Source organism: Schistocerca nitens, chromosome 7 (genome assembly GCF_023898315.1).
Source record: "Schistocerca nitens isolate TAMUIC-IGC-003100 chromosome 7, iqSchNite1.1, whole genome shotgun sequence".
NCBI classification, from domain to species: Eukaryota; Metazoa; Arthropoda; class Insecta; order Orthoptera; family Acrididae; genus Schistocerca; species Schistocerca nitens.
The window spans coordinates 199268882-199340970 of record NC_064620.1 but is presented as its reverse complement, the minus strand read 5'-3'; the positions used below and the strand labels follow the sequence as shown (position 1 = coordinate 199340970).

General features: G+C 41.8%; 1 long non-coding RNA gene across 1 annotated transcript; it reads left to right on the top strand.

Moving 5' to 3' along the window:
• Positions 1-20441: 20441 nt before the first annotated feature.
• Positions 20442-61846, top strand: LOC126195400 (uncharacterized). Its single transcript, XR_007538601.1, has 3 exons — positions 20442-20531; positions 20627-20730; positions 61743-61846. It is a non-coding gene; the product is annotated as an uncharacterized LOC126195400 (long non-coding RNA).
• The last annotated feature ends 10243 nt before the right edge of the window (positions 61847-72089 follow it).

The window sequence follows — 72089 nt, the reverse complement described above, 5'->3', positions numbered from 1 at the left end:
AAATGAACCACAATAATTACATGGCGTACGGCTTCACAAAATTCGTAAAGCCTTATTAACTTAAAATCACTCCTGACCATCTGAATATTAGGCACCGCCAGGTCTGCACTGGTAATTCTTTAAGAATGTGATTTCCCAGAAAAGTATTGTATCACAGACACCCGTGACCGAAAATATATCTAAAAGCATCCTCTTACTCACAAATAAATTTAATTTACTTAAGTAATTATCCTCGGGAGCAGCAACCAATTACCCCAGCTAAACGCACATATACAATAGAAGAGATGCAATCCTTCGAGACTGCCACATCCATGGAGTATTAGTATAAAAGACTCCAAGCATAAATCAAAACAATTAAAATATAATTAAAAAAACAGGAAGGAGGGCAGTTCTTCCATTTTACATGTGTATTTTTCTGCATAATTGTCTGCGGCTCTGGAGACTAATTACTATAAGTAAATAAAATAAGATTCAAAGTAAGAGGATAATTTTACATTTATTTTAATTCGCGGATGTCTTGGAGATCATATTCTTAACAAATTACTAGCACAGAGATGGCAGTACCTGGTAATCAGATAATGAGGAGTATTTTAAGTTAGTAACAATTTAAGTATTTTGCGCTGCAGTATGTCAGGTAACTACCGAGGCTCTCTTCCCTCTCAATGTCATAGCTCGTTGGTACCTGGGGTAGAACCCTCGTGATTGAAACATGGTGGCAGAACAATAAATGGTCTTGTTTTCCATTTAGGACAGAAGGGCTCAACGTGAAAAACGTGTTAATTATAACGTTATAAGCCATTAAGTGTTAGTGTTTGTTAATGTTTTTAATGGTTGTTACTGTAATTTTTCATTTTAAATACATCTCCTTCATTACGAAAAGATAAAAGTTGGTCTTGTTTTTAGATTATTTATGATTTGTGAATTCATTTTAATATTTGTCATCTTTTCCTTAAAAATGGTAAAGTTGGTTTATTTTTTATCTGGTCTTGTTTTAGACTATTTGTTTGGTCTGTCCTTTGCTTTTTTTTGTAAACGATAGCTCATGTAAGGCTTCTGCACGCCAAGTGTGGAGATGTGTGTATTGTCTTATTCATAAACTGACTTCAGGTTTCCATTTAAGAAACTCTTTTTTTTAAAAAAAAAAAAAAAAAAGAAAAATAAATCACACATAATTTCATTGCGCTGTGAGTTACATCCTTCTGTATTCACGATGATATGTGTCTACCACGGAGAAGCCAAAATAATTTAGAGTACTTAAATTTTACACAAAAAATTCATTAAGGAACAAAAATCCTCGGCCATAAAGACCAGTTTTGGTAACACTGACAGAATGTCACTGCATTCAAGCCAGATGTAGGATAACTGAATCAATGGCTGGCTGTTACGTGAACTAGCTTTACACTTCATGAAGCCGGATTTACATTAAATTTGGTTAAAATTCAAGAAATCCATTAGCAACTATTTAGAGATTATTTAACCGGGATCTAAGAGAAATCAGCTGTATTAAATCTTAAGGGAAAATAAATACAGAAACAAGGGTCCCTTGTAGGCCCTGTATACAACTGAATTATGCAATGTCAAAGTAAGGCGAATGGTTAATCTCAGGGGTTACAGGTAAGGAAACAACTGTAGTAGACTATCAAATATACAGAAGGAATCATTTAAACCCGGGATGGCAGAAAAGTAAACAAACAAATCAAAAGATAATAACACAGGCATCAGGCTGGAAACAATAGCTAATAACAAGTAATGCGAATTTACTAGATTCAGCTGCCCAGCTTATCAAAATAGATATCCCTTACACAGATGTACATTTACGTTACAGAATGACTTGGTGAACGCCACAAATCAACGAAAGTATACTCTGAGTTCCATTTTCGGGTTCAATCCTGAATTTTAAGAAAAAGTCATTAAATAATGGCTGATCTGTCCTGTAAAACACATACAAACACACACACTCCCACATACACACACACGCACACACACACACACACACACACACAAGCAGAATTAAACACTATTTTAATGAAATATAAAATACCAAAGGATAAGACAATGCTGGCAAGGACTGAATGGGTTAACACTATTCTAATCAAATACAAACCAGCAAGGAGTTAAAGATGGCAGGTGAGCACTGAATAGGTAACACACCAGACAATTAGTTTACTGACAATTTCACAGAAAATTTGGCCGAAATGGGCGGCTTGCGTGCACAAACAAACAAGCCACGCTACTCGGTAACATGAGGAATAGCTGGTGCATTACCACTAACGAGAAATTTAGGGGTCCAAAGATAGAGAAAATGAGACTAAGACGCTTAATGATTATGTTCGTAGTACCTGCCCTACTCAGCTATTTTTTATTTTTTTCTGAGTCGTTTGTTTTCTGGCAGGTTTGATGAAGCCCACCACGAATTCCTATTCTGTGCCAACGTTTTCATCTCAGAATAGCACTTGTAACCACACCCTCAATTATTCGCTGGATATAATCCAATCCCTGTCTTGCTTTACAGTTTTTACCCTCTATGGCTTCCTCTAGTATCATAGAGGCTACTCCATGGTGTCCCAATAGATGTCCTGTGATCCTGTACCATCTTCTTTTCAGTATTTTCCTCGCTGATTCTGCGAAGAACCTCCTCATTCCTTACCTTATCATTCCACCTAATCCTACGTTCTTCTGTAGAACCACATGTCAAACGCTTCGATTCTATTCTGTTTCGGTTTTCCCAGCGTCCATGTTTCACTACCATAAATGCTGTGCTCCAAATGCACACTCTCAGCAACTTTTTCCTCAAACTAAGACCTATGTTTGTTACTAATAGATTTCTCTTGGCCGGGACTGCTCTCTTTACCTGTGCCAGTCTGCTTTTTATGTCCTCCCTGCTCCGACCGTTATGGGTTTTTTGCTGCCTAGATGGTACAATTCCTGAACTTTGTCTACTTCGTGGTTCCCAAATCTACTGTTAAGTTTTTCGCTATTCTCATTTCTACTATTTCTCATTACTTTCGCCTTTCTTTGATTTACTCTCAGTCTACATTCTGTACTAATTAGATTGTTCATTCCATTCAACGTTTCCGTAGTTCTCCTTCACTCTCACTGAGAACTGCAATATCATCAGCGAATGTTATCATTAATATCCTTTCACCTGGAATTTTAATATTACTATTGAACATTCTTTTATTTCCGTCATTGCGTTTCCGATGTATAGACTGAACGTTCTTATATCCTTTTCAATCCAAGAACTTCGTTCTTTATGTCCCACTCTTATTGTTTCGTCTTCGTTCTTGTACGTATTGTATTAATACCCATCTTTCTCTATAGCTTGATCCTGTTTTGCTTATAATTTCAAATATCCTACACCATTTGACCCTGTCTAGTGCTTCTCCCAGGTCGGCAGATCCTATGGACGAGACATGATTTTTCTTGATTCCACTATCAACCACAATGTCAGAACTGGTGCCTTTACGTTTCCTGAAGCCAAATTGATCGGCATCTAAAAGATCTTCAACATCCTTTTCCATTTTCCCGTGTATTATTGTTGTCAGCAACGTGGATGCATGAGGTGCTAAGCTAAGCATGCGATAATACTCGCACTTATCACCTCTTGCTATCTTCAGATCTGTGTGGATGATGTTTTCTTCGGAACTGTGATGGTATGTCTCATAATTCTACATACCAACGCGTTTTGTTGTCGTTTCATCTTATGGTTTTAGAAATTGCGATGGAATGTTATCTATTCCTCCTGCCTTATTTGATCCTATATCGTCCAAAGCTCTTTTAAATCTTGATAATAATACTGGATCCCATATCTCTTCCCTGTCAATTCCTGTTTCTTCTTCCATCACTTCATCAGGTAGGTCCTCTGTCTCATAGTGGTCTCCAGCGTACTCTTTCCACCTATCCGCTCTCTATTCTGCATTTAACAGTGGAATCCCCGTTGTACCTCAAAGAGTCGTTGAATCTACTGTTTCCATCTGTCATCACTCTGCTCTCCATTTGACAGTGGAATTTCCATTTAACTCTTAACGCTACCACCCCATCATTCTGTATCACTGAAGGCTGTTTGGACTTTTCTACATGCTGAGTCAGTCCTTCCATCAACCATTTATTTTTCGGTTACTTCACATTTTTCATGTAGCATTTCGCCTTAGTTTTCTTGCACTTGCCGTTTATTTCGTTTCTAAATGAGTTCAGTTTCTGTGTTACTGAATTACTCTGCACATTTTTGTACTCTCTGTTTCCGTCGATGAGCTGGAGTGTTTCTTGTATTATTCACAGTTACTTCGCAGTTATCTTCCTTATTCTTACGTCTTCCTTACACCTACATTTATCTTTCCAACTTCGGTGATTGTCCTTTTCATAGATGTCCATTCTTCTTGAACTGACCTGACTAATACCAAGCCTATAGTCTCCCGCAACACTTTCTCCCACTTCCTCCCCTACCACCGCATTCCAGTCCCTCATGACTATAGGATTTTCATCTCCCTTTACATACTAATTACTCATTCAGTATCCTCCTACACTTTCTCTATCTTCTGCTTGCGACGTCGTCACGTATACCTAAACTATTGTTGTCGGTATTGGTTTGTTGGCGATTCTGATGAGAACAATCTTACCACCGAACCGTTCACAGTAACTCACTCACTGCCCTATCTCTGATTATACAATTTTCTGCTGCTGTTGTCATGACCAGAAGTGCATGTCTTTATACCATTTCACTTCAGTGAAATGGAATGAACCAAAAAAAGGTTCCTCACCATGTAGTCCACAATAAAGGTACATAATGGATCCCTGGTGCAGGCTGACTTCCTACAATGGTAGAGTAACTTACGGTTGAAGGTATGAGAGGATTCCCTGGCATCCTGGTTCCCATTGGTAACATTAAGATGACTAATAGGAGCCCTGGTTAATTTACTGGCGGGGATGTCCAGGATCAGGAAGCTCACTGGGGACGTAATTTGAACCGTCTTGTACGGTCCCACAAAATGTATAAACATCTTAGAAGTGACCTATTTCCCCTTGTTTTGCGCCTACAAATTCTTCAAGTAGACTGTCTCCTGGTCATAACAAGGTGGAGCGCCTGCCTCTGTTACAGTGGGCGGCGGCCCTGTGGGGTGCAAGCCTAACATTTCCTGCAAATCCTCAATTCTTTTTAATGACCGTAGGATTGTTATCTTCAGGAAGAAGGTCATTAATTGACCACAAGTGAGTTAACAGTAAATTTGGAGGGAGTGGTCCTACGAGTCTCACGCACAGCTGTCCCTCACCACCAATATGTATTGATTACCTTGTTTTCTACAGGGTAGGGAACCTAGGTAAGCGATGAACACCTTGGTCATAGAGTACTCTGCCCTACCAGAGCTAGGGTTCCATAGCCAGGTGTTGGGGCTGATTTTTCTCTCAAGCATTCCTTGTACTTGTCCACTAATTTGTGATCGTTGTCATTTAACGTAGGAGCGAGATGCTCTTTAGTGCTCATAACAGCCTCATTCCGAGGTTGCTCCCACACAAGGAAAGATGAAAGTACTTGTACAGGGGTGGACCTGGTCCTGGGGCAGACAGATATCATTCCCATCATTGCGACTATGGTAGCAAAGCAATCCCTTGTCAAGCAAATACCCTGGCGCCTCTTCCCCTACTTGAAGCTGCTGTTTTATTTTCAGTAATGGAGAATCAGCGTCTTGTTTTTGGCTAAGCCTCTGAACATCGCTGGAATCTCACTGGGAACTGTTCTCGCACAAGTTGCTCCTTCCTCACCTTCCCAGGGATCCACTGCTTCATATTCCTGTTGAAACATTCGGTAATGAGCATCAGCCATTTGGTTATTATAAACTTTGAAACATAAGGCAGATATCCGCACAGCCCGCCATACTATTTTCCCCATGTTACGCAGCCTAGCTAGCACCCACGTTAGGAGATGGTTGTCGTTCTCTACGTGAGATGGCTTATGTTCAAGAGAAAAGATGAGTCTTTCCAATGCACGTAATAAAGCTACTGCTTGCAGTTCCTATTCAGAGTATTGCTCTGCACCATTGATAATGACATGTAGGCATCACCGGTAGGTTTCATCTCTTCTTGTTTCTCTTGGAGGACTGCTGCGACACCAGAATTTAAGGCTTCTGTCTGCAAGACAAACTGTCCAAAGAAATCTGGTAGAACTAGGATAGGAGCACTAACCAATGCTGTCTCTAATGCATTGAAGGACGCCCGTTGAGTATCACCCCACTGCAAATATTCACCCTTCCTCTGCAAAGGAGGCAGTCAGCTCCACAAAGCTGGCAATGAATTTGCGAAAAAGTTCAATACCTCTATAAGTATAGCTATGTCCTTATTATCCTTAGACCTGGGGAACAGATGAAGAGCCTTGGCTCTATCATGGTCTACCTTCACACCTTCACAGTATACAAGGTGACCAACAAATGAGACTCTTCGCAGGCCCAGTTGACCTTAGCAGCTTGGAAAGTCACGCTGGCTTCCCAGAGATGGAGTAGACCGGTATGATCCAGATGCTCACTAAAAGTTTCACTGTAAATAACTACATTGTCCAGGTAATTGTAGACACATATGAATTTTAAGACGCCGATAACATTATCTAGTAACTACGATAACATGACCTCTTCGATAGTCAACCCGAATTGAACTCTGTTATATTGAAAGAAGTTCCAGTTGATGAAAAAGGCAGTAAGAGGTTCGAAATCCTTCGCTTGAGGCACCTGGTGATAGCCTGATTCAGGTCAAGGACGATAAAATATTGTGCACCTGCAAACCAAGTAAAGCAATAATTAAGGTCGGGCAATGTATGCATTCCTGAGTCATATTTCGATTCAGGCCCTTTAATCTAAAAACGGCCGGTACTCTTCCCCATCGGGTTATGGATCCTAAAAGATCGTTGACGCATAGGACAAGACCGACTGTTGAATTATACCATCATCCAAAAGCTGATAAACGATTCTTCTTCATTCTCTCATTATTGGTCGTGATAACTGGGAGGGTGAATGCTGAACCAGCACTTGATCCGTCAACAGAAGACTTCCAACAAGCCACTTCTTTGCTCTATACTCAAACGTTAAATATCAAACAGTGACTGCCTTTGCAGAACGAAGTCCACTCTCCTGCTGATACCAGATCAAGAAATTCCTCTCCCTTGGCTTAAATTTAATAATAACCTTTTCGACATGATTTAATAGGCATCCAGTCTGCTCTAGAGAATCGCACACTAGGAGCACATCTGTGCTCAATCCTTCGATAACGGTGACTTTAAGGCCGAGAGAGACCCTGAATTCCTAAATGCAGTCGCTTCTTGCCTGCCACCGGTAATGCCCTCCAATTCACAGTGCGACACCCCATTCTCTCTTTCTGTATACCTGTTAACTTACGTATTCGAAAAATTTTATTATACTATTCCCAATTCACCAGTGACGCGTTACTAATAAAATCTAACAGCGAGCGAGCCGTTGATAATACATGGCAGTGCATACGAGTGGTACGTCAGCCTGTGGGAGAGCCCTGACATTACAGCAGCATTTTACTAACCCAAGCAGACCTATACAACGATCACGCGTGCTTACTAGATTTTGAATTTTGTGGAGCTTATCAGGCGGATGACCTTTGGTCTCACATTCTGGGAAAAATGATGCTGGAACACGCTTTTCCTCACTGAAGCGGACATTTTTTATGCCAAACACGTCTGTCTCACTCAAAGGTTTGGAGCTTACTAGAAAATAAAATCACTGGACAGAACCCTTCCGAAACGTAACATGAACGCACAAATCTGGTACTGCGATGCGGACATTTTCGATTGACCTCATCAGAATTTTACCATGTCCTTCAACTCCAAACATTATTGACTCGCTAGATCAATGCGACACCGACTAAGTAAATTTTCCTCTAACAGCCTCCATTGGAACACTCTGTTTCCCCCATACCAAGAGCTTCCGAAATAGTTTTGCTTAGCTTTCCACAAGTCAAGGAGTACATAAGGTGGAGGATTACCGAATAAACAAAGCGCACTTTAATGCTCCTCTAACCACTGCGGCACGGTTCTGGCTCCGAGACACGGACAATTATACTGCTGAAAGATGACATCACCATCGGGGAAGACATCCAGCGTGAGGGGATGAAGGTGCTTCGCAGCTGTCAGCGTTTCTTCAATTACTGTAACAGGTCCAATGCAAGTGCATTAGAATGTCTCCCATAGTATAATACTGCTCCCATCACCTGCGACCGTTCCACGGTGTACATTTCGAGTCGCCGTTCACCTCAATGACGGCGTTTGTGGAGACGACCATCGACCTAGTGTAGAGAAGACCTCTTTCATCCGTAGAGCCGACACATTTCCATTGCTCGACAGTCGAATCCACATAATCGCGTGCCCACTGCAATCGTAACTGTTAATGTCGTCATGTCAACAGGTGAACACTTAGTTTTGGTCTACTGCAGAGATCCATGTTCGACAATGAACGAGGAATGGTGTGTTTTGAAACAGTTGTGGTGCACCAGCATTGCGCTCTCTCGGCAGAGATGCCACAGGTCACCATCTATCCTACTTTCAGAGGAAACAACCCTCCGAGCCTCACATTATGTGCAGAATCGTGGACGCCCAACCATTTTGCACCAGTAATAGTTTCACCGACCCTCTACTTCATTCTGTAGGTGCTCACGACAGTAGCACGTGAACATTCGACCGGCTCCGCCGTTTTAGAGATACTCGTTCGCAGGCTCTGCATAATAATAACCTTCCCTTATCTCAATGTATTTCCCCATTTACAGTATATTTATTCCTTTTCTGTTCCGTTTACATACTTTTGTTACCGTGAAACGTGCCCGCAACACCACTAAGCGACATCCAACATCACAGTGAACAGTGCTCATAATATTTTGGCTGATGGCTCATGTGGTCTCCTGCAGGCAGGAGCTCTCTGGTATCGCAGCAACAGGGCAGAGATATACACAGGGCAGATACAATTACTGTGCACCAAGGATGTCGCACATTCAGGACATAGCCACAACACGAATGGCTACATATGGAGTGGAGCGGTGGTCAGAAAAAGTGGAATGATGAAGAGCATCATTTTGTGTTTAGCGATAGATCGTAATTTTATACAGTTCTACCCTGGATGGATATTTTCAGCGACTATGGATGCGACCCATTTTTTCCATTCTTTATTGGAAAGGCATATCATTGTTATTCCTTGAACTCATTGAGGGGTGCCATCAGATATGACTTCACGTCATGGCTGGTAGTGACAGAGAACTCTGACGGCTCAACACCACGTCACAGACATCTGGCTTCCTCGTGTTCTGCTTGTCATGTGAAAAATCGAGGTGCCATGTTTTAACAGGACAATGGTCGTCCACACGGCATGTGTCCCTATGAACTGTCGGCGTGATGTTGAAGTACTCCTGTAGCCACACTTTTATAGTCGATAGTACACGTGTGAGATCTAATCAGACGCTAACTTCTTCCTAGCGCCAATATCAAAAGTATCGAGGATCAGTACAACAGTTGTGGGCCATTTCCCTCAGGAGAGGATACAACGACTTCATACCAACTTTCACAATCGATTCAGTGCATGCGACCAGGGATCAACGCCATGATGAGAAGTTGGCAAGTTATTAGCAAATTTTATTCGATTTTGTAATTCATCAAATAATCTCTCAAAACGTGAAGTTTCACTTTGTTTATTCCTCCCTGTCAGGGCACTTCAGTTTTCTTCTCAGAAAATGTATTTCTCTCATTTTATGACACCACTCTTCGTTACCAGTATTGTACTCCCCTCTTTCACATTATTACATTCTTTAAGAACGACATAGTTAATAGCACACTACTCTCGGCTTATTTTCATTTGATTTGCTTGGTGGGCTGATACACTGTCACCACAAGATGATAAGTATTGGAACTTCCTGACAGATTAAAACTGTGTGCCGGACCGAGACTCGAATTCGGGACCTTTGCCTTTCGCGGGCAAGTGCTCTACCAACTGAGCTACCCAAGCACGACTCACGCCCCGTCCTCACAGCTTTACTTCCGCCAGTACCTCGTCTCCTACCTTCCAAACTTTACAGAAGCTCTCCTGCGAAGGAGAGACTCCCATACACCTTTAAGCATCTTTTCTAACATAGATGACTGCTGGATTGTATAAATGTGTGTGTAATTACAAATGCATGCACATTGGTAAATTCAGGTGGACTTTTCTTTACTCAGCTTTGTAACAAGGCCTCGAAACGGCCGTTGAGTTTAATTTGTTTTCGACCGGCATTTATATCTACATCTACATCTACATGAATACACTCCAAATCATATTTAAGCGCCTGGCAGAGGGTTCATCGAACTACCTTCACAGTAATTCTCTATTATTCCACTCTCGAAGAGCGAGCGGAAAAAACGAACATCTATAGCTTTCTGTGCGAGTTCCGCTTTCCCTTATTTTATTATGATAATCATTTCTTTGAATGTAGGTCTGCGCCAACAAAATATTTTCACATTCGGAGGAGAACGTTGGTGATTGAAATTTCCTGAGAAGACACTATTGCAATGAGAAACCCCTCTGCTTTAATGATGTCCACCGCAAATCCAGTGTCATTTCAGTGAACTTTCTCCAATATTTCTCCAGAATAAAAAACGCTCTGCCCTTCTTAGAACTTTCTCGATGTACTCCGTTAATCATTTCTGGTAATGATTCCCACGCGTAGCAGTACTCTTAAAGAAGACGGATAAGCTTTGTGTAGGCTGTCTCTATAGTAGATGTTTTGCATCTTCCAAGTGTTCTGCCAATAAAATGAAGTCTTTGGTTCACTTTGCCCTCAACATTTTGTGTGTGTTCTTCCCTGTTTAAGTTGTTCGTCATTCTAATTCCTAGGTGTTTAGTTGATTTCCGGTCTTTAGGTCTGATTTATTTATCATGTAATCGAACTTTAACGGATTCCCTTTGACACTCATGTGCATGACCTCAGTCTTTTCATTATTTGGCGTCAATTCCCAACTGTCGCACCACACACGTATCTTTCCTAAATAGTTTTCCAATTTGTTTTGTTGTTCTGTTGACTTTACTAGATGATAAACGAGAGCATCAATTTCAAACAATCTAAGACTTTCCATCTATTACTACGAACTGTGATCTCTCTGACAGGGAATCACGAATCCAGTCGCATAACTGAGACGATATTCCGTAAGCAAGCAATTAGGTTATAAGACGCTTGTGAGATACGGCGTCAAAATCTGTACGTCAATAGAGCATACTCTTCTAAGTAATTTATAATGTTAGAACACAGTAAATTTCCAAAATCCTGCTGTACATCGGCATTAATGATGTGGGCGTGTAATTTAGTGGACTACCCCTACTGCCTTTCTTGAGTATTGGTATGACCTGAGTGCCGTTCTAGTCTTTGGATAGGACCTTTCGTCGAGCGAGCGGTTGTATCTGATTGTTAAGTATGGAGCTATTGCATCACCATATACTCCAAAAGAAACCTAACTGGTGTGCAGTGTGGACCGGAAGACTTGCTTTTATTAAGTGATTTAAACTACTTCACTACTCCGAGAATATCTGAGTTACTCATGGTTGGCAGCTGTTCGTAATTCGAATTCTGGAATATTTACTTCTTGTTCTTTGGTTAATGAACTGCGGGGGGCTATGTTTAGTAACACTGCCTTATCTACACTGTCATCGATAGTACTTCCATCGCTATCGCGCAGAGAAGGCACTGATTGTGTCCTAGCACCATCATATTCTGCGTGCGATCAGAATCTCTTTGGATTTTCTGACAGGTTTGGAGACAAAGTTTCGTTATGGAAACTGTTATAAGCATCTCGCATCGTAATCCGCGGTAAATTACGATCTTCTATAAGAGATCGCAGATCTTGGGGAATTTACATGCGTTTGAATTTGGTATGCTTTTTTCGTTGTTTCTGCAACGGTGTTCTGACACGTTTTGTGTACCATTGGGAATAAACCGGATCGTTTGTTGATTTATTTGGTGTAAATCTCTCAAATGCGGCCAATACATTTTTTTAAAGAATTCAAGCCACATCTGGTTTCCACTTACATAGTTTGGAATGTGTGGAGACTGTCTCAGAAAGGCGTGAAGCGAATTTTTATCTGCTTTCTTGAATAAATATATTTTTCCTTTATTTTCGGAGGATTTGGCAGCTACGATATTCAGTCTCCCTACGACAACCCGGGGTTCCTCGATCCCTGTACCCGTTCTGGTGTTCGTTACTAGCTCAGGATTATTTGTTGCTCAGAGGATAAGCACAACCATTCACTCTTCGAGTGGGCTCATGAACTAATTGCTCGAAATTAGAGAATGCGTATGGCACAATTTCTGGTGATGTTTTATGAGTACCTCCGGATTTAAACATGTATTTTCGCCAACATATCGAGAGTAAACTGAAGGTTTCAATACTTTATCTGACAACACCTTTCACGTTTTTTATTTTTATTTATTTTTTTATTTAATTTTGAGTAGTATGACTTTTCTTGTGGATAGTATGTGCATGTGCATGAGATAGTGTGATATAGCTGCTGCCTATGAATACCAATGAGTATAACATAGTTCTTTTTTAATTCATCTTAGATACGTGTGTTACTGTTTCGTGCAATTTGACATATGTCAATAACCTACATCGCTGACCTAACAGTTATCTCAAACGAACAGTGAAAGGTGTGTTTGCACTCCAGCTAAGGGCAACAAAAGTGAAGGACGAAATATTTCAGGGACGAAAACGTTCTGCTAATGTGGTCGGGCTCCTCAGCGATAGTGGGGCAGATGCGTTGCCCTTGGAGAATCACACAGAAGGGTGCAGCCTTAACGTGGTGAACATTCTGGCTGCGCCAGAAATCCAGGTGGCACTTGAGGTACCAGAACCTGCGACAGAGGAAACTATTCCAGAAGCAGACTCGCATTCCACATCCAGTTTTGGTTTTGCTGCTTTCCAAAATCTTATTTTGCAGCAATTAGAGATGCTGAACTTACAGTTAAGATACGCAATACAAGCCAATAGTATTAGATTAGGTGAAAAAATCGAAGCACAAAGAATTAAAAATTGATGCATGTACTGAAGAGAGTAAACGACAAATGAGAAAAGTATGAACTAAATTAGAGACGATTGAACAATGGCGTGAAGGCGTGTGCAGTAAACTAGACGATGTGACTGTAAACCAGTCGAAGTTCATTGAGAATGTGGAAAATTAGCTTATTGCGTTGGAGGGAAAATTAGTCGTAAGTAGCGGTACTTTGCCATTCCATCCAACACAGCTGAGTGAGGTCGTCAGCTAGGATACGAAAGAACAAACGGCGCTGCTGTGTAATGTCTTTGAACAAGTCCTGCAACATGATGAAATTCTGAAGCAACGGAATCAAATAGAAGGTGTTGTACCAATTAGAATAACCGACCACCGCGGTGGAGCGTTTGTTGTTACTTACGGAGGAAGGATCAGACCGCACTTGTCATGTTACGGTAGGAGATATCCCCAAAAATCAGTCGCTGCCGAATTTTGAACAGGCACGAGCCGAGATTAATAAGAGGCACCAGGAGGAATTGCATGTGCTTTGGCAGGTCAGGGACCATCAATGGTCTATAGAGAGTAATGGTAATAATACCGAATATCACTTTGGAACAAAACGAGGATGGAATGAAGACTTTGAGGATCTAACGACACGTCTATGTCACCTCCGAGGAGAGCCAGCAAAGAATAAGACAAACGATAGGACAGCCCCAATGGAATTTGATAAGGAAGAGACGCACTGTCATTTTGTGTCAGCCACAAAGTACCCTCTTTTCCCTGACCAAATAACTGATGCACATCTGTTTATATGGCTCATGCAGTTGGATGTCGCTTAGCCAATGTCTTGATCCAACTGCTCAAAATGAATTTTGTGTGAAGGCACTTACATGACGAATCGACAGCAAGGATACGTGTTCTCTTGAGTGACTGTTGGACGGTCAAGAAATTAAACTCGTATTTTTACCCGAGTTTTGATCAAAGATTACCCAAGACCACGAGAAAATAAGTATCCTAATGTTAGATCCATAAAGCGAATCTTGCTTCTTCAACCATATACATTACTTCAGGGAAATGATTAAGAGGATTCCTCGATGCTCCAGATGATCCGTAAGAGCTCATCTAGATATGCTGACAACCAAACTTCAGTGTATTCAGTGGGAGTCAATGTTCACCGAGCAGTGTGCGGACGAAGTGCACACGTTCCCGTATTTACTACAGCAACTGGGTTGCGATCGCATTAATTGGGAAAAAGCACCTGTTGCACCACTGGTTAACCACGCTATTGACTGCAAGGAAACTGTAAGACACAGCCAAGCAGTAATCAGAGAGGGTGTGAGTCCACACATAGCAGTTACAACTGGGGACGGTATGCGATTCCAACTAGAACTGAGAGTTTCGCAACGCACGCGTAGCGTTTGTGACTGTTGATCCCAGGACAAACATTCCAGGTATGAGTGAGGCTAGCTGTAGAAACTGACTAAAATAGTAGCGCTGGTAACACTGTGCATAGTGAGAAGCTATCCTGCATCCACTACATTAGTTTTCAGAAACAGAGAGAGAGAGAGAAGGAGAAAGAGACAGGGAGGGAGAGACATTCTTCTAAGGGAGCAGGACACCCCAGAGATAAGCTATCCAGTACTTAGGATATGAATTAGGACTCTTCTGTATTCTAGACATCAGTAGTTCGGAGCTGGCCTTGAACGTTGTCTCTGAATGTTTTTTAAGACAGAGAGCGTGGCCAGAGTTCCCCAAAAAGAAAACTACAGTTAAGAGAGCAGTTACCCGGAAGACAGCAGCGGTAAAGAAGGCAGTAAGAACACATTTGATGAGTCAGTTCCATGAAATGTGGGCGAATGTTCTAATTGTTCTGTCTCGTACAGTGGATGTGACTCTTGGTCTCGATTTCATTAATTATTGTGTGTATGAACTTTGAATTAACACTGACTTTGGCTAAGACCGATAATGAGACTATCAGCTTGTATTTTGAAGTCTGGGTTGAACATGTAGTGTTGGTTAGATTGCCACACTGGGTTCACAGATCTGTTTTGCAAAGGATGCATTGTACATCGAGAAAACCATACAAACACAGATTTGAATCAGTCGATAAGCTACGCCATCTGGAGCCAACCAGAGGGACAGGACAGCTTCACGAAATTTGAACTTCACATCCGAAGTATTGCCAACGGCCTTTTCACAGTTGTAACACCGGTTTCTGGCAGATCACCGAAGTCATCGCTGTCGGGCTGGTCTAACACTTGTATGGGTCACCTTCCGGTCTGCCGAGCGCTGTTGGCAAGCGGGCTGCACTCAGCCCCTGTGAGGCAAACTGAGGAAGGGACTTGATTCAGAAGTGGCAGCTCTGGTCTCGTAATCTGACAAAACGGCCAGGAGAGCGGTGTGCTGACCACTTGCCCCTCCATATCCGCATCCAGTGACGCTTGTGGGCTGAGTATGACACGACGGCCGGTCTGTACCGTTGGGCCTTTATAGCCTGTTCAGGCGGAGTTTAGGTATTTTATCCGAAGCATTCCCCAAAGCCCCTGATACAATAAAGGTTTTGCTAAACCACTTCATAGTTAACGTCTGAACAAGAGAAAGTTCCTCTCCAGTACTTTTTTAATGTGTATTTTGGTCCATTTCGGACGCACAGAGTCCCTCACCAAAACGAGAAAGAGGATGAATCCTTACGTACAACGAGACCTAATGCCACTCGCCGTATATGAAACGTTAAGAAATTTAATTGACTCTGGATACGTATCTAGTAGGTTAGCATCTTAGTTACGTACAAGTCAGTGTTAAGGTAATCTGCAAGGAACTAAGTACTCTTATTCACAAATAGTGGGTGAACAAAGTCTGGGAATTGGCAAGTAGTGGGCTATATTTCATTTTCATCCCCACCACAACTCCTTTGATAGGTATGTGCTTCCTATTCCTGCACGATTCTTTTAAGACAATAAGTTACATGTGTACCCTGGTTGGATGAAAATGATCCATTACTTTGGGAGGAGGTGTGTGTATGTACATATATACACACAAACTTACATGCATACATACATACATCTTTGTAATGTGCATGTATTCACGTTGCATAAATGTTCTATCGAGAACTGACGTAACTGCCTTTTATTGTAATTAACATGATTACAATGTCGCTTAGAATGGCTTTTTCTGAAATTCCAAATACACTTCTTTGTTACTCAGTTTGAGGTTTTGGCACAGGTTTGTGTTGGCTCCAAGTAAAATAATTTCATACCCTAAATTGAAACAGGACTAGCTTAGAATCGGTAAAATTAAAACTGACTTGGCCTTGGTTTCAGGAACAGAAAAGAAACTGAAAGGATTCAAATGAATTAAACCAAATTAATGCATGTCTATTGCCTAGTCATTGACCAAAGCAGTTGAATCAAAAAATGTTTTATAAATAAATGTCTTGTTACGTTGAACCACTTACTCATTTTCAAATCTAATACTTTGTCTCATTTTGTTCATTGATTTTATATAATCAGTGAATATGGGTTTCTTATGATGAACGTTCGTATCTTCTGAGGTAACTGTTTTAAAATGAGTAGACATTGACTATATGAATGTTATATCCTGAAAATTCGTGGTCTCCCAGTATGGAGGTTTTTCGTCGGATTTGTATCTCTAGTAAGTCAAATACACTTGTACTCCAAATGTAACTATAAAATGGCGACAAATCTAGCATGGGAAAAGTTAAAAGATCTGGAACATTGGTATGATAAACACATGTACATATTTTGAACCAGAAGAGATAGGTATTTGACCTTAAGGGTTAAAAAATGGTTCAAATGGCTCTGAGCACTATGGGACTTAACTTCTGAGGTCATCAGTCCCCTAGAACTTAGAACTACTTAAACCTAATTAACCTAAGGACATCACACATATCCATGCCCGAGGCAGGATTCGAACCTGTGACCGTAGCGGTCGTGCGATTCCATACTGAAGCGCCTAGAAGCGCTCGGCCACAACGGCCGTCTGGCATTTATTTACTATCCAAACAAGAACATCAAAGCTGATGGAGTATGATGCTACCGACGATTGTTACAAACTGATATATGATTTGAGAAACGAACAGATACTGAAAATGGTAGATGAGGAAATAAGTGAATGGTAGTAAGTTAACAGAATAAAGAACAGTTTAGTGGGGCATTGGATCATCTGCAACGATATCAAGGGATAGTTAACATGGCTCCTCAAGGGACATTGGAGGGGAAAATAGTAGAGAGAGACAATGATCGAAATGTATAAAACCAATTTCAGATGATTTTGGTGCGGTAGAGACCAAAAAGTGAAACTAAAATCAGAAGATAGAAACAAACAGAGAGACAGACAACAGAAGTTAGCATTCAGTGTTAATTTACAAAAATAGTTCATATGACTCTGAGCACTATGGGACTTAACTTCTGAGGTCATCAGTCCCCTACAACTTAGAACTACTTAAACCTAACTAACCAAAGGATATCACACACATCCATTCTAACTTGCGACCGTAGCGGTCGCGCGGTTCCAGACTGTAGCGCCTAGAACCACTGGGCCACTCCGGCCGGCTGACCTTAAGTGGACCTGGACGTGAAATGACTGAAATTTTCGAAAACACTTTCTTGTTACCATCTGAAAGACAATTTTATCCCGTTTTAAAAAATGTAATTTTTGTCTACTTTTCAGTTGTTGATTTGGTCTTAAACACTCTGAACAAATGTCTGCAAACCACCCACTCTCATGCCACAGGCAAGGAATATTAACATATCTTACCTGCCCCAGTCATGGAAACAATAAAGTCAATATACAGGGCCCTTGTAGATACAAAATTACTTAGTAACTGTCTACATGGCCGTACACAAAACCGTAATAAGAGTTTCAAGAGCTGCGTGTGGCAACGAGTACCAAAAACAGTGTTTGTTGGATGGACAGTACTCAAAGTGGGTGTGATTGATGGTGTCATCTGTTTCAATGATGGTGTAATTAGCAGGACAAAAGTAATGGACAAATTAGGCATCCAGCCAGGATATAAAATGGTAGCTACTCTGACTGCCATAGGTCGTCAGCGACTATTTAAAGTTGAAAGGGCCGTGGGAGCCACCACTAAAAAGTCCAGAGCAAGGAAAAGGCTCCTGAAGAAGTCTACAGAGGATAAAGAAGCAGCTGTCCACCAAGATTGTGATGCTGAAATATTCTGAAAGAGGCTTACGGTTATTCAAAAACACTGTGAACATTTTTTTCTCATTTTATCGAAATGAAATTTTCAGAACATTAGGTACAAATAACTTCACAATGGTTTTATCCATGTTCACCAAATTTCGCTGAAGAATGGGGTAGTATCTTTGTATTATGCGTAATACATCGCAGAAATCATCTATGTTTGTCATTCTATATATAATTTTAGCTGTATTTTTTAGACAAAATAGCAATGTGGTATAGTAAGGATTTTTCTGTTTCCTCAGATATACTCCAAACTACAAAAGGAGAGGCATAATGTGTTCCTATGAATGTTGACAGCAGCCTGCCGCAGTCTGAATGCTATTAGACTGATGATGGACCAGAAAATGATACCAGAATGGGAACGTGTATTATAAAAACATCTATTAGGCAAAAGACTGTAATTCTTAAATTGTAACAGATATTTCAATAAATTTCCTTTTACATCTTGAGTTTATGTCATTAATTGTTGGTAAAAAATTAAAACTTCTTCCGCATTGCAGATCAATAGTAATGTGCACTTAGAGAGAGGTTTAAAAATGCAGCCTTTTCACGTCCAGGTCCCCTTGAAGACAACAGATAGGAAACCTTCGTGGCCATGATTTCAGACGCTGAAGAGGAATTGAAGTCATCCCAAGAAATTAAAAGTGAGATATACTTTTTAGTGGTATGTGTATTTATACACAACTACTGACCAATAAATATATGAGAGAGCTTCAAAAATAATGTTTGAGTGTGCTGGATTAACCAAAGGGTAAAAACTTTAGAAATTAAGCAGAAAAATAAATTCAGTGAGTTGAAGATCACAGGTACTATCTCATCATTTGTATATTTGGTCTTTAACTGCCATTCTCATCAGTTGATGCATCGTTAAGAATTCCATAGACTGCCGATGGCGCCATTTGATGGACTATATATTTATTCATTGTGTTACTCTGCAATTTACAACAAAATGCCAGGGTGATCTGCCTGATGAGAGAGTAGCTTGTGGGTTTTTTTCAGCACATCACCATGAAATGGTCAACGAAACTTGCTTTTAATTGTTTCTTTATGAGTCAGATGAATGCATGCATTCTCCACAAAAAAGTAAAATATAAGAGGATGCAACTTGTTTTTAATTCATAAAAGCATTATATGCAGCATTACCAATGTGTGAAGACACTACCTTTGCGGCAGCAACACAACAGAGTACTGCCTCTATCAATTAAAGACGGACCCAGAGGATATGCAACACATGCTCAGCCAACAGAATAAAAATGATCAGGATAAACTGCAGGGGAAGAGAAAATTTACCAGTGGAACTAGTGAACAACGGCCACATGGAAAGTAATCTATAATTAGGATGTTAGTTTTCAATTACTGAACGTGTAATAGATGATTATCAGGACAAGAATGGTTGTTAAGAATTACTACTTTTTAAGAATTACTACTTATCCTTACAAAAATCAACAACCCTTAAAATGCTATAAAAACTAAACTTTCAAAGAAGAAGGAAATATGTGACACAGGAGACGTACTTTCAAGATTTCATAAAAGTTCAGTATCACAGATAAATGTCTGGGAATTTTCTTAATACAAAATATCGAAAATCTATAAAAATGACAGTTTCTCAAAGGAATGGCAACGTTTATATGGTCAGAAGTCATAGTATCAAAATCTAGAAACGCGAAACAGATCGATTGAGGTGTAATGCTCAGAATTTCAACAGCAATAACCACTTAGAGGGCCCCATTCAAGGTGGCACACACAGCCCTCATCGTCTCAAGCAGCCATTATCTGCAAACCGCATCCGTCGCTTCATTAGTGGCGGCCGGCGACAGGTGGTGGAGACCGGCAAACCGGGACCAGCAGCCGGGCCGCGCTGGGCTGGCGCTGGCGCTGGCTGTGAATGGGAGCCGCCCAGCCGCCGCCTCCGCCGCCCCCGCCACCTCCGCCATTGCGCGTAGTAAAACCCTTTCTGGAGCCGGCGCCGATCAATACCGCCCCCTGATTTGGAAGTCGCGCGGCGGCGGGACGCCCGAGGCGCTCCCGCTACGTCAGCGCGGTCGAGGGGTTGGGGGAGGGGGGGGGGAGGGATGCTCGGCGGGCGGCACGGCACCGTCCAATGGGCGCGCGCCTCCCCTCCACCGACCGCGGGTTTCATTCAGAACGAGTGGGTGGCTGGCTGGGCGCGCTCCTATAAATAGAGCGTCGCTACCGGCCGCCAACCTGTGTGCGCCTACTCGTCGCTCCTAGCGTCCAGCTTCCGCCTGCGCCTAGCCGTTCAGCTGTTCTCTCCTCTGCGGCACGACTGCCTGATCCCCTGAGGTGAGTTCCCTTACCGCAAAACCATCGCTTCATCTCCCACCATCCATGGAATAACAATGCGTAAATATACCTGTGCTTCACTAATTCGCCCACAGTTACTGCATAAGCCGACCAGCCGACGCCTGCTACATTCGTCTGCTGTTCGACCGAGGTCATCTTACTGTGATACCTGTGTAAAGGCCTAGTTCGTTGCAGAGCCGTGAGTAACCACTTAAATTCTGCTTGCCACGAATTTTCTCACGCAATTTTCTCACAGTATTTCTCTTGTCTTCTACCTTCTCAGTCAACCACAGAAGCACATTTTACAACTCTTGTAACTTATGCATTGCCAGATATATGCAGCACTAGGTAGTGTCTTGTGTGTATGTACATGTGTGTAACTTGTCTTTAAGTCCCCTACAGCACGAAGCTTGAATGGGAGGCGGGCCGTTGGCTCCACTTGTGAATGGGAAATGGCGAGCTAGTCACAGCTGGTGACACTCTCGCCTGTTTGAAAGTAGCTATGGGGAACGGATTTGCTGTCACAGCCGCTCACATTTTCTGCAAAGTGTCCCACCGTGTTTTTCAAAACGGTTAAAGTGATAAATTTTCGGAGCATCTGCAAACAATGGCATGTTTGGTGCCAAGAAATTGTAGTACTCGTGTGAATGACAGATGTTCGCAGTTCACAACATGACATGTTTTAGTAATACAGTGCCACTAGAGCACAGTTTTGTTGCCAGGATTGCGTACATTTGTTGAAAATTGTCTTTGAAATTGAGACAAGTGATAGGTTTCGGAGCATTTGCTAACAATGGCCCATATAACGCCAAGAAATTATCGTATTCGCGTATACGTGTTTACAGTTCACAATATTACGCCCAGTTTTAGTGACACAGTGGCGCTGTTCTTGCGATATGAACGCGTAAAGTACTTCAACGCGTGTTATAAAGTGTCACGTAGTATTTTCTATTTCTTGTAGCAGAAAGTGATATTTGAGACCAAATCGCGTGGGGTGGCCTGTGTGGTTTGGAAATAAGATTTTTGCATTTACTCGAAATGGTCGTACATCATTGTACTTCATTTCTAGTATAAACTCTTGCCCCTCCTTATACACTAGTTGCGTCTAGCATCTCAACTATTTAATAGTCAGCTACCTCGTATAAATTTTTCCAGTTATTTGTTATTTCTTCTGACTGTGACCTTTTGGTTAGCAGATGCTTAACATGAAGATTAGTCATAAATAAAGTACATGTTTATTGACTGGGTGGGAAGGTTACTGTTTCGCTATGTTGACACAGACTGTCAACGGAATCAAGGAGTGCAATGCCAGTTGTAGTTCAGTCATGGCCAATCGAGTTTTAAGCAATTAAATTCGCTTTCCCGACTAATTGTATTACGAGTTATCTGGCATGTCAAAAGACACATTTGAGTTGTCACGACAACACTCCGTCAATGGTGAGGACGGACACTTGGCATAATTCCCGTAAATCAGGCATAATATTTAGATATGAAGCTGCTGGAATACCAGTGTGAATTGATGCTTGTGGTCTGATGACGCTAATGCTTTACCAGAGCGATAAGCACAGCAAGCAACATTAAGTCGTGAAGATTACTACTTCATTGACACACAGAGCCACTCATGCCGAACAGTTTCCCGCCCACATTGGGCGACGTGAAGAAACGCTCCGTTTCCGGGGTGCATGGCTTTTCTGGCACCGCACCAGGATGACAGCACTTCACCACGACAGCACCTGCGTGTGCCTGGCACCGTCCCAGACCACCGACTGCACCACTCCACGCCACCACCCGCACCTCGCACCTCGCCTCACTGGCACCACACTTTTTTTCTCTTGCCTTCTCACCTGCACCCTTTTTATCACATCTGTTTACCTTTTCTCGATGTGTCACAACGTTTTCTCTCGCACAGCAGAGCACAGCACGTCGCTAGCAGGAGCTGCGGTTCCACACGCAAGCAATTTCTGAAACACTCATATATCTACAGTTGTACGGCAGCAGAGATATTACAAAATCTTAGCTGGAGTCAAATAATCTTTTGCTTGGGCTTGCGATAAAGCGATCAGACACGACTGATAGAGCACTTGTGGGAAAAGACATCCTGATAGTTCATAACACTCCACATTAGACGTCTGATATCAACAAATATGACTTTTTTATATGAGTACGGAATTAATCCACGCACATGAAATGTGAGTCCAAATGTACAGAACACTTTGCACATACTTCTATGCACAATCATTATAAATCTCAAAATAACGAGAAAGTGAATACTCATATTCATGTATATTTTGGGCTGGTAGTGCTTGCAATATTTTCTACCTTAAAATAGTAACGAAATCTACGAAACTGAACCTTTGTCAGTAGGTGACTTCCCACACTGCGTAAATTTTTATTGAAACTTATTCTGAACGAGTAACGTCTGCTGTGAAGGATCACTTCGTTTTGCAATTAAACTGAATCAATGCCAAGGATTTTAGAAAGCTATGATTGTAGTCATACAAGTGTATGAAGATCATAAATGTTTTCGTGACTGCTGGTGTTCTGTTACTATCAAAACTGATTGAAAAATAATGTGATCTATTATGGCAGTTGTTGGTGCTTCGATACGACACACAGAAAACTGTACCCCTTACATCGCTTTCTTACAATCGATCTATACTGGTGGAATCTAAATATGTATGAATAAAAATTAAATATAAAATATAAATAAAAGTATAAAATAATTACGCAAAGATAGTATTTTTTGCCTGTTGTTATTCTATTACTATCATAACTGATGGGAAGCTAATTTTATTAATTATATTAGCTGTTGTGCGTCGAAACGGCTCTCAGAAAACCATACCCATTAAATCGATTTTTTCAATTGATCTGTACTGGTAGAATCTAAAATTTGTAGTTTTTTACACTCTTGTTGGATCCTTGACGATGAGCCTGGTATTATTTAAGAAGATTCGATAATTCATAATGAAACCTGGTCAGTTACATTCGGAATTATGTTAGAATTGTGTCAGTGATAAATTTTGATATATATATCCTTACACACTGCTCCACATCAGAGAATAAACTTCCAGTGAATAAACGTTCCGACAGTTAAAAACAAAAAAGAAACTATTTGGGTATTAAACAGGGATATATCGTGAAACTTTTCCACACTGTTTTTTTACCTTATTCCTGTGAACCATAAAGAAAGTCACTTAGGAATTTTGGAGAACTATTAGCAGTTTTGCAGGGCATACGAGATTAAATTATTGGTGCAGGTTCTGGATATTTTCTTGACAAGGAACAGGAAATGCTCAGTTGCTTAGGAAAACGTTGCATTGATATTAGCTGAAACATGCTAAAATATTTGGCAATCGACTACCAGTTTTCTATTACTACTGTGTTATTATTAAATAGTTCTCATTTACTGTAGTAAAATTCTTTTAAATATGCAACTTGACCAAATACGATAGAATGGGTACCGTCTCTTCACTATTTCTGTGTCACGTTGGTCCCATTTCCACGTCACCCTCGCATATAGAGGCTAGAACTATTCCCCTACATAACACCTACCTTTCGATAACGAGTAACGTACCAACTCACAAATTTCTCTCAAAGTATATTGTATCGTTAATGAAATATGTCATACTGAAGGAAAGTGGATCGATTCGCGTGCATTTTCTTCTACAATGGACAACGCTCAACCAAGGTAATCAGACGCATGTATTACTGTGTTAATGAAGGTTGACAAGTGCAGCTAGATGCCCGGTAAAAATGGGAAAAGAAAGTTGCTTGAGACATTTCTTCACTCCATCTAACAGTGTTATTGCCTTAGGGCTGATCAGGTTTGAAATACTTAGCAAATAAGCCTAAACAGGGGTTTCCTTAGGCAACTTAAATCTCTCCAGACATACACCGAAGGGGTGTATTCAACATGAGTTGCTGATACTTTTGTAACCCCAACAACTGTCCGATACTGAAAAATAAGTTTTCCTTCTTTCTTTGGTTGAGACAGTTTTTGAGTCATAGGCCTTATAACAGATTTGTCGCTTTATCCCTTTTATTCACATCTGCCTTATTGATGAGCATCTGTTATCATGCTAAATTTGACTACACAGATCCACAGTTAATACTGACCACACCGTTTATTGGCAAGACTGGTGAGACCCTATAGGGCAGCCGCGCGCCTTAGCACACCGCTTGTGGTATTCGAGGAGGCGCACTGGCACTGGGTCGAATCGGTCTGGCGGATTAACAACGAGGACCGGTCTACCGGCCTGCCTGGATTTGTATCTTAGGCGGTTTCGTACATCCGACTAGGTGAACACTGGGCTGATTCCCTCGTCCCATCTGAGTTTTAGGATTCACAAACATTTCCAAAACATTCTCACACTTTCTCTTGGAACAAAACTATATGCAGAAAGATGGGGTACAGAAATTCAATACTAGGGTCGAAGGGCGACAGGACGGCCATCTGGCCACCCTTTCAAATGGTTCAAATGGCTCTGAGCACTATGGGACTTAACATCTGAGGTCATCAGTCCCCTAGAACTTCGAACTACTTAAACCTAACTAACCTAAGGACATCACACACATTCATGGCCGAGGCAGGATTCGAACCTGCGACCGTAGCGGTCGCGCGGTTCCAGACAGAAGCGCCTAGAACCGCTCGGCCACCAGCGGCCGGCGGCCACCCTTTACCATTAACATTGTGAAATACTGATTGGCATACCAAATCTGAGACGACACGAGCTAAGGAGAAGAAAAAGAAGAGGAACGACTGGCTAGACTGGTTTCGACACTCACGCCATTCTCAAATGGTTCAAATGGCTCTGAGCACTGTGGGACTCAACTGCTGAGGTCATTAGTCCCCTAGAACTTAGAACTAGTTAAACCTAACTAACCTAAGGACATCACAAACATCCATGCCCGAGGCAGGATTCGAACCTGCGACCGTAGTGGTCTTGCGGTTCCAGACTGCAGCGCCTTTAACCGCACGGCCACTTCGGCCGGCTCACGCCATTCTCAGCAGCCCATATTATCTCTTAGCCAATGGCTATGTCAGTATTTGATAAAAACATACATCTTCTCAGGCATCTTAGTATAGTCCCCTAAAAAATGGTTCAAATGGCTCCAAGCTCTATGGGACTTAACATGTGAGGCCATCAGTCCCATAGACTTAGAACTACTTAAACCTAACTAACCTAAAGACATCAAACACATCCATGCCCGAGGCAGGATTCGAACCTGCTACTGTAGCAGCCACGTGATTCCCGACTGAAGCGCCTAGAACCGCTCGGCCACAGTGGCCGGCTACAGTCCTCTAGTACGAATCCTATGTAGTACATACTTCATAATAACGCAGCCATCGGCTAAGGAGTGATGTGGGCTGTCGAGAATGGCGTACGTATCTTCCAGTTCAGCCAATAATTAATATACAGGGAGTTAAAAAAAGCATTCCATACTTCGAGATGTGGTAGCATGGACCAAAACAGAATAAAATGCCCAGTAAGCACAATTCTCGAAAATGCGTACTTTACGAGGTATAAGCATTTGTTCAGTAGAACAGATACGTTCCAAGATAGCGAAAATGAACAAGTGCTCATACCTCTTAAGGTATGCATTTTAGAGCCCTTGTTTAAAGAACGATTTTATCTTTTGGTCCGTACTACCACACCTCGAAATATGGAATACTTATTCTTAACACCCTGTAAATGAGCAGTGAATGCTAACTTCTGTTATGTGTCAGTTTGTTTCTATGTTCTGATTTTAGTTTCACTGTTTCGTCTCTACCGCATCAAAATCATCTAAAATTGGTTTTATACATTTCGATCATTGTCTCTCTCTACTATTTTCCCCTCCAATGTCCCTTGAGGAGACATGTTAACAATCCCTTTGATATCGTTGCAGTTGATCCAATTCCCCACTAAACTGTTCTTCATTCTGTTAACTTACTACCACGCACTTATTTCCGCATCTACCATTTTTAGTATCTTTTCGTTTCTCGCTTCATATGTCAGTTTGTAACAATCGTCGATAGCATCATATTCCACCTGCTTTGATGTTCTTGTTTGGTTCCCGATGGTCTACTTTCCGGTTCCAAAATATACGAGAGGGGTTCAATAACTAAAGCAACACATTTATTTTATCGTCAATTACGGTTCAAAAATTCAGAATTTATTAAGGGACGTCGTGGAATATTTTGGCTCCAGACCTTATCGTTTCATGAAGTTCCGATAGGTGACGCCGCTATAGATAACTTTCTAATTGACGTCTGTAACGGAGGTGCGTTTCAGGCAGAGAGCTGTCGTTGACTTTCTTCTGGCATATATTCATATGTGCTTCCAGAATGTCTATGGAGATCTGCAAGTGAACAAAAGCAGGGTAAGTCGTTGGGTGAGACGTCTGTTATCATACTAACAAGGTCGTGCAAACCTGTCCGACATTCCGCATACCGGCCGGCCGAACACAACTGTGATTCCTGCAGTGATGGAAAGTGTGGACACCCTCACGCGAGGTGATCGGCGAATCACAGTCCAACATCTCGCTGCACAACTGGACGTCTCTGATGACAGTGCTGACTCATTCGTCCACTACTTGAGGTACTCAGAGGCGTATGTCCGCTGGGTTCTCCGCCACCTAACATAAGACTTCCACTTGTTTGGCCCAACGAAGGATACAATTTGCGGGAAGTAGCAAGTAGGCGATGGGGAGGCCATAGATGCAGCAAGTCGTTTGCTGCGACACCGGCCATAGAGTGGTATTAAACAGGTATACAGACCCCCTCAATAAGTTGGTGTAAGGCCGTCATAGTGAACGGACATTATTTTGAAAAACAGCTTTTAGAGCCAAACGAATGGAGAATAATATGGTGTATTGGAATCCAGATAAAAAACAACCTGTTTTCAGAAAAAAAGTGTTGCACTACTTACTAAACGCCCCTCGTTCATTTTTAGGAATACCTTTTCATTTGCATATGAATATGTAATATCACAAGAACTCTTTTATTGAAGCAAGATACCTTTCCTGGGTGAATCCACTTCTGATACCACCCTCACTACGGCCATCATGTGTATTTACGTGCTGGCCGGAGTGGCCGAGCGATTCTAGGCGCTACAGTGTGGAACCGTGCGACCGCTACGGTTGCAGGTTCGAATCCTGCCTCGGGCATGGATGTGTCTGATGTACTTAGGTTAGTTAGGTTTAAGTAGTTCTAAGTTCTGGGGGACTGATGACCTCAGAAGTTAAGTACCATAGAGCTCAGAGCCATTTGAACCATTTTGTATGTGCGCTTTCTAGCAAGGAGAATAGCTTAACAACTTTCACAACTACGTCGTTTCAAATTTTGATATTAAACAAGTCGCTTTTCTCTTACGTGATGTTCCTCATCACTGTCGTCTTTGCTTTATTTGTCCGTAAGTCGTATTTATTGCAAAGGTAGCTCTTCTAAGCCTTTTTTATGTCCATCCAGAAGGGTTTACATGGCTACGAACCTTAGCATTGGTGTCTGTTTCATTTCCTTTCATAACTTACTTTTTCCGCTTCCTCGACTGCTTCTTGATCAATAAAAGGAAGGAAAATCAGAGTTTAACGTCCGGTTCACTACGAGGTCATTAGAGACGGAGCACTAGCTCGGATTGCTTTGTTAAGGACGGGGAAGGAATCCATATCCTTTTAAAGGACCCATCCTGGCATTTGCCTTGAGCGATTTAGGAAAATTACGGGAAACGTAGATCTGGATGGCTAAGGGCGGATTTTAACTGCTGTCATTCAGAATGTGAGTCCTGCGTGATACCACAAGCGCCATGTCGCTCGGTAAAGTGGACAAGAGTGTTAATAACATGAAAACCTGCTTACGTCGTATTTGTTTTCCTTTTCCTCCCAATTTTATTACTCACAGTTGGGTTCACATATGTTATAGAGTTTTCACTATAACCTACATAATCGTCTTGAGAGATTCATCAACTGCATTGATACGTAAGATAATTCTGATTAATTGATTCGTCTCAGTTGCATTGGTTTCATTACATGTTTCTATCATTCAGAGTCATCCTCAGACCTGAAACGAAAGTAAAACTAAATATGTACCATCTAATGTTTTACAAGAAGTAGAAAAGAAAATATTTCAGATAAATGCAGAATTTACTTAAGTAGCTGTGTGAACAGCTTATCCACCCTGTCTAACAGAGTACTGTGTTTTTCATTTTGGGTAAGTGTTTTAAACAGATATATTTTTGAGGTAGGGTAGAGCTGAGGTGAATGGAAGATGGAGTGAGACTGATTTGGGGAGGGGAAAGGAAACAGGATGGGGTGGTGGGAATGTCATGAGTTTAACAAGAGAAGTCCTGCTAAAACTACAGAACGTACAATTGTGTTACAATTCTCGTTAAGATATTAACAGTATTGAACAATGGATATGAAAATTTAAACGATATAAAATAGTAAAATTATAAAGTAGAGTGAGCGGAATTGAGAGGGAGAAAAGAAGGCAAGGGAGGAGGAGGAGTGGATAGTGTCAGGAAAGCTTTGTATTTAGTGAGAGAGGGTCTTATACCAAAATTACAAAAAGTAAGTTACGTAAAAAACCTTCTGTCGAAATACCAAAATGGATTCGTAAAACGGTAAAAGGGGGATAAAACAGAAGAATATAAAAGTGGAAATAAAGTAAGGAAAGTTGAATTAGTATCTTGAGAATTCTTAAAGTATAAAACCGTAAATTCTTATTCTCGAAGTAATAAAAACAAAAACTGTATAAAGCTGCTGCTTAGGTAAATCCTACATTCACGTATACTTCTTTCCTTTTCTAATTATTGTAAAATGTTAGATGGTACATATTTATTTTTTCTTTGTTTTATATCTGAAGATGATCCTGAGTGATCGAAACATATAATCTAGTTAAAAATGTTAACCTGAGACGGAAAAATAATAGAGAATTGTCTTAAGGAAAATATTAGATGGTATATATTCAGTCTTACTTTGTTTTAGATCTGTAGATGATCCGGAGAGAAAGCTAAGACGGAACAATGAATGAGAATTACCTTAAATGCAGTTTATTCGATTGTCATTACAGCTCAGACCAATTCCAAGGATTGCCGGCACGGTAGCTCAGCGTGTTCAGTAAGAGGGCTTCGTGCTCTCTGTAATAAAAAAAACTGAGTCAAAGTATCAACGATCAACTTGAACGGATGCCTTGTGACGTCCGCCCAGACCAAACGGAACGAACTATATCGAACAAAAAAAAAAAAAAAAAGATACAGAGTAACCAGTCTTAACTGTCACTGAAACTGATAGTTCCGCTAGGGCTGTTGAATACGAGAAATGAACGGAAAATGGGCAACACTGCCCGAGACTGGTCAGTTTGAAATAATAAAAACATTGATAGACAGAAGGAAAATAAGTTTCTTTTCTACAAATGAATATCGCAGGAAACTCCCTGCCAACTAATCTGTCCAGTTTTGGTACTATTTTCTATCTCGGGGAAAGGCTTGTTAACATACGTTCTAGCAATAAAATGTTACTCCCTTTTCGGTACCGCCTTTACTCGAATTGATACGATAAAGTTGACCGGTAAGGTCGACGCATTTGGAACAAGATGTCTGGTCACCGCGGAACGAGCCACAGTTGTGCTGACCTCTTGGCTGTGGGAGAATTAACAACCTGGTCATTGAGGCCTCGAAACACTGGCGGCTCGCCGCAGCCACTTGTTACACGCCAGCGGAACATCGACTGCTCGGTACAGGTGCCCGCGGCCATCCTGCCCGAGAATCGATATTACAGCCCGGCCCGAAGGCAGAAGGCTACAGCAAGTGGGTCACCCGGACGAGCTATCACCTCTCCCGGGAGCTCTCTCCCCCTCCATCACACATTTCACTGCAGCGTAGAGGTCCTAGTGTTCATCGCTCTTCTCCGAATTTCATGACCTTCATGACTTACGAAACAATAACCTGGCAGAACTATCCGTTGTCAATATATTAAAATCTTGTGTAACTGGGTAAAAGCTTTCATTAAAATTGTTTCCTTTCCGGTGGGTCTCTGAAGTTCTCACACAGGTAGCTCTTGCTATACGTCATTAACACCGCTTCTTGTATTGTGTAAAGAATTTACTGCACAGGAACAACCCGTTCTCAATGCAGGTAATACTGTATGAGAATGCAAAGCTTCAGGATATAGAACTTGTCCGTATCATTAATGATCTGCTTAAACGAGAAGATAATGTATAGATTTTAAATACTTTTGGAAAAGGAATCATGATTTAGCACAATAACCTGTATGTCACTTTATTGTAACTACCAGTTTCAGTCAAGTAACACGCAATCCTCAGGCATAGAAAACGACATTAGTTACAGATACAGACGATCGTAACTGTTCGCTACTAGGTCAACTTTGTAGGCAAACTACATCAGTATTATAGGATACGGGAGGGTTCTCGATTTATACATCAGACAATACGTTAATAGTGCGAAAAAATGGCAGAATCAGAATCGGTGAGACAATGAGTATACTCCACTTCTCTCTGACTTCGTTAACTTATTGCCTAACTGACAAATCGGGTATTTTCCTGCTTATTATGATTTTGTCTGTAATGGAAATGAGGTCGTGGTTGTAAAAATCAGTGTTGATATGTCGGCCCAACTACCTATTTACAGCGCAGCGTAAAAAACACTAGAATTCGCGCATTTCTAATATCAAGCATTCATCTTCAGAATAACCCCTCAAGAATCTCTAAAAGAGTCACTTTTACTGACACCTGCAAAAGTGACTGTTTTACAGATTCTTGTAAGGTTATTGTGAAGATGAAGGCTCGATCTTCGAAACGCGTAAATTGTAGTGCTTTTTTACACTGTAAATAGGCAGTTGAGCCGAAAGTTTAAAAGTAATTATTATACGTTTATGTAAAAAACTTACATGAATACAAAAGGTTACATACGTGTCAAGTAATTAATGTCGTGATCGATGCCTCAGTATTTTTATCTGTAACTAACTGTCTTAATACGGATGGTGTGATAAAAAATGATTCTTCAAAAATTATGAACATTGTGTTGGAGATTCCGTCATCCATTTATTGCACGATGAAACAGGGGAATAATAGCGACGTTACGGGTATAAATTAATTCTGCAAGTTTCCATAATCTCAGATACAAGATGGGAGGCATAAGATTCCTTATCATTGTCTACGTTCATGCAATAAAGAGACTCTTGCAATTGTTGACAGAACTTTTGTATGTCAGAGCCAGCCACTATAATTCTAGAGAGTATTTTACAAGATATCAAAGAAAATATAGACGATTCCCTCGCCATGAAGTGTATGGTTGTTAAAACCTAGCTGCACGAGTAAATCCTCATTTGCTGTCATTGAGGTATGTTGCTGATGGAGATGCAACCTGTTCGAGATTCACCATGAATATAGTGGAGCTGGCACATCAAAATGCAAGCGGGTAGTAGAAATTACCTTACATTAACAATAATATACAGTAATGTATGAATGCATGGTCTCGCGCCGATATGAATTAATAAAATCTTTTTTGGCTTCCAGCTTCGTCGGGTGAGGCCATGGGGACAGGGCAGTTATTTACCACTTGAAAACCGCTGAGTAGTGCTCTGCCGAAAGCTCTTGCGATTTTAACCACCTGACGTGACTGGAAGCCCGAGAAGATTTTATTAATAATGTACAGCTTTATTTTATATATACTAGTGCCAATAATGTGGGTGGAGGGGGGAGGAGAGAGAGAGAGAGAAGAGCGGAATATGAAGTTGGGTACCGATAAATTTCCTACTCACCAACTTGATATACGTTCCTTGTGCCTCGTATAGCTCAGTTCAGATCTGCAGACGGCTGAACATTGTTAGGGGTAATTTTTTATATTCAATACCTGAAAAATGTGTACGAGACGAGTGACTAGTTCCTTCACCGATATGTGCCAACATTACATACACTCCTGGAAATTGAAATAAGAACACCGTGAATTCATTGTCCCAGGAAGGGGAAACTTTATTGACACATTCCTGGGGTCAGATACATCACATGATCACACTGACAGAACCACAGGCACATAGACACAGGCAACAGAGCATGCACAATGTCGGCACTAGTACAGTGTATATCCACCTTTCGCAACAATGTAGGCTGCTATTCTCCCATGGAGACGATCGTAGAGATGCTGGATGTAGTCCTGTGGAACGGCTTGCCATGCCATTTCCACCTGGCGCCTCAGTTGGACCAGCGTTCGTGCTGGATGTGCAGACCGCGTGAGACGACGCTTCATCCAGTCCCAAACATGCTCAATGGGGGACAGATCCGGAGATCTTGCTGGCCAGGGTAGTTGACTTAAACCTTCTAGAGCACGTTGGGTGGCACGGGATACATGCGGACGTGCATTGTCCTGTTGGAACAGCAAGTTCCCTTGCCGGTCTAGGAATGGTAGAACGATGGGTTCGATGACGGTTTGGATGTACCGTGCACTATTCAGTGTCCCCTCGACGATCACCAGTGGTGTACGGCCAGTGTAGGAGATCGCTCCCCACACCATGATGCCGGGTGTTGGCCCTATGTGCCTCGGTCGTATGCGGTCCTGATTGTGGCGCTCACCTGCTCGGCGCCAAACACGCATACGACCATCATTGGCACCAAGGCAGAAGCGACTCTCATCGCTGAAGACGACACGTCTCCATTCGTCCCTCCATTCACGCCTATCGCGACACCACTGGAGGCGGGCTGCACGATGTTGGGGCGTGAGCGGAAGACGGCCTAACGGTGTGCGGCACCGTAGCCCAGCTTCATGGAGACGGTTGCGAATGGTCCTCGCCGATACCCCAGGAGCAACAGTGTCCCTAATTTGCTGGGAAGTGGCGGTGCGGTCCCCTACGGCACTGCGTAGGATCCTACGGTCTTGGCGTGCATCCGTGCGTCGCTGCGGTCCGGTCCCAGGTCGACGGGCACGTGCACCTTCCGCCGACCACTGGCGACAACATCGATGTACTGTGGAGACCTCACGCCCCACGTGTTGAGCAATTCGGCGGTACGTCCACCCGGCCTCCCGCATGCCCACTATACGCCCTCGCTCAAAGTCCGTCAACTGCACATACGGTTCATGTCCACGCTGTCGCGGCATGCTACCAGTGTTAAAGACTGCGGTGGAGCTCCGTATGCCACGGCAAACTGGCTGACACTGACGGCGGCGGTGCACAAATGCTGCGCAGCTAGCGCCATTCGACGACCAACACCGCGGTTCCTGGTGTGTCCGCTGTGCCGTGCGGGTGATCATTGCTTGTACAGCCCTCTCGCAGTGTCCGGAGCAAGTATGGTGGGTCTGACACACCGGTGTCAATGTGTTCTTTTTTCCATTTCCAGGAGTGTATGTACAGGTACAAAATAAATACTAGCTGCACTCATAAATGCACATTTGCTTTAAGTGAGTGCCAATGGAACACATAAAGAGGAAAATTGTCTAAAAGAGGCCATCATCCTATGGACGCTCCAGGTTGAAGATACCCGTTTGCTACGACACTGTGTCAGACTGCAGCACATCTTCATCCGACAGGAATCATCGACCCTTCAAAGCTGTTTTTTAACGGACCAAAGTGGTGGTAATCGCTTTAAGAGAGATCAGGACCATACGGCCAATGCTCGAATGCCTCCCACTTCAGTTGACATAACTTCTGCGTTATGACACTTGCGTCATGGGGTCGTGTGTTATCATGAGTCAGAAGCATACCTTGACGCAGTTTTCTCGATTGGTAGTTTTCGACAGTCGTGTTGCCCCATATATATTTTTCATAAGCCGATGGATTTGTATCGGTTTTTGCCCCTCGGCAGCCAAGGAAAGAATAACAGGACGTTGGTCCTGTTTGGACGCTGTCGTTCACCTTTCCGCATTTACCGCACGCATGTCGGAAAGACACGAATGCAGCACTAATCCATCGGTACAAGACGTTGCTTGTATACACGCTACGGAATCGCATTAGATTGCATATACGCTGTAGCAGCGCCCTCAAACGGAAAGTATTTGATCACCCATTACATAAAATGAACCACCCAAGACTGTGTGAAAGAATGTAGAGTGCCTTGGAAGTGACAAGGAATCCAAACAAGGTTACGTGTTCGAGATGTATGAATGAATTAGTAGCATTTTTAGGCTGGTTATGTGTGTTTATTTATTGGGAAGAATGAAAAGCTCATTAGCACTGCATGTGACGGTTAGTGCTTATTAAAAAACCAAAGTTTTTGTGTGGTGGGACATTTAAATCACTGACGAAAAAATTATGTAAATGTTTCGTTGAAGTGTTGTACGAAAGATTACATATTTCCAACTCTCACAGCAATCCATAAAATATATCGTGAAGATCCATCAGCTGTATCGTCCTGAGAAGGCTTTATTTGTGTCTTAGACAAGCCGTACACGATATAAATAACGGACATAACGAAGAGGCATTAGGAAAGCAATTAAAATTCAGTCTAGATTACTTAGCAGCATGTTGGGTGTCTGTGTCAAAACTGAGCTCAGACAAAAAAAAAAAAAAAAGCCAAGGCAGAAAAAATTCATACATTGGTATCTACTTTCGGCTTCTATAGAAAGCTGCTGTCACTCATTTACTTCAAATTAATTCTGATGACACAGTGCTTTCTTGTAATTCTTGTACTGTCGTTGAATGAAATAGTCACTGATGAAACTTCCTATCATTTAGAGAGTGTATACCTAAAATACGATGTGGACACCGAGGTCGCAGAGACGTTAATATAGCAGTAATACTGACAAAGTGCAGGTCCTTATTGCTAACAACGTATGTCTTGACGTTGAGTATGGACTTCAGATGGATTTCATAATCAATATTTCAAATGCACAACGCGGACTCAAGCATAGGGCACCTTTCAAAACATGACGTGTAAGAACATTCCATTGCTGATTAAATATAGGATTCAAATGTCTTTGAAGATGTTGAAGGCAGCCAAGGAGGTAAGAAATGGGGCAACTTCCGGAGAAGAAGCAGTTTTTCTATTAAAACAGGCATATTCGGAATGTGAAACTGCTCATTAATTTCCAGTATTAAGGAAATGCCACACTACCCTCGACTGTAGAAAAGCTGTTTACTGTTAGACTCTGTTAACATGTGCGTCGAAAAATTAACAGAATATAGGTAAGCATATTAATTAAAACATATCAGTTGAGTAATTTTGAGGTGGAGAAGACAACCACTTTTAGATAAACTTAAGTCTCACTATTTGTGGCGTCTGAACGAATTACTTACTGTTTTATCAACTTTAACGTAAAATGATGTCTATGCATTACTCCAGGTCTCAGCATGATGAACGCATAGCTATGTCCTTCACGTAAGACGGTGAAAAAACAAATTCTTCACACGAATACAAAAATCACATTGTGTAAAATGTTCAACTGATAATCCAGTGTGCTATGAATTTCACATTCATTAGAGGAAACAGAAGTGAATAAACGAAAGACTGTGTTTTAGTCTCAACAACCGCAGGCGTTTACAAAATTCGTCTGTGCGAGAAATATAATAAAAAATAAATTTCTCAATGCAGAGGCTGACAGCCAAAGCTTCTAAGAACGTTTCCACGGGTCACGATGAACAATTGAGAAAAGAAAGCCTTTACTTTTCTCCACACCCCCACAGAAGGCTTAGGACCAGAATAACTCTCATCTGTAATTCTCAGTGCTGCGACGCACTGTTCGATAGGGTCATCAGCACTACTAGATTATTCGTTAACAATGCTGCTGTCCACAGAAAATTGTCGGTGGTTCAAGATCGTAAGGAAACGCAAGAGCAAAGGGGAAAAATTCCACTTTGGTTAATTCTGGGTAAATATACGATAATACACATAATAAAGAGACCGAGCCCGATAAAATCCGATCTCTGGCTTAGCGGTAAACACCTGGACGTCACCATGTCATTTAAATATTTTAGAGTAATAGTGAGAAGTCATATGACATGGGACAGGCATCTACAGGGAAGGAGAATGGAAGACGTCGGTATGTTGAAAAGGTCCTGGAATGGTAAAGCCCATATGAAAATGTCCCAAAGATTCCTGTGAATCTTTGGAAGAACTGTATTACACACTCCCTTATGGAGGCAATATATAGCTACAGATATTCCGCTGTTAATAGATACCGTTCGTCAAACTTAATTAAGAGCTATTCTTACGCTTCCGGAACAAGTTTCTTGCGTGGACGTTGCAGCGTGCCGCCAGAAGGATCAGGCACCTGCCCGTATAGGCAACCAGGGGTACATGGACAACTGAGTCAGCTCTCTTGTGCGCCCGTTAGCTGGGTCGCCTTGTAGCAGCGAATATACTGAAGGTTGGTTAATGGCATTGAAGGTCCTGAGGGGTAGTCGCACTATCATCTGAACCATATAAATCATGTTTGTTGCAAACTCAATTTCAAGAAAATTTAGACTTTCTGTTTGGCTCCAGGAAATCCAAGCAGTGTGACAGATAGCCAACTGTATCACTGATCTCGGTACAATGAAATTAATACAAGCAAGAGAACAATAGCAGTAAAGCAAATAAGAAGGTACATAGCATGAATGGAGGAGAAATTAATCGAAAACGCAACACCCACACAAACACTGTGATTCCAGGACAAACAAAAATGTCATGGAATGCTAAGGGGATAGCAGTGTTCACATCATACAAACTGCTATTATTCGAGAAACGCGTAGCTAACAATTAGGAAACTGTTCTTGATTTATTTAAGACTCATTTCTAAATCCTACAACGGAAATTGTTTACCATAACATAAATTATAAATCATTTATTTTTAGAGTAACAGCATTTATGAAATTTGTTTTGATCGAAGAAAAATACAAACTGCGATAATTTGAATTTTAAATTCATAGGAACAGAGATGTTATCAAGATAATTCCTCGCCAAATATATTCAATTAATTTATTATGTAGATGAAGCACGTAGGCCAGTGTGATAACGTTAGCCTATTTGTACCGAACTTCCATATTCTTTTCTCAAGTTGCTTGAAACTTCTACCTTTACCTTAGAAAATGTTTAAACCTGACGTCTCTTCAAAACGTTAGAAGTAGAAGAGATGACTATACAGAAATTGAAAACTGCATAACACTGAGAATGATTAGTAATTTTATTTAGTAATCTAGACTGGCGTTAGTGCCGCTACTTTAGGTCTCACTTAGCAATATTGTCAGAACTCTCGTTAGATTAGTTTCGAATGCAAGAGGATGTGTCAGCATCTGTTTGCATGTAGCCAATGCAGGAGCAGAGAGATAAATGTCTTTCATAGCAATGACTAGAAGCAAATGAGTCAAATCACGACGTCAGTATACGAGTGAAATTCACGGTGAAATTGCCATAATTATAAAATTTAATAAGGTCATTGCCATAAAAATGAAATTCAATTGTGACACGTGATATGGCTGAACTGCGAAACAAAATAATGTGAGATGTAAGTAATTTTTACTCACTGACAGTCTTCTTAATGACTATTGAACTGTGTGCTAAATATATCTGGAGTTCATATAATTATACCACATTCGTTTCCTTCACTAATATACAACTAAATTAACAGCTTTCAACAAAAACCCGACGTGAAGATACGCTATAATCAGTTGTAAGGTGGCAGATTACATGATATTTATTCAGAAAATAATATATGACAAATACCACGCGGATAGAGATAGCCATTGCACAGAAATAGTAGTATCAACATATCAAGGTTAATACTGGTACTTAAAGATTTTAGAACTGTGCACATTATCATTGGGAAGGTGGTTTGGACAGACACCGGAAAGAGTTGTTTATGATGTCGAACAAGCTAGGTGGCCGGCAGCTGTCATGTGTTTCACACGGCGGCTGCTTTGTAGCTTGAGTGGCACATGTGACCACAGGGGATATTGAGGGAGCCTGAGACCTCACAGGTGGAAGAAGAGAGAGAGGGCGTACGTGCGAGACAGAGAGAGACTGTTTCCCTCCGTTGCGGCTAACGGGAGGCAAATAAGGCGCGCCCATGAAAGGTGGGAGATCTGCGCGAGTCCTGATTGGCCAAAAAGCGTAGGAATACATGTGAGAGGAACGGAAAAGTTTGGCGGCAACAGAAACCGCGCGAAAATTCAGAGTCCTGATTGGCCAAAAAAAAAAAGGGTATGGATGTATGTGCGAGGAACGGCACAGTTTGGCGGCAACAAGATCAGAACTCTGGTGTCGGCGGTGGACGCTGAGGCTCTGCTCCGCAAGAGCTCTCATAAGGGGAAGGCGACATCACGCTGGTGCCTGGGACGACTGTCGTGATGTACGTGCGGAATTATGGTGATATTAGAGCCAACAGCTGGCAAAGTAGGGCATTGTAAATGAAAGTGCGTACGAGTTCCACTACCTCTTTGCTCGAGCTCTCTGATTCTGTGTCCGTCAAGGTAGAACTTTAGTAGAACCACTTGCGTGGCCAATATTAACCTAAGTAAATTAGGGACAGGGACGATTAGGGATACAGTCTCCATTGTGCCAACGGTAGGATAGTTAGTTTAGGGAATTAATTTGATCATCCTGTTTTTTAACGAATAAATGTAAGATTTCAAACGTACCATAATCAAAGCATTATTACTTCCGTAGGTAGCAAACTACTAAAAGACTAAGAGTTTTATTAGTAAAATAAATTATCATATTAATTTGATGCAAACGATACTGTGGGTATATTCGCGCATTCAAACAGAGCCGAGGTCAGATAGCAGTAACAAAACAAGAAGTTTCATAATCATTATACCCCCGTACGTTGCACAGTAATCACAAACTTCGTTCTAATAAATAGCTGCTTCTCTGTCACATTCATTGTTTCGCTAACCCGCAACGAAAATCTCATAACGGAATTTAACCTAGTCCCCCGACTGCACTAAAATGGAGTCTTACAGTACAATCTTCATTCCAAACAATTACTAAGAAATTTGCACATGCACAGGCTTGGTAGGCTGTTTCCATGGCTGTCTTAAAACGACAACAAAAACGCAAGGTAACCAGTCACTAAATTTTAAGTGCTTTTTAGGACACATTTCGGAGTGTTTGCTTCTCTATCAGGTGTTCAGCTCAGTAACATTTCATCCGGAACATGGTTGGTTTCCCAGGGGAAATGATCAGAACTTAACACCGGAAATCTCACTGGATGATGGAGCTAAGATTCCGGAACAAGTGGTAAAAAAATAAAACAAAGTAAAACTTAGTGACTGGTTACTTTGTGTTTTTATTTATAAGTACTAAAAATCTTGAGAAACTATTCCAGAGAAATCTTCAGAAATCCCCTAAATATCGCATGGTTTCGATCATTGGTTAACTATAACTATTCTTCCACTGGCCAAACAAAACTGATGCGTTGTCAACTATCACAGATGAGTCAAATCTCTACGACCAATGTCTACGCTGCCTGGTGGCGAAATGGACACTTGACGCGGTAAGGAAATTTAAACTACGGGGTCAGAAACAGTGAGAATAGCTTGCACGGCTGCTGCAGTGGAGGTTGTGCTGAAAAGTAACTCTTAAGAAAAAAGTTCGATACGTTGTGCTGTTTCCGAGCAAATTAGCAGTGACTTTAGCCAATCAGGAGGCTTAGTACGGAAATTCAGCTCTAAAATGCCGTAATGCGAGGACATCTTGGTGTCCGTGAGTTATCACATGTTCGAAAGTTCCAAACAAGTTAAAATGTGACGTTTTCGGAAGTGATAAATTTAAGCTAGGTGAGTAAAATCTATGTTGGGTTCGGCTTGAGGAAACTAAACAAAGAACAAATTTGGCGACATTGTCTCTGGCAGCCTGTGACGTTTTCGGAAGTGATAAATTTAAGCTAGGTGAGTAACATCTATGTTGGGTTCGGCTTGAGGAAACTAAACAAAGAACAAGTTTGTCGACATTGTCTCTGGAAGCCTGCTTGAATTTACGTGGGCAACGACCTGATTGACTAACTTCAGTGTTAAATAACTGGGAAACAGCGCAACGTATCGAATTTCTTTCTAAAGCACAACCTGCCCTGCAACCCCCTTACAAGCCTTTCGTACAGTTTCTTACCACCCTGTATAAGCTGAACAGAGATGAATGGGACATCAATCTAGCAACGATTCGGGCTGCAAATAGCGAAATCCACTAACAAAAGTGTTTTTGCCAAAATCCAGGTGTTTATGACCTAGCACCAGGGTATGAGCATCTCGGAAACGTGAAAGCTGGAAGAGTGTTAGTACGCTACTATCGTGAGCACCATGTAGAAAGTGGTTGAAGACGGGTGAAAAACCACGAATAGCCGAGAACGAGTTGCGCGTCTACGTATCATCACTCAAAGTCGAGATCGGAGGCTTTCCCGATTTCTAAATCAGGATAGTCTGCGATCTGTGGTAAATCTAACGACAGAGTACAATGTTGATGCAGGCATAAGTGTTTTGGAGTCCACTGTTCCACAATAGATGCTATGTTTTCCCATGTTGACCAAACGACATCCTCAATTACGACTACAGCCGTCACTGAATCATCTACATAGGGCCTTTGCTCAACGGAAACGGGTCGCCTGTTCGGATGAATAGCGTTCGTTGTTACACTACGTCGATAGTCGTAGATATTACCAGGTGAATGACTGCTCGGAGCATGTAATACGCCAAACAGCAACGCCAGTGGGGGCAGTATTACATAGTGGAGAACATACACCTCGGTTTTCATGCAGCCTGCAGTAGTAATCGAAAGCACCGTGACGGCTGTGGACTACGTGAATATTACTGCGAACAACCTGCTTGATTTTATGCTGGATGTATTCCCCAGTGGCGATGTCTTATAGCAGCAGAGTAATTGCCCGTGTCATAGTGCCAAAATCGTGCTACACTGGTTTCATGGACGTGATTGTGAACTCACATTGATATCCTGGTTGCTAAATTCACGTAATCTGAACCCGCTGGAACATATCTGGGATGCCATCGGGCGCAGCTGCGCACCCACAAAGTACTGGCCCGTAATTTACTGGTATTGCATGTTCCACGTACCTCCAGAAGCCTACCAAAGAATTGTCGTATCCATGACACGCAGAATCACTTCAGTGCAGTGTTCTAAAGGTAGACTAACACGCAATTAAGCTGGCGGTCATTACGTGATGGCTTGTTAGCAAATGAGCCGTAGAAGGGACATTCCCGGCACTTAGACTCTAGGTAACTATTTCACAAAATTCCGTAAAGGAAACATACTGAGAATCTGGAGGTAAGTTCGTTGTAATTGGAAGGTATCAGTATGTAGAGGGAGAGATATCATCATCAATTTGACTGTTGTCGGAAACTAGATTCGTTGGCTTAGCAGTAACCGGTGGCCAACCCCGCCTGGCTAGCTTCCAGCATGGCTGCCGTACCCGTGAGGGCGGAATGTGTGGCAGGAAGTTTCGTTTTCTAGATGCTTTCACGACTCTAGATTCGGCTCCTCCTCCACGTGTTTCGCACTGCACGCCCTGCTCTTCTGCTCAGCGTTGTACACAACTGCCAGCGCGGCGCCACACTTCGCTGGATCCAGCACCAACTGCGATGCTAACACTTCAACATGGACGCGCTACAGCCGCTTCTAGCTATTACCTCATATCTATGCAAAAGCCACCAGAGCGAGCGAACCAACTTTATTGCGTGAGCTCCGCTAACATCCTACAGCGATTTAGTCCGAGTAAGGAAATGTCTGGCTCATATCTACCCTATAGCTTCATCCTGACAGTAAGTCATAAAAAAAAATTCGTGTGACTGCATTCTAACACTTCCGTGTGACATCACTGTATAGAAAAAAGTGCAATTCTGCATAAAATTTGATTAACAGAATGTCCACAGCTGAGCAACCTAAGAGTCAGATTTTAATTCTCTTTAGCTGTAAATAGTTTTCTTGGTTCAGTCATGATCGATTTCTGGCTATTATAGACCCATCTTCAGCGAACAAGAACCATGAAGCGCGTGGTCGACGCACACTGAACACCACACTGAGGGGAGGGGGGGGGGGGGGGGGAGGTGACAGACGCACGCCGAGATACAGATTGTGAGCCGGCCATTTGCCTCATTGGCCATGTTTTCCTGAAGATGGGCTTATAATCGCCCGAACCCGTTCTTAATTCAGCCACTAGAACTATTTCAAACTAAAGTGGTTTATTGTCTGATTCCAGTACAATTTCTATCACTTTTAGTGTCTTGATCATCATAAATCCATGCTCTTATGGGGCACATGGTGAAATATGTTCCATTTGTCGAATAAATTTATATTTATATATGGTTAAAAATATTCTCAGCTAAAATCATGTTGCTTCGTCTCTCGAAAGATATAAATGAACTCATATACTGAACGCTAGCACCTCTTGTGTAAAGAAAATTTTTCATTCTGTCGTATGACTGTGATGTCTTTGACTGCAGATAACGTTCGACTGCAGTACTAGCGTATCTTCTGAATTAACTAAGTGGAAGAGGTATGTGCAAGTGTTCTGTGTATGTTTGGTCTGGTTTAAGATTACAACTTCATTCATTTCCAAAAGGACAACCTAATTATTGATATCCAAGCAGAAAACTCTGTAGAACCTGAAAGTACCAAACATGAGAAACACAGCACGCAATCAGGTTGAAGTTTGTATACTCCACATCAACAGATACTAGAAATTTCAAAGTAATAAAACCCGAGAACAGTACAGCTGTGCTTCTGAGGGAATAGAACACATCCAGTTATTAATTCTACAAACCACCCCTACTATCCATGTCAGACTCATTCTGTCAGATACTCAAAACCACCTACCACCAGAATCAATCAAAATAACAAACATTTCTTTACAATAAAGAATGCACACACATCATTCACTGTGTTGCTTGAACGCACACAAAAACCGTAATATCTGAAGCTATATGTGTGACCTGCATAGACAGGTTTCTCTTATCCAGTCCCCTATACTTATTTACATTTCAAAGGAAATAAGGCTACTAATTACTCACTAGATAATAATACTGGGAAACACGAAATCCAAATTTTGGTTCAAAAAAATGGTTCAAATGGCTCTGAGCACTATGGGACTTAACAGCTATGGTCATCAGTCCCCTAGAACTTAGAACTACTTAAACCTAACTAACCTAAGGACAGCACACAACACCCAGCCATCACGAGGCAGAGAAAATCCCTGACCCCGCCGGGAATCGAACCCGGGAACCCGGGCGTGGGAAGCGAGAACGCTACCGCACGACCACGAGATGCGGGCTTCCAAATTTTGGTACCTTTTTCTGCAAACATGTTTGTTAGATTAAATACCTGTAGCTGCGCTAAGGATTCGTTCCGTGTTCTTAGTAAAATTGTGGTACCTCTAAACTATCAGTAGACTCCTTTGTTAAGACGGTCATCATAGTCCCTTATTATTTAACGGGCACAAAAGAAATCGAATACAGATTCATTTCACTCGCGCTTTCGTGTTTTCTGCAGAATGTCTGTGCATTCTTCGAGCTTTGATTACCCCATTTTTTATTAGTGGATGCCAGTTCCACCAACACTACCAAAATACCTTTAACCAACACCTCCACGAGACATGCTGGTGTTGAAACTTCCATGTTCATAAACATACACTTTTTACTACATTAGCGGAAGTTTACATTCCAATAAAAGCTCTACAGTGACGGGTACTGAGCGTGTCATTCAACGCGTAAAATGGAAAATTGGAGGTCGATATCCTATACATGAACGGTATGCAGTTTCCATGCTTTATGCTTCATGGAGACTTGCGAGGTATCTTCAAAATTGGACAAAATGACGACATTAATAATTTCGCGTCAAAACGTTGAGTTATGTGTATTCCCAATTTTTTCAAAGATATGGGACAAGTGTTGTGGGTATTATCGACGAAGACTAGATTGCGAACAAAGCCAACAAAAATCATACCTTACTCAAACAGTTTATTATTAATATGGTACATTTTAAAAGTAATTTGTTCAATATTTAAACACGACCTATGTCATTTAAAACATTTGCTGAAGCGTAGATCTATTAGTCGCAGATTCATGTCCTTTCCGCAGGATGGTATTAGAACAACACGATAAAATTTTACATCTTTTGTTGGTTTCGACTAGCTTTTGCATTCCAGCCGTACACATATAATCTTAATTGTAACGTACTGAGGCCATCCTCTTCCTCAGATATTGCGAAAATTAAATTGGAATATAATGAACATGTAACATGCATGTCATTCTTAAAGAACATAATTATTTTTGTCACGATACGAAATCCTTCCGAGATGATGTTACACACTTTGCAGGATGATGGAGACAGATAAATTAATCAAATGTAAGTAACGGTCCGTGGTTCGAAAACGAACGAGTCGAAAGTTACAAGCAAAAATCATTCTGATACTTCTGACAGTGGATTACATGTCGGGTAGGCAACTTTCAGAGGTGGTGGTATGGACCAAACCAAGAGCTATGAGCAATTCGTTCAGTGGATGAGATATGTTTCACAATAGCGAAGATGAGCAAGTGCTCCTACCTCCTCAGGTATGCGTTTCAGAGCCTATGTTTATTAGACACTTTTTCGTGTTTTGATTCTTACTACCACATTTGAAAGTTACGTACCACACATTCTTAGCAACTACTTTACTGGTACATGTATTCCACTGTCGTCATCATCGTTTCCCCTCTGTCCAACATCTGGTCAGGTTGGGGTATCAATGGTACCTCGCCACTATGTATTTCCACCATTCTTCTTCCACAATTTGGTTCCATAGCAGTTTCCTCCTCCTTAAACTCATCTTTATTGTAAAAATCTATCTTGTTGTCTGTCTTCCTCTTGGTCTCTTGCCCTCCGTATTGAACTCCACCATTCTTCTTGGTATTCTTCCCTCTCCCATCCTCTTTACATGCCCAAACCATTTTAATCTATTCTTTTCAATTTTCTCAGTCAACTTCTTCACTCCAATTTCCTTCCTAACATCTTCGTTTCTCACTCTGTCTCTCCTCGTCTTAACTAGCATACTTCTCAGTAACTTCATTTCATCGGATTGTACCCTACTCTCCTCTCTTCTAGTCATAGTCCAAGTCTGTGAGCCGTAAATTAGTATGGGTGTGAAGTAAGCCTTGTATAGCTCCTGCTTGCACCTCATTGGCACTTCCCTTCCCCACACCATTTTCCTTGTAACTTTGGACCTGTCCGTTTCCGAAGCAGGAACCCTTACCTCAAATTGATTCGTTTATCCGTCTCCATCTTCCTTCAAAGTCTGTAACATCAAACTGTAAATAGACATTTATAGGTTCTCTGTAGCGTCGTTGGATAACGTTTCCGGACATGTTTTCCTGTTCATAACATTATGACTCAGTCCCCACTACAAGTCCTAGAAGTCTGTAACGATAATTTCCGAATACCCAGTGTAAAAAACTTCACTGGATAAAATGTTAGTCACCCTCTTAACAAAGAGCACTACTCACTTGGGAGCGCCCTAATTTCCGTAAACCGGTTACCAGCTTACCGCTGAAGTTAGACTATGGCAACACAGTGATGCGTATGCAACAGTCGATTGCATGGAATTGGCGCAGCAAGATGATTCGACGTGGATATGTGACAGTTTGGAAGAAAGTAACCTGATCAGACGTTGATGACGTTAACTCATTTGTTGATGTATCAACGCGGACTGTCTAACATGTCTGCAACAAAAGGTGTATCCCTCGCAGCCATTTAACACGGTGTAGGAACATTGGCCATAAAATGATATTAATCGACGGAGGGACCGGCGAATACTGAGCCTTATCAGTGACAGCCGGCTTCAAACATTACGGTAAACGCCGCTGTCAGTTGACGCAAATCCATCTGAACCAGTTTTTGAGCGAACAATAAGAAAGGAAGTGCACGCTGTGAACTCCTGGGAAATACTGTTGTTAATGGAACCATTTTAGCTGAATCGACTATTTTGCTGCAGTCGAAGTGGTTTTAAGAAGTGACGCGTTCCATATGATGCTGAAGCAGGAACTCTCATAAACCGGGAGGAATTTGGAGAGGCTGTAGGAAGCAATGAAATATCATTACACAATCAGAGAGTCCATGTAAGGCCCGCTCACATGTCCCCTAATTCGGTTTGGCGTGGTTTGTCAGAGTACGGGAAAGTGGATGCTTATGAACGGAAGTCAGTTATCACCAGTTCCCAGTACTGTGGAAGCGGACAACAACTGACTCAACGACAAGAAACACGCCGATCGTTTCCCCTCCTCCAGCAAAGTCCGTCAGCTCTGCGTCAAAATAGAGGGCTGTGCGCCACAATGAAGCATAAAACGTAGAACGTCGGAGAGCAGTAAGATATGTCGACACGGAAAACTGTAATGACTTGTCTATGTGCAAGAAAGTGTCACAAGTTCTACGTGAACGCCATATATGAATGACTTTTAATTGATAGAAATATCGATGAACTTAAAACATCGTTGATATCTTGCACACTTAACTCAGTACCTCATGCAATGATAGTATTGAATGTACAGCATGGAATGCTTGAATCTAGAGAAGCGAATATTGCTTAACTGTTTAGATGTAACACAAAATTCGTATAGTGGTTTTATAGCTGGTGAGAACACAATGGGCGAAAGTGAGCCTGAATTCGCTTTCGACGCCCGTTTAAATTTTTAGATCGAAACTAAGACGACGCGTTTTCATCGAGAATGAAGGAAGAATTATCTGGTGTTGAGACTTGAGTTATCGACTGTTAGTTTTTAAACACCACTCACAGCACTCAACTACGCTACAAAAATCTCTTCATCTTACACATCAAAGCATTGGAAGAGTCTAAGGTCTCATCGCTTACCTCACACCATCAAAAGTTAAAAATGTGGTCAATATGCAAAACACATTGAATTTAATAAACGAAAACATTGTCTCCAGTGGGATGTAATCGTAAAGACCTTTATTTAAATGGTGCAATTTGCTGATTTTGACGATATGTCACTTTCTAGCACATGTGTGATATTACGTATTAAATATTGTAAATTTGAAATTATTTTTCCTTACTTATTGAGTATTTAGAGTACAGGTATCAATATGACATGGGACGTTGCAACGCTGATGTGGATCCATTCCCAATATAATGATGGAATATGAAGTCTGCTTCGCACACGTAAAGAAAAATAATTTGAAAGTTAGAATATATAATACGTAATATGACACACATGCTTGAAAATAACAAATTGTCGATGTAGGTAACCGCTCGATTTTAATAAAAATCGTTTACATTACAGACTACTACGGACTATATCTTCTGTTATTAAGTATTTAGAGGCTGTGGATCCGCACAAAATAAAAAACACATTAAATTAAATGTCCTGGTCTTAGTTGGGAAGAATTCGTAAGTGCTCAACTCAACATTCTCTACGCTATTCTCAATGCGACAGAAAACCAAGTATCCGTCACGAAGAAGATAGGTGGCTGAATAAGGAAAATATCTCAGTTCCAGGACATTACGTAGCTGTGCAGAAGACAGAAATAAACATGCTCTTGGAGTTAAACTGATAGGAGAGTAGAGGCAATATACTGAAATACTGTTGTTGATATTACTGGTGATGAGAAGATTGGACGCCCAGCGTTCATACTAAAATCGAATTAGCCGAGTGTGTTTGAACTGGCTAAAATGTTGGAAAAACCTGTACAACAACTCATACGCGCGAGTCCATGTGTGTGTGTGATGACACTGATGAGTTTGGCAAGGTGGAAGTTTCCGCATACGTTTAAAGTAAGACAAGGAAGTTTAATTTAATGTACTCGTATACTTCACACTTCAACTACAGCAGTAAAACTGGATGATTTAGTTATGTCCCAGCAGTCAGAGCTCTGACTCCGCGAATGCGTTGGTGTATCAGATGGAGGCTATTCCACAGTGTGGTTAACTGCAACAGCATTCTTACTGCACGAGCGAAATGTAGGCTCCCATATAAATACGTTCCTCATTGTCAGTTACAAAACAGTGAGAATTAAAAAGAAGGGCAGGTAGTTCACTACATGAAGTCGATACAAACTGTGCAGCAGATAACTAAACAGGACTGTAGTTGTTGAGATATACTGCAGACATAACTGTGCTGGAAGAGGGAAATGATCGGTACACACTGCCACGACACGACACAACACGACACCGACTTGGACGACAGACTCCAACCAGTTGCGGGCGCCCCAGCACGTGATTCTGCTGAACACGAGGCGACGGTGGCACTGGGAGACCTTGATAGCAGCACCTGCTGATAATTCTTGCATCTCTTGCTAGGGTCCAGCGCTCCATGGGTAGTTCATTCACCTTGCGGTAGGTACCATCTCCTCAGGATCGTTACGCACGCCAGTGCTGGCTAGGAAAAATGTCTTCGAATTATGACCCAAAATTTCCTTGGGGACCCGAAGTTCATTCGGAAAGAAATGTAGTTCGCCATTTCCTCATGCTCCCTCCCCCCTCCTTCGGGATGTAAAACAAAGTTCTATCTTCAGAAGTGACATTTCTTCAATTCATCTAACGGCAACATATCCGACTGCTGTCATGGTGCGCTCTCATTCTTCCTCATTTTAATGATGCAGCCACCTCAGTATCAACTAGGCCACGTGTCAGAATCTACACAGTGATTCATTCGGTTCGCAAGAGAAATTGGCAGTTGTTTCAGTAGTGGATAGTTATATGTTATAATTAGAACAGTGTGTGACCAATTATATTCTTCAGGAAATCAAAAATATACATTAAAAGCCTTGATCTAAAGGGTTAATTTCTGTGATTGCGTAAATCAGTCTTGAAATTATCCAACTATTGCTTCGCTCGTGGCGTGCATGTGTGAATTTAACTCATAAGTTCAGTAGCACTCAATCTAGTCAGTATCTCGTCAGTATTGAATCTCATCGGTGCAAAATTCCAGTCAACGTTGAACATTGTCGACAGTGACTCCCTCATTACTGAAACTCATTAACAGCGTGGCTATTCATACATTTTTCTTGCTCTTAACGAACACCATGCGTATGTTACTTGTCATTCCCAAAATAGTTCGTATTATGTTCACTTGGCCTTCCATGACTATCGACTGCTTTAGTTTCAATTCCACATCGCTTCAAGAATTGTATCTTTTCTTTTACACATCTACGTCGACATCTTACAAATACTTCTCACAGATTACACAATTGGAAGATTATGTGAGTCACTGCAAAATACAGTATTAACGTCGCTTTGCCTTATCAAACTTGTTTTGGCGTGTCCTGTTTAATTCTGCATAATATTATGTTAATCAGATATTGCTTTCCTGCTGCGGAATCGCAGTGTATTCGGATTGTGTACGAAGCCATTTGCACAATACGTTATGATCTGCACACTGTGTTCACGAATGCATGCTGCATGTTTACTTCACAAAGTGGTTTGCTTTTGCTTTCACTTCCACTAATATACAACAACCACAAAATGTGACTCTTGACGTAGTATTACTGAACTAAATTCACGAAAAATTGTTGAAAGTTTTAGACCAAGGCGGTTATCTTTATTTGTGCTGATTACGGTAAAACACTTCTAGTCAGGAAATATCTTACAAGAGATCTTGTTCTGTTAGGGTAATTATGTTCTGTACATATGGTTTATCGTAATTAATACTGAAAACTGACTTTTTTGAATTATATGATAACGGAAACAGTAATTTCCAATAGAAAATAGTCTATAAACTATCAGTGTAATACATAATTGCCAGTGTGTGCTTATGAGCCCCACTGACCTCGTTTAAAGTTAGTACAGGTATGTTTTAAACGTAAACTTTCCTGTTAATTCTCCAACTAACTGTGGTCAAGTTTCACTCATGGCCTGTCGTAACAAGAAATACACCCTTGTGCCTGTTAAATGAGGTGTCGATTTCTCATTGTGATACTATACTCGTCTCTGTAGTCAGCTACAGATTCTGTCATCCCAGAGCCGCCCCCGACCGACACAGAACTGTATACTTCGTAGTTCCAGTTCTTGATCCTTATCAAGGGGGCTGCTGCACACTTGCTTTTCATAGGTCCATAGAAAAAATCGGGGACTGACGTCAAGCGATCTTGGGAGCTTAGGTACGGACCCTGATCAACCCACAGAGGAGCATACTGGCACGTTAGATGTGTCTTACATCACTATCAAAATATGCCAATGTCTCTTATGTCTGTACCATATTCGCCAGTGCTACGCAGGCGGAACTTGCTCAACCAATCCAGCAAGATTTCGTTTTAGATACCTTGGAATAATGCTTGGCTCAATGATACGATCACTACTGCCCTACGATACCTCCGGTATCAGCTTTGTTACGATCAGTTCTTATGCTCGTCCAAGTGTTTTGCATGCACTATGCGAAGCGCCGGCAGAGGCACACGGCGCCTGCCTGTGTAGGCAACCTGGGCCACATGCACTGCTGGAGCAGCTCTCTTGCTTGCCCTTTAGCCGAGGAGGATTGCCGCTTAAAAACCAGAGAGGGAATTAGCAGTGGATGTACTGCACGATTTTTAGTGGAACTTACGCGACACACTGTAAAGATACAAAAAGTAATGATGCAAAAAGTAATGTTTCCGATATGATGACTCACAAATGTAACATAGGTTTATTTCAAATTTGAGTCCATTTAGATGGGGAAATAATCAGCAAGTACAAATTCAAACGTATTTGTACCATTTAGGACAATACTTCATAACGAAATCAGTTGTGGTTTATAGCCGATCATTGACAGTTACCTCCAAAACTTGTAGCTTGCGATCTCCTTTTTAGTGGAAAGTTTTTGCTTCCGTTATCAAATACTTCGACTGGTGTCGGTTTTCGCTTTTAGTTACTGTACAAATTGTATAAAAATTAAATAATAATCAGTCTTAATTATAAGGATTTCTTAAAGCTAAGTATCACACGTCAGATGATAACCGTTTTCGATTTTCTTAAAAATCACTTTCAAACTATGTATCGGAAACGGTAAACTTTAATATTCTTTAGAGAGAAACAAGCATCAAATTTACACACTTCATCTGTACAATAAAATTGATAGACAGACTTACCACATAAAAAGCATGTGTACAATCAGACGGTAACCAGTGACGACAGTGGAGCATTGTAAGTGTGGGAGGACACCACCAGTAGCTGTTAAATAACACCAAAACGCTACGCGTTATAACGAGGAAGCTCCGCCTCTCGCCTGCTGCGTGACATCATTTATAACCAGTAGGGCTTAACATACGATGGTTAAATATGTAATCAATGAAACATAGATCTAGATGTTCATGAAGATAATTATTGCTTTGTCCTGCTTACTTTGTGCTATCCTTAATATTGTATTTCAATATAAAATTAAGCAGGACTTAGTAGTAATTATTTTACATTGGTAAAAATAATTATAAACATACGTATGAATAAATAACCAACAGAAATAAAGTGAAGAACGTTAAACCACCGTCTGTGTGGATTGCTTGTAAGTTCAAACTCAAATATTGAAGCAAAGACGAGAGTAGCGGTGCCAAACGTTGTCTTGGAGACGGTAGCTTGATGTCTCTCGATGAAATCCTAAAACTCGGTAGTAAAGCAGTATAAGTGGCGAAAAAATGTCTGATCATATGTAAGAATGATTAAACTAAAAGTGATAAAAGGAAAATGCACTGACAATTAGTCGAAAAATATCATATAAACATTGAGAGGCTTATGACTCAATTTCATGATAGAAAAAGAATCATAATTACCACCTTTACAGTTTATAATCAATCTTATCAAAGATGAACAAAAATTGAAAATAAGTACATATCTATAAAAAGAAGAGGAGCAGAGAAATTACAGATAAATTTAAAAAAAGAGAAATGAAAGGGCAGATATACATTACAGCAGATTGTCAAAATGATCAAAGACAAGTTTCTCGTCAAGGTCCAATTGCTCATTACGTAAGGTGGATGGCAATCTTTGATAATGAGTATAGGTTCCAATTCCTTACAAGGCGTGTAATAAGAGCCCTTTGGAGGCGTGTTTAGGATTTTTAGATTCTCCTGGATAATCCCTCCTGAATATTTGCTATTTATGAGATGCTACCCCAACACAGATTTAGTACAGGCTACGCCAGTTTCGAGCTCCTTGAAGCGTGAAAGAAAATTACAATCGGTTTGTCCTATGTAATGATTACGGTAATCATTACAAGACACCTTGTAAATACTCGAATTCAAAGATTTATTATCTGTGCTTCAGACTTTATGTGTCATGTTAGTCTGAAGTACTTTGTTGATAGCAATAGCCAGGTCTGTTTTTGATAAACCAATTTACTCTCTCAGACAGGTTACTTGTATAGGTCATTTCATCATGTACTATAAAAGATATGTAGGTGATACGTTATTATCTTATAGAGCTCCAGAAAAAGAAGTTAATCATTTAGTTATAGTTCTACGTAACATTCATCCAAAATTATCTTGTACTGTAGAATACGAGGATTTCAATGCAAATGAGGTTGACATTGTATATAATAAGTTGAAACGAAAATCCTCGGACGCTCCTGTCACTACCACCTCGAAATTCGCTAAAGTGACCCTCATAGGTAACCTGTCTGACAGAATCGACAGGTTTTTTTAAAAAAGTACAGCTACAACCCTGGCGTTTACTACCAACAACCTACTCCAAAATAAACTGAGATATAACGTTGGAAATACGGGATAGTAAATTTTTGCACTCGGGGGTTTAAAAGATTTTTTCTAATCACTGCGTTAGTCATTACATAGAACAAAGAGGCCGTAATTTTATACTCGCTTCAAAGTGCAAACAACAGAAGTTGTATGAAACATGTTAACAATCTGTACTAAATCAGTGTTCGGGCAGCATCTTATACATAATAAATACTGAGGAGGGTTTATGCGGGAGAATCTAAAAGTTCTAGACAATGACCGAAAAAGGCTCATAAGACAACCATCTACCCTAGTTAATGAGGAATAGGACTTTAGGAGGAACTTTTCTTTGATCTACTTGACGATTTGCTGCAAAGAAATCTGCACTTCTGCTTCCATTTCGTAAAATTATCTGTAGTTTATATTCCCCCTCTTTTTATAAAATACATATTTCTCTTCTGTTTATATTTTTATATGACTGGTTATAATTTATAAAGGTGGTAATTATGCTACTGTGTAATTAAGTCATAAGCCTGTCAGTGTGTTTATGTCGGTTTTCGACTAACTATAAGTGAGTTTTCGTTTGTCATTTTGAATTTAACTATTCTAATATATGTTCAGACATCATCTCGCCACCTATACTGTTTTGCTACCGAGTTTTAGGTTTCATACCTCTTTAAATTCACTTCCGATCGTCATTCATCGATCGTTGTCTCCATGGTGAGGCGTGTTTCTGCCGTTAGCTCTCATATTCCTCGCCTTCGACGCTATGCATCGAGAGGTTCGAAGCTACCGTCTCCAATATTCAATATTTGAGTTTGAAGTACCACTCAACGCCCGTAGAAGGTGGTTTAGTGTTCTGACGTTCATTTCTGTTGTTTATTTATTTTCGCCAATGTAAAATAATTACTACAGTTTCCTGCTTGCTTTATATTATTCTTAATAGTATACTTTATCTACATCTAGATCTACATTTTATGGTTTACTTATGTTACCATCGTATGTTAAGCGCTACTGGCTATCAATGATATCACGCAGCGGGCGAGAGGAGCTTCCTCTTTATAGCGCGTAGTGTTCTGATGTTATTTAGCAGTTATCAGTGGTGTCCTCCGACACTTTCCAACTCTCTTCCTCCACCTCTGCTCACCATATGATTGTATACAAGATTTTTACTGTGTAAAGTCCGTCTATCCATATTTATTGTGTAGATGAAATGTGTAATTTTGACGCCTGTTACCGTCTATAGAATACTAATGCTTAACGTTTCAGAGAATGGTATGAAGATGATTTTTGAGAAAATCTAAACCAGGTACCACATGACGTGTGATTGTTACCTTTTAATTAATCCTTGCGGTCAGGACTTATTGGTATTTTAATTATGTATCTGATCGTTGTCAATTTCCAACAATTTTTTCAAAAGTTATGTTTAAAAATTGTTCAATGTTTTCGTTTCGTTGTCTTTACTGGCCTGTAGAACGTTTTCTTTCTGTCCATTTCCGGGACATATTCGACGTTGATTTAGAGGCATCAACATTACGTGGAGTGAAATGTGTGACTTTCTTCCGAAATTTCCTTTGTAACTTCCATATGCCGCAGGCCCATTATTCTCTTCGCCCTGTCTCCGCCACTTCGCCCTATCGCGGTGTTCAGCAGTGATCATGGGCGGCGTGCCCCATGGATCTGGTCGCATAACTATACGATAAAATTTTTAACCACACCAACGCCCGGCGCCCGGCCGTTGCCAGTCCTAAGTCTGGACAAAGTGGGAAGGGAAGTTTTATGCCGTAATTATGCCGGCCAGCGAGACGCGGGACGGACTCCAGCTCCCCGCACGACGCACGACTCCACAGCCCTAGCACTGCCCGTAGCTACGCCGGTGTTTCTCACGGAATGACAACAACTCACGTAAACTGTATTTCCTTTTTGCAGCTGTCGCTCGCTTGGCTATAAATGCAAGTAGTTAAGTACCATTAATGTGTATTCAATCTCTTCTAGTACCTGTTGCTCTCTCTCACTGTGTCGTCTTGTGTGTGTGCATGTCTCAGACATTTTTGAATGTTATCCCACAATAAATCTAGCTACTAAATATAATAATTTCACAGTAGTATCTAAGCATACAAGAGCACAAATGTGCGGGACATCCGAATTCAAGTGCAATCACTGCAAACATCTATTGTGAAAGGTATCCTAATTTCATACCTGTAAACTACATATGAAAAGTCTTCCTCCACAGTTGCTGGTGTTTCACGTGTGCTCAGAGAGCTATAATTCTAATTACTTTGATCATGTTGTGCTCTGTAACTAAGGTACATATTAAGAAAAACCATCGCAATTCTATTTCAGAGACACCACAACTAGTTTCGTTCTAAATTAACAATTTCAAGTGGCTTAACTAATTCTCATAATGTGACATAAATGTTCCGTTGTCATGATTCAAAAACGTCTAATCTCCATACAAAATGCTAAAAGGCACGTTATAGATCGGTACACCGACAGCCATCAGTACAAGCACGAAACGTAACGACATATCCCACTTTGCTCAGTATAGCATGTAAAGCAATCAGTATTGCGCAGAATGTTGTGATGTTCGGTGCGTGTATTAATGGCTGTGATTGTACCAGACAATCGTCGAAGTGCCTCAGTGAGCTTGTCGTGTTCCAGGATGTGTCTTTTAGCGTTATGTACGGCGATTAGACAATTTGGACTCATAACAAAGGCACGTTCCAGTTACGATGATTTTTGGTGAACTTTCAGTCACCTGAAGACGATCATGTAGAATGAAAGTTTCCGGGACGTATTAAAGTACCTGAAATATAGCTGCGATGTTTTTAAATATTTAGTTATATTTTTATCACACGTTAACGTTTCCTGTTCACTTCAGCCGCATAGTTAAAATCAGTTCGCTTGTAATTTCATTTAACTGGCAACAACAGGTGCATTTTGTATAGTGACTTGTTTGAAATCTAAAAACTCAGCAAACCATTAAACTCTATTTAAAACAACCTACAGACAATAAATCTTTATCTTTGTTTTAAGATGGTCTACAATACTTTTTGCAATATGCAAACGCTCAAGTCCAGAAATTTACAGATTTGTTGTTTGGAAATTTGAAAAGTTGTCGTAAGGTCGTATGGGACAAAACTGCTGAGGCCATCGTTCCCTAAGCCTCAACACAACTTAATCTAACTTAAAGTAACTTGTGCTAAGGACAACACAAACACCCGTGCCCGAGGGAGGACTCGAACCTCCAACGGGGGCAGCCACGCGCACTGTGGCAAGCCGCCCCTGACTGTGCGGCTACCCCGCGCGGCAGATTTGTTGTGAAAAGATCCTTATTTGCCTCGCTTCATAACTTGTTTGCTAATTCATTCAGTGATTTGGTTTGACCACCAAGAGCTTGACACACTATTTAGTATAAGCAAATGCTTAACAAGACTTTTCTATAGCACCGAGAACCTTGATTCTTCTCATTAGGAGTGATAATTGCTTCTGCCGTCTTAACCACTAGTTCTGTGTGACAGTCAAGGAAAGGCACAAGCCAAGCTTATTACTCAAATATCTAAGACATTCGCAACGTTCAGTCAGTTACGATATTTTTTTTTATACTGACCAAACGTGTCTTATGTCCTTGCACTACTAATGCTTCTTTCCGTTAATGTTACGTAGAAAACAACAAATTGTATGAAGAATAACCACCAGGTTTAGTCAAGCACGTGTGAGGGCATATAATGCAAGAAAGAGAGAAATGTCTCCCTGAGAGGTGTTGCATTCACTATCCATTACCGCAAACCATTTTATCAGTTTTTTAGCTTTCAAACAGTTTTCATGTCATAACTGTACGTAGACACTCATCAATTACACCGGCATATCAGCTTAATGAGGTTCATCCATTACGCAATAACCTATTGTATAAGTAAAATGAATTTGTGGCAAGGTTCCCAGAATTTCTCACTTTAAATTGGTCGACCTTGTTCATACGCTAAACGTAATACTACGTTTGTTTCGGGGTGCACAAGAAACACCTTATAAAGTTTTGCTTTTACTTAACCATACTGTTACAATAAAAGCATGAAGAAGCATAGTGAAACTGTTATAATTAAATAAATTGTGAGTCCTTGAGAAATCGAATGGAATCCTTTAATAGCAAGAGTACCACTCTGTTCCACTATAAAATCGTGCAAGAGCTCAGTAAATAAAGTCTTTGATTCCTTGGCGATATAATTAACCTGTTTCACGAGCCAACCACAATCTTTTGTAAATGTAATACTGTGCCATAACAATTAAAAATCCTCACGTCGATTAACAGTACTTTTTAATTGTGAATGTATCATGTCCCTCTTGACTACTGTTATGAATCGAAACAAACCTCAACATTGTGTCAAACTACTTGTGCTTTAAGTTTCTCTTATATTCGTGTATTCCGTTACCATCGATTGTTGAATGAATTGAAAATTCTTCACATACACTTATGAACTTGAATACAATAATCACCCAACAGGTAAAATGTCGCTCTGTCTATGAGAAACAAGGCAGCTATAGTGCATCGTTCTTTCGATTCTGCAGTGTTACGTGTCAAGGGATTTATAGCAGCAAATATAATTCCAGCAGATAATAAGAATGTGCGTTGTGAAGAGCTGTGGGAAGATAACCAATCGATAAGCGGATATTTGGTGGTACGATATATCGTTCTGAGACAAATAGTTATCCTCAAAGAAAACAGCACACTGAATACATCTCTAGCAAACAAGGCGTGAGAATGGCCACAAAGGATTAGGCCCTTATTAAATGTCACACATACAGTAACATATTTACACCACTGAAATTTTACATGCTTTGCTGCTTGTGTTCAGAAAGCATTCTCGGAGAAGTCTATGCATTGAAACATTGCCATCGGCGCAGTACCATAGCCAGGCCAGCAAATTCATTTCCATAGTTACACTGCCTAAAGACGATTTTCGTGTGCTGGTTGTTAGGATGTTGTCTGTTGCTGAGCACTGTTTATAAAAATTTGCGATTGAACCCCATTTTCCAAAAATTTGCGTCCACCCAACGTTTTGGCTCTGAGCACTATGGGACTGAACAGCTATGGTCATCAGTCCCCTAGAACTTAGAACTACTTAAACCTAACTAACCTAAGGACATCACACACACCCATGCCCGAGGCAGGATTCGAACCTGCGACCGTAGCAGTCCCGCGGTTCCGGACTGCAGCGCCAGAACCGCTAGACCACCGCGGCCGGCCAACGTTTTGCACCACTGTTATATTTTCCATACTTTATTCTTTTAGAGAGCAGGAAAGTTAAGTGACGTGCATATCTTCGAAGAGGACTCCAATATCTTGTATCTTTCACTGCCCTAAATCCAGGTTCTACACTCATTAATGACGTCAGAATGTAATGATCCAGGATCACTTATCTCAAATTGGTACATTTACCCTTCCCCATCACTCCTGAAAGCTGTAACAACATCGCGGAATCAATCAGTACATGAACGATGCTACGCACCTCGACCTGATAATGGTGGTGTAACAGTAAACCAACGTACTTTTAGATAATAATTGCAGTCCTTAAAACATAGTATCTCCAGTGTTTTGTCTTCTGAAACCACAGAGGTACTTACTGTAGTGTAAATCAGTATAAAGGCGTGAATGTATTTAGGAAAATTAACATTGTCGGTTGGAATTGTTGCGCAAAGTGTATATGCAACAGTATGGGATCCAGTACACTGACAAATGCAATGAAATAGTATCGTATTTGATGTCGGTAGTACAGTACATAACAAGACATCAAAGATTCAGGTGGTAGAGGGTGGAACTCAGTGCAAAGACAGTCGGCTCTGTGAGGTGTTAATGTGTACATGTCTTTCCTGCAGATACGAGACACCTTTAATGAGCGTGCGTATTGTGTACATGAAGCACGATTGTGACATAGCATTGCGGAAAACAATTATCATGCGATGAAAAAGCTAAGTCGTTGCGTAGAATGAAATAGGACTCTCTAATCGTCAGTCTCCAAGTAGTTGAATCCTTTAAGTACAGTGATTAATAATTATAATTTTGATATATTCGCGCATAGTGTGGACAGAACGGATAATATAGACATGTAAACGGTTACTTTTGCGCAAAGCAAGGGCCACAAACCGTTATTCTTTTCAACTTGTTGCTGGTCTACAAATACCAGTAACTGCCAGACGTGGACGACAAATATTGTCAAATGAAAATATCTCCATCCAAGAAAATTCTGCAGAAACGTGCTCTACTGCCCAAACAGGCTAGATTGTAGTTTTCTGGAAAACATGTCACGGACTTGAGAATGGGATAAAGTGATCTTCGGTGATGAGAAAAAGTTCAAGTTAGATGGTCCGGATGGATTTCAGTATGATTGGCATGGTCTGAGAACAGAACAGCAGATAAGAATGAATAGAAATTTTGGTGTAGGGCTATGATTCGGGCAGCATTCTACACTAAAAGTAAATCACGCATTGCTTGCGTGAACACTAGAATGAACTCTAATATGTACTCTGAGACAATAGAGACAGTGTGAATTAGAATGTATGGGAACCTAGGGAACCTAAATGTAAGTTTCAACAAGACAATGCACCTCTCAAGATTTCTGCACAACAAAAAGGTAGTTTTAAGATAATTATATCGATGTCTTGCACTGGCCTGCACATGGTTTGGATTTTAATCTCCTGGAAAAAATTGGGAAATACTTGCAAAACGTGTTTATTGCACTGGAAGGCGATTTGAGGCCGTATTCCTGCTGAAAAGAGCATTACGAGAAGAGTGGGCGTCAGTTTCACTGTAAGAAAGATAAATCCCGAAGAAAATTTTTGAGGTAATTAAGACGAATTGAGGCATTGAGGCAGTTTCCATGCAGGAAACGCAAACACCTTTTTTTATTTATTTTTTTTAGTCGTGTTATGAAAGAAACTGTGTCATTCCGATATGTTTGTTTATGGCTTGTATGTACACTGATGATCCAAAACATTATGACCACGTGCTTAATAGCACGTTTGTCCGTCTTTTTAACGAAATAAATCACTCATTCTGCGTATCAGTGATCCGACGGTTTGTTGGAAGATTTGTGGAGGTATGTGGCATTACATGTCTACGAACACGTCATGCAATTCGCGTAAATAGCAAGCTGCTTATTTGCGTACGCGGTGATATACGCCCGACAGCCTCCAGGATAGGTTGCATAGGACTTACATCAGGCGAATTTGGTCACGCAGACGTCAACGTGAGTTGGTGCTCTTCAGATCACTGTAGCACGGTTCCGGCTCCGAGACGCGGACAATTACACGGCTGAAAGCTGACATCGCCGTCGTGGAGCACATGAAGCATGAAGGGATGCCGGTGGTTCGCAGCTGTCAGCGTGTCTTATATTACTACCACAGGTCCCATGAAAGCGCAGGAGATTGTCTCCCGTAGCATAACACTGCTCCCACCAGCCTGCATCCGTGACACACTGCTCGTTTCGATCCGCCGTTTACTTCGATGACGGCGTCTGTGGAGACGACCAGGGACCAAGCGCAGCAAAAATGTGATTCACCCGTACACCCGCCACGTTTGCATTGTTCGACGGCTGAATCCCGATGATCCCGTGCCTACTGTAATCGTAACTGGCGATGTGAACGCTAAGGGTGGTCTGCTGCGGAGCTCGATGTTCAGCAATGTACGATGAATGGCGTGTTCCGAAACAATTTTTCGTGCACCATCATTCGGCTCTTTCGGCAGAGATGCCACAGATAACAATCTATCCTACTTTATAGACCAGACAAGCCTCCCAAGCCCACGTTCTGTGAAAAGACATGTACGTCCAATCATTTGGTGTCTGGTGGTAGTTTCACTGTCCTCCTACCTCTTTCCGTAGGTGCTTACGAATGGATCGCGCGAACATACGAATAGCTTCGCCGTTATCGAGATATCCGTTCACAGGCTCTTCGTAATAGTAATCTTCTCTTTGCCAAAGTGGCTTATCGCAAAGGAATTCAGCATTTTCAGCCAATATCTTCATTAGGGTGATTCCCTGTCCTTGTCTGCTCCTCTTACTACTTTTGTTACCTCGTCACGTGGCCGTAACGGTACCAGGCGCCATTCAACATCGCAGTGAGCAGTGGTCATAATGTTTCAGCTGATCAGTGTATGTATCTACTAGTTTGAGACATTGTATAATCAAGTGCTCTACCATCTGAGCTACCGAAGCACGACTCACGCCCGGTACTCACAGCTTTACTTCTGCCAGTATCTCGTCTCCTACCTTCCAAAGGTCCCAAGGTCCCGAGTTCGAGTCTCGGTCGGGCACACAGTTTTAATCTGCCAGGAAGTTTCATATCAGCGCACACTCCGCTGCAGAGTGAAAATCTCATTCTGGATTGTATAATCAATTTGTAGAAACCTTGCCTTGCCTTGATACTGATTTTCACAACTGTAAGAATGACCATGTAAGTAACAGGTGTAAACCTGACACGTGAACTGAAAACGGTGTGCGCCTGAACATAGGCCTACATGAACATAATTGTACTGATCGCAGCAAAACCATAATTGTGTTGAATACTGCAAAAATCGTTATGCTTCTACCCAGGCTTTGTATGTGATGATTTAGTTTTACTTAAGAATGAGAGATGGTAGAGAAGGAGGGCAGACACGGGGTGTCAGTGTTTGAGGTGACGTGTGTGGACAGATGCTGGTATCGGCGGCGTTGGCATTGTGGCTGGCAGCAGTGCCACTGTTGGCGTATCCCGCGTTCGGCATCAAGCGCTACGGCCGCAACTCGGGCGTGTCGGCGGGGGCGGTAGCGGCGCCGGGGGCGGCAGCGGGGGCGTGGCCGCGCGCCTACTACGGCGACTACCACTACGCGCAGCAGCCGCAGCCGCAGCCGCCCCTCGCCTACGCCTACCCGCCGCTCCCCTACTACTACGAGCAGCCGAGGCAGCACCCAGGCTACGGCTTCTACAATTACGACGACGATGTGGTGGCCTCCGACCCGATAGAAGACATTGAGGTAAGTCGCTCTCGAACGCACAGTCCTTATTCGATTGGCAGAGGATTCATTTAGTACTTGCCTGAGCGCTGCTACGCACGCCTGACAAAACATTCGTCACATCCAGGAGACATCAAGCTAACGCTGTCTACTATAGTAGCATCTAGTCTTGATAATTGCGTCAATTCGTCGAGAATGACTGCACAAGTTCCTTCAGGTATGCCTTACCTGCCGCAATTTACGGACTGTAAGATGCATTTTTTTCTTACAAAAATTGTCTCCAAAATTCAGGCGCGTCTTGTAATCGAAAATAATATAAAAATGGCCAGTATTTGATTTAAAATTTCCGCCAGTATTAAAAATGGCCATATATTCTGTCTGGCAACAATGGACTCAACAAGGAAGCAGCAGTCCAACTTAGAGTTGTGGGGATTCACAAACTTGCTAACACTGTCTCCCTCCCACCCCACCATCACAAATCCTGAACACTGTCTAGCCTATGATAGGTCATTGCAGTCTACGGTTCCAGTGAACTTGAACAGAAAGTGATTTGCGTTATCGGTAACAGTACAATGTTTTGCTAGTAGCTACTTTCGTAACGGAAAAAATGAAAGGTAGTCTTATGATGCGGGCTATAATCTGAAAGTAATACATAAGCAGAATGAAATAGAAACAGAGCAGCTGAGCGGCATTTCGGCTCTCCATCAACAGAAAAATCCATTCTCGATTAGCAGGCTAGTAAAGAAAAACTGAAAAAAGTAAGAACGACAAAATGTGCAAATAGATGACTGAACGCAAAATGGCCAAAACTAGGTGAGCTATTGAGATGGATTCGAGGACACAGTCAAAATGGAACTAGAACTGACGAACTGCCTATTGGCTTCTGTCACAGCCAGAACTTCCGTGTAGAGAAGCACTATCACACGCGCTCGTTCAGAGAAGCTGTAGAAATACCAAAACACGCGAACAGTTTGAACAAGAAAGAGGAAAGCCTTAAGGTAAACGGATCCTGGCTTCCCATACTGCAGCGAACGACCGTTGCAGGTAGCAAGAGGAGAACCGCACCGGAAATGACCGCGGAGAAGCCCTCGGACGTTGGCGCGCCAGGTACATATAGTCTGCGGCCGCGAGCTCGGCTCCAGTTCACCACCGGCAATGGAGGGTGAAGCTTTGACAATGCCAGCCACTCGTGCTGGCGAAACGTCAGAAAAATCATTAGATGAACGTCGGCCGAAGAACCCGAGACAGAAGCCAACAGGCAGTTTTTCAACAAGTGGCCACGAAAGCCTTAACAATTTGGAACTAGAACTGATACAAAAATGATTCAAATAAACGCTCGTAAGCTAGTGCTACAGTGGAACTTAACATATGTTAAGGATGAAGTTGACTGGTGATACAGATTTATGAAGCGTCTCGGGCCAAGCCGTTCTAGGCGCTTCCGTCTGGAACCGCACGACCGCTACGGTCGCAGGTTCGAATGCTGCCTCGGGCATGGATGTGTGTGATGTCCTTAGGTTAGTTAGGTTTAAGTAGTTCTACGTTCTAGGGGACTGATGACCTAAGAAGTTAAGTGCCATAGTGCTAAGAGCCATTTCAACCATTTTATGAAGCGTCTTGGACTTACCATGGGAAAGAAAACTAAAATGTCTCAGAAAATGCCACAAGAGTATGAAGAGAAAATATTGTCTTTCCATCACTTCATTATCGATTTGCAACATCGAAAGAAAACATGTGTAAAACTAAGCGAAATACGAATATGGAAGAAACTCGTTTGGTATTTAATGTGCCGAACAACAGAAGTGTTTCCATGTTAGATGCTGAATGTGTAACTATAGGAAACAAATGGAATGAAAAAATTCAATCGACTGTTGTCCTTTCATGTTGTGTTGACGGCACTAAATTTAATCCAGTGATCACTTTCAAGCGCAAAACAATGCCAAAACCTTCTGAAATACCGCCAGCTATTTTTCACGAACATGAGAATGGTAGGATGGACGTGGCTGGTATGACATTATGGATTAACAGAGTGTGTGTGAGAAGGAAAAGTGCCTTATTGAAGAAGAGGTCTCTTCTTCTGGCAGAGCAGTGTAGTAGTCAATTGAAAATTTCTATGAAGGAGAAATCCAGACAGGGAAATAGAGAGCTTGCTGTTATTACGGGATGACGTCATAATTGCAAGCTATTGATGTCTCCATAAATAAATCATTTAAAGTGTATAAGAGTGACGATTGCAACAAATTGATGATGGATGAAACCAAATATGAAATCTCGCCGAAGGGAGCTTTAAAATGACCTACAATCTAACAAGGTGTCAGCGGATAAAGCAGTTGTGATCTACACTAAGAAACCAGGCAACTTCATTCAAGGTGTAGTCACAGACAATTCTAAGCGCAATAACTCCTTTCTGCCGTTCTGTCAGGTCTCCCATTTGCTGCACAGATACCGTACGACAGACTAAAACATACGCACATCTTCACACATGACCACCCGGTACACGTTCTGCACCATAGAGAACTCCAAACTGACGAGTGTCTTTCCACTCTCGTATCTCTTCCGCCCGACCTCGTGAGAGCAAGATTGGCCGTTTACGTAACAGACATTTTCAGCCAAATATCCCATCAATCTGAGAGTAAGGCAGTGGAAATCCCATTTGGGAATGTTTGCGAGTGGATTTCCAGGACAGCATTCGCCTGACTAGCAACGCAGTGCACTCCTTTAAGAAACCAATGTTTTGTCTGGTGAGCTTATACTCGGATCTGTGGGTCATGCTTTAGCTGAGTTTTGAACTTTGAGTAGACTGTAGAGTAGATGTTTCGCCTGTCGGTGGACAGTAGTCAGCTGTACTGGTTGCATGCTGTGTGGGTGTAAACCAGGCGATGCTGTGGTGGCAGGACGAGATCCAGCAGGAGGCAGAGCGCGAACAGCGGGAGGAGGCGCTGCCCATCGGGCAGGAGATGTGGTTCGAGCACAGCAGTCCGCGCGACGACACGGCTGAGGTCAACTCGCAGTTCCTGCGGAACCTCATTCTGAGCCAGCTCTACAGCGACGAACAGCAGCGCCAGCGCGCCGCCGCCGCCGCCTCCCTCTACCCGCACGCGCAGCCGCCTCAGCTCTACCTGCACCCACAGGTACTCTACCTCTACTCTACCTCCACTCTTCCCGACACTCTATTTCTCATTTCCCATAACCTCCCCCTACTATCTCCCTCTATCGACTCATTACCTCACATTCTACAACCAATAACGTCTTACATTCTGTCTGCCTCTCTCCCTCCATCACATACAAACACACACACACACACACACACACACACACAAACGCATACGGGTACACGCGCATGCACTCACGCACACCACACATAAAATCGTCGACTACCTCTATCACTAAGGATGCACCACAAAGTATACAAACTCTCTCCATTCCCTCAGTTAATGCCACTCTATTTTTAAATCGCTCACACACTGTCACCGTCTCACCACTCTCTGCACTACACTTTTCAACTAGACTTTCATCTCTTTCTTTGTCGTTATCAGTCATGCACACACACATAAACACACATACGCACACACAAACACACACACAAACACACATCAGCTTGCCACCAGTGTGCACACAAACACAGCCTCCTACCTTCACAGTGTTTGTGCAGTCAAATATAATACACTCTGTATTACCAATTGACACACATTACACTCACTTTCTCCCTCATCACTCACTGTCTCACACCTTCCACTCAGTCTCTCTCTTTTCAGTCTCTCTCTCGCTCTCTCTCTCTCTCTCTCTCACTCACTCACTCTCTCTCTCTGTCTCAAAAAATAATAACACATAACCAAATTCAAGACAGCTTTCATTCTCTTGCCAAAGAGTAAAAAATATTGCAAACATTGCAATTTGAACCCACTTACGCTCAAATTGATTACTCTCTGAAAGTAGGTGAAAATTGTTCAAATTTGTGTGAAATCTTACGGGAATTAACTGGTAAGGTCATCAGTCTCTAAGCTTACACACTACTTAACCTAAATTATCCTAAGGACAAATACACACACCCATGCTCGAGGGAGGACTCGAATCTCCGCCGTGACCAACCGCACAGTCCATGACTGCAGCGCCCCAGACCGCTCGGCTAATCCCGCACGGCTGAACGTGGGCCTTGCAAACTTGCCCTCCGCCTCGGTTAATAAGCACTTCCCTCCTCGAAACCATAAAAACACAATTTTTTTGTTGGACACAGAACCTTACACGCCTGACATGCACTGCTTACAGGAACTTTCTTTAATATACCGTTATTCGGTAATCGATTTATCTTCTTATTTTCTGGTTCAGATGGTTCAAATGGCTCTGAACACTTTGGGACTTAACATCTGAGGTCATCAGTCCCCTAGAACTTAGAACTACTTAAACCTAACTAACCTAATGACATCACACACATCCATGCCGGAGGCAGGATTCGAACATGATGCGCCTAGAACCGCTCGGTTATATTCTGGATCACGGTGTATTCAGCAGCGAATTTGTCGTAGATCAAACATTCTACTTGGCTGCTGATGCGTTTTCCGGGTTGTATAGTCGTGGTCCATGAAAATTTCCCCTTCCTGATGTTTCGTCCAGAGCTGCGCTGGACATATTCAGCGGTGCTCTCCTTTCTGCTCACTTGCCAACTAATAGGTCAGACGACGGAAAGCGACATAAATACCGAGAAAAAGAGAATGGTAGAAGTTTAAATGTGATAATCCTTCTCAGAGATAAGAATAAAGTATCGATTGTCGCCTGAGAAAGATAAAACACTTAACAGTTAAGTTTGATCTGTGACAAGTATTGTATGCCGATCACGTGCAAACTTCTAGCACGTTCTTTCTGTGGTGTTTATGCCACTCTTCGACATACGACCCATCGATCGGCAAGACTCACTGGACCCATGAGCACCTCTGAAAATGAAACTTTCTGCAGATTAAAACTGTGTGGCGGACCGAGACTCGAACTCGGGACCTTTGCCTTTCGCGGGCAAGTGCTCCACCAACTGAGCTACCCAATCACGACTCACGCCCCGTCCTCACAGCTTTACTTCTGCCAGTACCTCGTCTCCTACATTCCAAACTTAACAGAAGCTCTCCTGCGCTCAGTTGGTAGAGCACTTGCCCGCGAAAGGCAAAGGTCCCGACTTCGAGTCTCGGTCCGGCACACAGCTTTAATATGCCAGAAAGTTTCATATCAGCGCACACTCCGCTGCAGGGTGAAAATCTCATTCTGGAAACCTCTGAAAATGTCCAGCCCCGCGTTGGTCCAACCGTTAGAAATGGAAAGATTTCTTGAACCATCCCGGACGACACATCCAGAGCTAAGGTGTCGAGTCGTGAAAGTTTGATTGTATTATTCTGTCTTGGCATCAGCTGCAGGCCGCGCAGAGTGCAAAGTACTGAGACCTCGGTGTGTGTGTGTATGTGTGGGCAGGTGGAGCAACAGGTGCCGTACGGCCTGCCGCTGCTGCCCGAGCACGAGGAGCGCCTGCTGGCGGACGACGCGGCAGCCTGGGAGTACACGTCGAGTGCACGCCAGCTACCCTACCCGTACGGCACCGAGGAGGACGCGGCGCCCGCCGCCTACGACGAGGACGTCGTCGAACTGAAGTCTCTGGTGAAGAAGGCGCGCCAGCGCGCCGCCTCCGCTTCCCTCGCTACCCAGAAGCGGCCAGAGTTCGCGTCAGAGCTCGGCCCCTGGTTCGAGGGCGGCATGCGCTTCTCTGACAGGAAGGCGCCTGCCGGCGACGCGAGCCAGGCCGCCGCCACCACGAGCACCTCCACACCTGCGCCAGACACCACGACGACGACGTCGACGACGACGGCGCGCCCCGCCTTTGACGACAAGCGGCGCGGCATGAAGGAGGTGGCCATGCCGAGGCCGGCCACCCCCGTGCGGCGGCCCACTGGGACGCGAAGCGGCAGCGGTTCGCATACGTCCGTCTACGACACCATCAGGCACCTGCTCAGCATGGAGGCCACGCTGCAGGAGAAGGTCAGTACCGAATCCCACAATACAGCGAATGCTGAAAATCACTACATCGAGACTAGGCGTCAGAGATGTCACGAAGTGTCATCACCACTTACGTGTTTGTAGATCCAGTGGCTTTATGGCAGGAGTTAAAGTCGTTTCTGATTCGTCAGGGATATAGTCTTACGCCCCTACTGTTCAATCTATACATCGAAGAAGCAATGACAGAAATCAAAGAACGGTTCAAGAATGAGATTGAAATTCAGGGTGAAAGGATATCAATGATACGATTCACTGATGACGTTGCTATTCTAAGTGAAAGTGAAGTAGAATTATGCGATTTGTTGAATGGAATGAACAGTCTAATGAGCTGTGCCCCAGGGAAGTGTGGTAGGTCCGCTGTTGTTTTATATCTACATAAATGATCTTTTGGATACGGTGGATAGCAATGTGCGGCTGTTTGCTGATGATGCTGTGGTGTACGGGAAGGTGTCGTCGCTGAGAGACTGTAGGAGGATACAAGATGACTTGGACAGGATTGTGATTGGTGTAAAGAATGGCAGCTAACTCTAAGTATAGATAAATGTAAATTAATGCAGATGAATAGGAAAAAGAATCCTGTAATGTTTGAATACTCCATTAGTAGTGTAGCGCTTGACACAGTCACGTCGATTAAATATTTGGGCGTAACATTGCAGAGCGATATGAAGTGGGACAAGCATGTAATGGCAGTTGTCGGGAAGGCGGAAAGTCGTCTTCGGTTCATTGGTAGAATTTTGGGAAGATGTGATTCATCTGTAAAGGAGACCGCTTATAAAACACTAATACGACCTATTCTTGAGTCCTGCTCGAGCGTTTGGGATCCCAATCAGGTCGAATTGAGGGAGGACATAGAAGCAATTCAGAGGCGGGCTGCTAGATTTGTTGCTGGTAGGTTTGATCATCACGCGAGTATTACGAAAATGCTTCAGGAACTTGGGTGGGAGTCTCTAGAGAAAAGGAGGCGTTTTTTTCGTGAATCGCGACTGAGGAAATTTAGAGAACCAGCATTTGAGGCTGACTGCAGTACAATTTTACTGCCGCCAACTTACATTTCGCGGAATGACCACAAAGATAAGAGAGATTAGGGATCGTACAGAGGCATATAGGCAGTCATTTTTCCCTCGTTCTGTTTGGGAGTGGAACAGGGAGAGAAGATGCTAGTTGTAGTACGAGGTACCCTCCGCAACGCACCGTATGGTGGATTGCGGAGTATGTATGTAGATGTAGATGTAGATGTAGAGTACAGAATATGGATTGAGAATGAATCAAAAAAAGACGAAAGTAACGAGAAGTAGTAGAAATGAGAAGAAAGAAATGGTAACAAAGTAGATGGAGTTGAGGAATTCTGTTACATAGGCAGCAAAATAACGCATTACGAACAGTGAAAGAAGGACGTAAAGAGCAGACTAGCACTGGCAAAAAGGGCATTCCTGACCGAGAGAAGTCTATCGATATCAAATGTATGCCTTAATTTCAGAAAGAAATTTCTGAGAATGTAAGTTTGGAGCAGAGCATTATATGGTAATGAAACATGGACTGTGGGAAGTCTGGAACAGGAGAGAAGTGAAACATTTGAAATGTGACGCTACAGACGAATGTCGAAAACATGGTCGTCTGATAAGGTAAGGAATGAAGAGGTTCTCTGCAGAATCGGAGAGGAAAACACTGACAAACGGAAGTACAGGATGAGGGGGCATGTGTTAAGACATCATCGAATAACTTCCATGGCACAGGAGGGAACTGTAGAGGGTACAAACGGTAGAGGGGGATAGACATTGGGACATGACCAGCAGATAATTGAGGACATAGGTTGTAAGTGCTACTCTGAGATGAGAAGTTCGCTGTGCAAAGTATATCAGAGCCTAGCAGCTTCCTCGAGTGTTAAACACTTTAATAGGAGAAAAAGGCTACCTTGCGCTTTGTTAGGTATTCCGAGGTTGCAGCCATTTGGACTGAACATCAGTGGATGTCAATTCCTTCTCCGCTCTATAGGCTTTTGAGACGTTCTTTATAAAATACAGTGACATCTGCCTTTCAGCTGGGTCATTATCCAACGTTTGAGCCCACCTGCAAATATGTTTCTCAGGACACCTTACTCTGCTGACGCGAAATGGGTGCTAGTTAATACGATCTCAGAAATGCAAGCGTAATGTTGAAGTAAAAAATAATTGAGTAGCTACATTAGGTGGCACTTCAGAATATTTTGGATTGTATAAAGCCCATTTTTCTCTTTTTTCCCAGCTAAGCTAATTTTCATCCAAGGGATTTGTCATACTTCTATGTACTAAAGGAATGATCCCATAATTTACAAGTGTTTAAAGTAGACTAAGATATTTCAGAATGAATAAAAAGGAAGTGTAATGTAGCGTAGAGTTTTCAACGTCTCCAGGAATTAAGTTGAAATATCAAAGGTGGAACATCAAGCAAGGTAAGTGGCAATAAAAAAGACTACATGACAGGTACCTGTTCCACAGCTGCTTGGTTGAAGAAGCAGTGATAAAAGTGAAAATTACGCCCAGAAGAAAAGTGGATGTATAGCTGATGACAGTATCTACCTCTCGCTTTCTCTCTCCCGTGACTTACAATACCATTAACCATTAAGCTGATTTCGGGAATGTTTGATCCGAAGCTGAATAGCAATAATGGTCTGGAAAAACTGTAACCTAGGTAGATACTATAAAAGATGAATGGATAAGAAAATTAATTATACAGAGAATTTGGCCGTCAAATTAAAGAAAAAGCTTTTTACACTATAAATCGTGCAAATATTTGGAAAACCAAAAATGATGAATTTGCCGAAAACGGGGCCGGAAGGACTTTTGAAATGGAATATTATATGTGAAATAACATCCGTCACTCCTTAGCTTCCTGTCATTTAGAGAACATGTGATGAATGATGTGTAGCAGCCTGTGTAAGGAGCGTTATGAATTTTTTTGACTCTAAAAAGACTCATTTCCCTCAAAACTCATGTGTTGACATCAGATTGACTGCGCTAGTATGCTCTTCATACCTAACATTATAGCAGTTCTCGGCAACCATACCTTTTTTTTTTTTAAGTGAATGCAAAATCTGTAGTGAGTAAAAGATATTACGCTCTGTTATACAATAAATGAATTAAGTTCTCTAGCCGTAAACAGGTTATATTGTATTCCCAAAACACCAGAAAAGTAAAAAAGATAATTGCACTTGAAAAGTACATAAATATTCCACAAATTATCAAGAGATTAAATAAATGTAATAACTCTTCCACAACAAATAAAGAATCAATAAGAACATGGTTACCGCTACATTCCAAATATTTTTGTAACAACGTAGTGTCCTCTGTAAGTGCTGGGTCAAAGGTACCCACTGAACCTCAACCAATGTGTGGAAAACAGCTTCCTATTATTCTGTAGTTTTTGCTGCGTTGTATTTGTAAAGCTTTTAGGAGAACCCTAGCTGACGTGGGATGATTTTCATGATGATATCACTTTAGCTACAGTTATCAAAATTAAGTCGGTTGCTCAAGGATCTTCTTCTTCTTCTGTAGTGGTCAATCCAAGGATTGCTTTGCAACAGCTACAATGGCAGCTTGTCTCCATTCTGTGCGTCTCTCAGCTTTTCTCCTCATTTCTTTATAGGTGTTACATCCCACATCTTTCACGATTTGATCCATGAACCTCAGTCGTGGTCTTCCTCTTGGTCTTTTTCCCTCGACATATCCCTCTATGACTGTGTTCAGGAGTCCTTTATGTCCTAATAGATGGCCTGTAAATTGCACTCTTCTTTTAACAATGAAACTCCAGAAGCTTCTCTTTTCACCTGCTCTTTCCAGAACCACTTCGTTTGTGACCTTGTCGATCCATTTTATTTTGAGCATGCGTCTATAGCACCACATTTCAAAAGAATTTAGCTTCTGCTGTTCCTCTGTCCCGAGAGTCCATGTTTCACACCCATAGCATGCCACACTCCACACATATGATTTCAAAAATCTTTTCCTGGTTTCAAGGCTGATGCTCTTGGATGTTAATATGTTTTTC